Here is a 72,089-nt window from a genome sequence, read left to right as displayed (position 1 = left end):
ATATATTTTATTTCCTATTTGCCACTCCAACAAATAGAAAATTATTAAATTAGAAACTCCTTCCTAATTTAATCAATTGCTATTTTAGGAAACTCTTTCCATTATGACGACTCCTCGTCATATTGACGTCATTACGTCTATTTGTTTTTTTTCCGTGAGAACCTACGACAGCATAACTTCTTGCCGAAGTGTCCCACTTAACTATACGTTCACTCTCCTGGTTTAAGCCAGGGACCGTGCTTATTGCGTATGATTCATTAGGCTTCCAAATATGTTGGCAATGTGTCGGTACAAACACATAAGACAAGATTGGCCTCTAGCAAGGCATCGTGCCTACCCAATTATTCAGAAGGATTCATAATCCGCAAATAACCTTTCACGAGCATGGTTACCGTGTAATACGATCCTCTCATCAATGTATCTTATGTGATCTCAAGTATGGCGATGTGTTGCTTGATAACGATCACATGAGTTTTATTCAGTCTTCCAGATATCTTCACTTAATAGAAAATGAATCAATAACTCCTTATTGATCTCTTTCACAATGGCCATGGATTTAAAGTGAATATCCACTGAAGGCGCCTTAAATACATCATCCTCTATCAAGGGATAAACGAGTCTCATCTTGGCTATGCACCCATCTCCATAAGCCTCATGATATACCCAACAATCGCCCACATGCAACCTTTATCTAGGCCCATCGAAATGATGTCAAAGCATACCGGTCTTCTTATGAGATGACCATGACAACCTTATGTAATACCCCCAGGGCGTAGGGGAGTTAGTATATATCGAGGATAGTGTAAGAAAGGAAACAACACCAGCTGGATACCTTTTGGGCTGAATGTTGGCAAGGAACTCCCAAGTTAAGCGTGCTTGACCTGGGGTAATCCAAGGATGGGTGACCCCCCTGGGAAGATCGTGTGGGCCCATCAGGGTAAGTTGTTCCCGTCCTTCCTATCGCTCGATTGGGTCGTTACAGGTGGTATCAGAGCTGACCCTTGAGCCTCTGAGCGCGGTGGTGGGGCAAACCTCAGCAAGGAGGCTGAATCCCTGAGAGGGGGTGCGTGTAGGCACCTTAGGTGAATCTCACATCGGCCATGCATCGGGGGGAGATTTGGGACCGGTTGTAAGGTCGCATGACGAGGACGTCATGTGCTCAAGGGGGGGAGAATGTAATACCCCCAGGGCCTAGGGGAGTTAGTATATATTGAGGATAGTGTAAGAAAGGAAACAACACCAGCTGGATACCTTTTGGGCTGAATGTTGGCAAAGAACTCCCAAGTTAAGCGTGCTTGACCTGGGGTAATCCAAGGATGGGTGAACCCCCTGGGAAGTTCGTGTAGGCCCATCAGGGTAAGTTGTTCCGGTCCTTCTTATCGCTCGATCGGGTCGTTACACCTTAGGTCCAAGGATTAGTTACACCCATCTCGTATGAGAATTCCATCAACATATAACCAAAATAGATTCTCATGGTGAGTCATGTCCAGTGACACGTTCTACAACATTGGTTACCTATATACTTGTCGAAGCATCCCCATACCTATGGGTGTGAGACCCCCATTGCTATAACATAGCAAAAACATATCACATACAAGTCTTATCGTAATTGTCAATGTCCATTCTTAACATTGCTATGACTTAGGACGTTTAATAATGTCTAAAAATTGTGATGCATCATCTCACATCTTTATAGATTAATCACAGTATACATCATATGGATTTCTATCTAGTTTCATTCGGTTATTAAAATAATAACAAGAAACTAATAGAATGACTTCTTGTGAATTTGAACAACTCCTTATTCAAATAATAACATGATTACAATTGTTAGTGTACAACATGCCCGATTTGATTGGTTCTAGAGCACCTACACTAACAAGGATTAATGTGTGACACCCGTAACTTACTTACATGCTTAACAATAATAATAATATTCGAATGAACTTTAAGGTTTAGCGCAGAAAAACTGGAGAAACCAGACTTTTATAAACTTAAGTAAAGTTTCGAACATAATAAAATGCAAAGCATGTTTTGTGTAAATATAAAGTTTGACATGGAAAACATGGTTTCAACAGAAGAAAAAAAGATTTCGTGAAAATGCTTTATAGCAATAACATATATAAAAATATCCAGATCTTAAAGCCAAACTCATACTTCCTTTAAATTAAATAAAAATCCAAGACATGCTTTATGACATACATATAGGAAAATATTAGAGTTCAACCCTAGAAAACTTTGTTTCAAAAGGAAACTAAAACTTAAATTCTTGAAAATTCTTTTTCAACGAGCCACCACGCTCCACGTCCACATCCCGATCTCCTCATTCATGATCACTTGGGGAGGGGGAACATAAGGGGTGAGATTATTCAAATCTCAGTAAGTACAAGAGAACTTTCAAACATATTTAACTATGACATGAACTTACAACATGAACATATAACATAAGGGGACACGATATGTTCTACCAACTTGCAGGGGTAAGAACCTCAGTGCGTAGCGCTACTAAACCCCGGTCCCGTAACTTGTTCAAGAACAATGAAACTTGCTTGAAACATAACATGAGGGATCACATAAACATGATTCATGAGCGTGCTTAAACATCGTAAACAATTCATAGTGTACTTACCTCAACTTGGTTGGAAAGGACCCAAATTTTCTAGCGAGACTATTTTGCTTATGTTTCCACACCAAGTTTGCTTCTTTCTTTTGCAGAATTTTCCCCTTACTCTCTATCTCAAAATCCTCTCTTCTGATTCTCTCAACCTTGCCCAAATTCTACCTAAAACTTGTGAACTACCTTAAGGCCTATTTATGGGCATTTTCGGCCAATGATGTCCCATCATCATGAGGCCTCATTATTACCTTCCATGTGTGGCAAATAAATGTTTGCCACATGTCCTTAAGGATAAGGTTTAGAAACTTTTACAAACTTGGAGACTAAGTAAGCCTTTTCCTGGCCAATCATGCGATGCCACCTTAAGGGGGTCATTATGAGCCATCATGTGATCTTATTTTATCTTCCAAATGACCAATGAAAGCTTGCCATGTGTCCTTGATATTTTGAGCCTCACATGCTTAATTAGATTTTCAACACTTCCATCATTACATCTCACATGGTGTAATTCATTTTTCTACATTTTCCATCATTACTCCCACATGGTTAATTGATTTTCTACATTTCCCATCATTACACCTTTAACTAGTTAGCTATATTTGGTTATCTTAACTACTTAGTTTGAGATATTTTGATGAGATATTTTAAGGTTTCAAGAACTACACATTGGCCCAAACTTTTCGGATAATTTTCACTTAGGCCCTTTATAACTTGGTCCCCGGGTTATTTTTTAATTGCATTTTAGCGCCCGAAGAAAGGATAAATTATGCTAATACCCTAAGATTTTAGGTAAATTACATTTTTTTCTAAACTTCAATATTTATGATTTTACCCTTAGCTTAGAAACTGAATTTTTGACTCAAGACTTCTGCAATCCTTGAAATGTCCTATTTCTTTAAATATCCGAATTTAAAAATCTCGAGTATAACATCATATTTCAGTCTAAAAATCTCAGGTGTTACATAATGATCTGTTACAAGCATCACATTCAATAGATGTTCAACTAACACCTACCTACATGTCTACTATTTACAGCTTATTCAATATGTCATGCGACTCACCATCCATTATCATTAACATCTCATGTTTATCAATGATAATACCCATGTGCTAGTTCATAATTGATAAATCATTTTCCCTTTTTGATAAATCTAAGGACTTGGAATACCTTTAAAAAATCTTTAACTACAAATTTTCGTCATATATTCTTAACACTTAAGAATAAGATTTCTACCAAGAAATCTAAGGACTCATTCATAAGGAAAAGTGTGTTGAGCCAACCTGCTCCATTTAACTTCTATCTATGTTTTGATGATTAACAAAAATGATATTTTAAACAATATATAAATTGTAGTATGTAATTATTTCTGATTAATTTACAAAATATTTTTTTTCATAGCATATGCATTATCAAAAGTGGTATTTTTTATTAAAATTATTTTTCAAGTAAAGTAAAAATTTATTTAAAAGTATTTTGATCATTGCTACAGTATGCTACAATATTTTGACAGTTGCTACATGCTTGTTACAATACTTTCAGCAAACGCTTATAAATGCCCCAAGCTTGTTTTTAAGATTATTAATTGTACATTTTGCATATCCAAAGCACCCACAAGCTCCCAAACACTCTCAATCAAATTTCTAAGCAATCCAAGGCTATTCAAAGCTTCGTAGTACATCTATCGAAGAACCACAAGGCAAGATGAGGAAAACGTTTCAAGTCTACAACGACAAATCTGAATTTCTCCATTTGAGGTCACTGATGATTTATTTATTTATATATTTTATTGCCCTGTATATTTGCTTTAATTGTTAATTCATTTGTGTCCAACTGTGGATAAATATCTGTATTCATTTAAACTTTATTGTGGATTGTATTGTTGTCTAGAACCATTAAAATCTAAGAGTATATCTAGTTTTCAAGGTGAGTTAGGGAGAAAACCTTAGTGTTGGTGGTTGCCCAGAACCTGGTGTAATCTAGGAGTGTATCAAGTTTCCAAGGTGTGTTAAGGAGAAAACTTTGGTAAAATTGGTTTAGTAGAATTCCAAGAGTGGTTAGATCTTAGGAGAGTAGAGTAGGTGTGTGTGGAAACATCGAATCACTATAAATTGCCTATTGTCTCATTTTATTTATTTTTGTTATATTTTGTGCCTTGTATTCATTATTAAATTCAAACACTATCGAAACATATTTTTCAAACATATTCTTTAGTAAAATCACTAATCAAGAATCTTCTTTAAAATTGCTAAAAATTTTAATCACTCAATTCACCCCCTATTATACCCCAATAATTAGAAGGAAGAAAGTCCAAGCATTGCAGAGAAGGCTTGAAGCTGCTTTGGAAGGGTCCTTCAGAAGGACTATTCGGAAAGAAGCTCAAAGAAACCTTCAGATGCTTGATTCGTGAGATAATGCAACTACCTCCAAATCATGTCCAGTAAACCCCTTCGGAAGAGGCCTTCAGAAATGACACATGTCCTCCCAAATCAGTGACACGTGCCCCTGGCCACCAGCCTCAAAGCTTGAGCCCTATGAAAACCCAGCTACAATTCTCAGGAGGGGATCTAGACATCGGTATACCACTTCCACTTTCCTTCAGAAGTTTAGCCTACTTTCCTTTCCGCACGATTATTTTCCTTCCGTTACTGACTTAAGCATCGAAGGGTTTTCGTGGGAGGAAAATCCCGTGAGCCTTCTAACCCTTGTTTGTTGTTCATAGTCCCTTAGGAAGTATTGCATACGTGTCTTTGGAAGGATTGCTTGCAAGAGAAGACCAAGATCCTTCGGAAGATAAGCCAAGCAAAGTTCCTTCGGAACGGACTGCTCTTCCCTTCAAAAACACCAGTCTCTCGGAAGTTCCTTTAGAAGCACCCTTCGGAAGACTCTTTCGGAAAGAATCCTTCGGAAGCACTTCACGTCAAAAGACATTGGACCCTCGAGAAGATCAAGACCTTTAGGGAAGACCTTGCTTGTTCTTTCAGAAAGAAGGCATCCTGAGCATCCTAACTTCCTTCAAAAGCACTCCAGATCGCAAGACTTGCCCGGTGAAAAGATCCACCCGTACAGAAGGAACCTTTGGGAAGGCCCTTCGAGAGGACTCCTCAGAAGGCCTCTTCAGAAGCATTCCTGCATAAGCCTAACCTATTTCAGTAACCAAGTATAGATCGAATCTCGAGACTGTCATCATCCATAAGTATCCCACTCTTAAAAATTCTAATTGTTGTATTTTGGCAACAACAATTTAGCGTCGTCTGTGGGAAATCGCAACAAAAAGTCAATCCTAACACAAGATGTCGAGAGGGACAAGATCAACTGGTTTGAAAAACTCAGCTAACCCTACCCGAATGAGCGCTCGTACCAGGATAGAAGACCCCAATCCGGTACACCCTACGGTATCTAGACTTTTGGAAGATCACCTAAACAATGAGGTGCGCTCGGGAAATATTCCAATGCTTAAAGGAAATCAAACTATCGGATTGGGAGGTATGGAGCATTCAGAACAATGGGAGTTACACGTTGTTAGATCAGGGAGACAAGTGGCAAGGCAAGGTGTTAGGAACCGCGACCGTGTAGCCTTCGATTCCATTTGATTTCGATCCACAGAGACGCAAGCATGATCTCCTCCAAGTCAGTCCACACGATCGATCCTTCCACAACGTCCTTGGTCATGCTAGCAACCCTAGACGTATTGAGAGAAAACTGAAATTTTCCCACCCTTTTTCATCTTCTTAAGTAGCATATAAATAGAGTTCAAGAACCCTAATCACGCCATAGAAAACCCTAAACACTTTAGGCTCGACCCTTAAATACATTGGGCCAGCTCTCTCTCTTCTTTTTAATGTGGAATGGGCTCGATCTAAGTGTGTGACCCTTTAGGTCCCCCATTAGACTAGATGTAGGGGCCAATCCTATTAGGCTATATTAGGGCCCAACTTAGTGGACTAATTAAACACATCTCATGGGCTTCTCAATTAAACTCTTTAATTAATAGTTTTAGAATTAATCAAATTAATTTTAAAACCCTACATATCATGGTTAACGTCTAGCAACATGCCATGAATACATAGCCAATGATGAAATAAGCGCAGACCTTTTCAATTACAATTATCGTGTAATAAAATCCTTTCATCGATCTATGTCTGGATTGAATTTAGGGTATGATTTTATGACGAAACTCTAATCATTCAATAACTATGTATTCATTCCAGATTTATGACTTGATAGGTGAAATCAAAGCACCTTTTGATTTCAACCTCACATTGGCTAAGGATTTTCACAGTCATGAAATCATCGGAATACATAGGACATCCTCTCATCTTGAAGATAAGTGACGAATCCTATTTCGACATTCATAAGCCTTCATATGTGATAAGGTCATACCCAGTGACAGTTTGTCAATTACTCTTTTAGAATCCAAAAAGCATCATGGCGTAACCAATCAAATATAAGAGTACCATGATGTCTCAAGTCTAAGGATCAATCTGCATAATTGCAACACAAGAATTCCAATTCGACATTAAACAATAACCATTAGGAATTCTATAGGGGGTCAGTTCAATGTACTTATTCTTATAATAAGCACCCACATATATGCACCAGTGTCCTCACACCAATATCTATGAAATAAGACATTTTCCTGATTGAGCATGCATCATATGTGCTAGTTTATCCGAGTTATTAGTGTTCATTCACTAATAACTCTATGACTAGGAACATTTAAGATCAAGGCTTATAAGGAATATGTTTCATGATCGTCATCTCTATGCACAATCATTTTCCATGAGCCTATTTGATCTATGGACTTTGTCAAGTATAGATCGTAATAAATAATGTCGACACCCATCAATGACAAATAAAACATAATGCCTTACAATAACAATTGATTGAAGATAAAGAATCCTAATGTAAAGTATGATCAATTGCATAAAATATAATTAGCTTGTGGGGCATAACTCTAACACAAGGGAGGCAAGCCCCGCTCATAATACTAACGAATTAGGAACAACGCTCCTTGGGACAATCCTTAATTCCAAGAAGGGACCCTGCCATAACTTTAGTGCCTCCAGGGCCCTTTAGGGTAGCTCCACTCACGGTCCCACTATCAGATTATGAACAGCTAGAATAGAATTTTGAAGAGCTAAAGCACCAGAATGATGAGCTCAGGACGAACAACGAAGTAAGCATGAGAAGACTACAAGAGATTACTGGTCTTTTGGATGAATTGATGCCAGACATCCACATTCCCCACATGTGACAAACAGGTGTGGGGGGAGAACATTGAAGATCCCAAGTCAACCCTTCGAGGGCCCCACGTCGAGGGATAAGGATTGGGACTCCCAGGTTTAATGACTGAATCCTGGCAACGGCGAACCCAGGGAGGGGGGGATTATGATAGGAGGTCAGGGAAAGCCCATGAAAAGATAGAAGAGAGCACCCATTCATGAGCTCTTTGTGTCATGTGTCCCTGTAAGAATGAAGCAGAGAAAGAAACGCTCAAGGTGTTTGACATTAAACGCCTCATAGAGGAAGTGCTAGAGCAGAAGCAAGTTGTGATGATGCCAAGTGAAATGCCCACGAAGGGATTTCCACTATCCGAAGAACTCCAAAGATAGCCAGTGCAACCAGCGTTCAAGCTGCCACAGCTCTTAGTGTACTTAGGGAAGGACCCCGAGAGACACCTACAACACTTCATCGCAATGGTTGTGTTACATAGGTGGAACGAGGTCACCAGGTGCAGGGCTTTCCCACTCTCGCTGGCAGGACAGGCTCAATAGTGGCTCATTGAGTTATCAGTCGAACATATCCGGTCATTTGAATAGCTGAAGAAAGAATTTATAGAGGCGTTCTTTATCTATGTCTCGAAGAAGAAGAGTGCCATGTATTTGATGATCTTGCAGCAAAAGCCAAATGAATCCCTAAAGCAATACATTAAGCGGTTTAAAGCTGCAACATAAGAGGTAAGGGACCTCCCGGTCGATTTGGCGGCATCAGCCTTGCTTAATGGAACCATACATGCCCCGCTCAGAAGATCACTAGCCTTTTCCAAGCCAGACTCAATGGCCAAATTGTTTTCCTGAGCCGAGCAGTTCATCATCCAAATGGAAATTTTAGAAGCATGGGAAGGGAAAAGAAGATGAAGGTCGAATGACACTGGATCGAACAGAGCATTAAAGATACAAAGAAGAGAAGAGCCCCCAAAGATGCAATTCCGGAGCTTCACTGCCCACTGAGCCAAGAGCCACTATCCTTTCCCCCGTTGCACATACATGGCTCATTAACTTTCTTTTACATTCTAACTAGCTGATAGGTAGGAACATGGACTCTTTCTGCAAATTTCACAAGTCTCTAGGACATATTATAGAATAGTGTTGGGAACTATGAAACCAGATTGAATAGCTAATCAGAGATAGGAAGCTCAATCGATTCATACTAGATAAGCCATAAAATCAACAAGGCAGGGGAGAAGGGTCCAAAAGAGATAATTAGAGGAGGCCTCCTCATCCAAAGAATGATGCCCCAAACAGAAGGGAAAACCAACCGCCTCAGCAGAGAGAAAGAGAGAGAAACAATCAGAGGAGGGAAGAAGCAGGGCCAAGTGTAGGAGAAAATGATAATGCGCCTATTATGGAAATGATACACGTAATCTCAGGAGGAGAAAATTTGGCGGGCGATTCCTCTTATACCAGAAAGGCATATGCATGCCAGGCGCTACACGTGGACTCGGTGGTAAAGGTTCAAGAAGACGAAGACCCCATTATTTTCACACTTGAAGACCAAGGGGATGTGCTGCTCCCTCACGATGATCCTTTGGTTATCTTTGTCGTTATTGCCAAGCACTCCATTGAAAGAATACTGGTAGATAGCGGAAGCTCTATTAATCTATTATACTGGAATTACTTCTAGAAGATGCACATTACTCATGACCAACTAAAGACAATCACTTCCCCTCTGTATAGCTTCACAGGAAAAGCAGTGCCAGTGGTCAAATCGGCTCAGTTGCCCATTACACTTGGGGATTACCCCCAAGTGATCACCCGACAAGTTAATTTTATAGTAGTCAAGACTTTCTCCCCTACCTACAACGTGATCTTGGGATGTTCCCTCATTAATGCTATAAGAGCTGCCATTTTCTCAGGGTATTTGCTGATGAAATTCCCTATGCCACAAAGGGTAGGCTAGGTAAGGGATAATCAGAAACAAGCCGGGGTATGCTATGTGAGCTCCATAAAAGGCAACAAAGGGAAGGAAAAAATATTGACTGAAGAGACTTTAATGATCAGTGAGCAGAGTCTTGAAGCTAACAAGCCTCAGCTAGTGGAATCGCTGGAAGCCATCCCTCTAAACCCCGACGATAGCAACCAACAGGTGCGTGTGGGAAGTCAATTAGAAGGTTCAAAAAAGAGGAGGTCATTAGATGTCTGCGGTCCTATGCCAACATGCCTGGGATTAACCCAGAGAACATATCCCACCAACTGAATATTCGTCTGGAGGCTTAGCCAGCCAAGTAGAAGAAAAGACACATCGCCCCATAGAGATTGAGGTATCTGGATGTAACGACCCATTTATTTGTGAATTAATGTGAATTTGGGTGTAAGGAATTAAGTGGAAGAAATTAAAATTAAAGTATAATCCTGATCAAGGGAGTTTTGGCAATTATTTGAAATTATTGGGGGGTTAGAGTGTAATTTTGGAAGCTGGATGTCACCTTAAAAATATAAGTTGTGCATTTATATAACAAGGGAGGCGGCTAGAGCAGTTGTTGAGAGTGCGTGTGTGCAGGTGGGGGGCGGGGGATTGAATTGAAAGTAAAGCAAGATCGCTACGGGACAAACAACGTAGTTCAAATTTTTTAAACTTACCCCGATCCCGGCGATTGGATCAACGTCGAAATTAAATCATTCACAAACAAATAAATAAATCTAACCTTTAGATTATCGAGTCATTCGCGGATTCGAGCCGTCCAAGCGTCCGGCCTCTACCTCATGATACGCAGCACGCGTCCGTTGGCAAGAAGAGCGGAATAGGAGTGCTAGCTCCTTCTCCTTTGTGTGGCTTGTGTATGGACGGTAAAAGAACGCCCTAATTTCATATTGATGCCAAAAGAAATGAAGAAGAGTGAGCGGCAATACGTTTTTCAACTCTTGAAAAATGACACCAAAAATCTCCTTAATTTTGGGCAACCCATAAAGGGATATTTATAAGGAAATATCCTAGGGTTTCTAAAACCCTAATGGATTGGGCTAGCCCATTAATTCTAATTTAATTATAATCTTAAGTGGGCTTATTCTAGTCTAACTAGAAATATAATTAAATGGCCCAATCTTTTTATAGGTTAAATAAAATATTATGGCCCAAATCTAATTCAAGCCCAAATATATTTTATTTAATATTTGGCCCAAATCTAATTTGGTCCAAATATAATATTTAATATTTGGCCCAAATCTAATTTAGTCCAAATATAATATTTATTTTAATATTTGGTCCAAATCCAATTTAGTCCAAATATAATATTTAATTTAATATTTGGCCCAAATTTAATTTAGTCCAAATATTAACTTAAGTCCAAATATATTTTATTTCCTATTTGCCACTCCAACAAATAGAAAATTATTAAATTAGAAACTACTTCCTAATTTAATCAATTGCCATTTTAGGAAACTCTTTCCATATTGACGACCCCTCGCCATATCGACGTCATTACGTCTATTTGTTCTTTTTTTGTGAGAACCTACGACGGCAAAACTTCTTGCCGAAGTGTCCCACTTAACTATACGTCCACTCTCCTCGTTTAAGCTAGGGACCGTGCCTATTGCGTATGACTCATTAGGCTTCCGAATATGTTGGCAATGTGTCGGTACAAACACATAAGACAAGATTGGCCTCTAGCAAGGCATCATGCCTACCCAATTATTCAGAAGGATTCATAATCCGCAAATAACCTTTCACGAGCATGGTTACCGTGTAATTCGATCCTCTCGTCAATGTATCTTATTTGATCTCAAGTATGGCGATGTGTTGCTTGATAACGATCACATGAGTTTTCTTCGGTCTTCCGGATATCTTTACTTAATTAGAAAGTAAATCAATAACTCCTTACTGATCTCTTTCACCATGGCCATGGATTTAAATTGAATATCCACCGAAGGCGCCTTAGATACATCATCCTCTATCAAGGGATAGACGAGTCCCATCTTGGTTATACACCCATCTCCATAAGCCTCACGATATACCCTACGATCGCCCATATGCAGCCTTTGTCTAAGCCCATCGAACCGATGTCAAAGCATACCGGTCTTCTTATGAGATGACTGTGACAACCTTAGGTCCAAGGATTAGTTACACCCATCTCGTATGAGAATTCCATCAACATATAACCAAAATGAATTCTCATAGCGAGTCATGTCCAGTGACACGTTCTCCAACATTGGTCACCTATGTACTTGTCTAGACATCCCCATGCCTATGGGTGTGAGACCCCTATTGCTATCACATAGCAAAAACATAGCACATACAAGTCTTACCGCAATTGTTAATGTCCATTCTTGACATTGCTATGACTTGGGACGTTTAATGATGTCTAGAAACTGTGATGCATCATCTCACATTTTTATAGATTAATCACAATATATATCATATGGATTTCTATCTAGTTTCATTCGGTTATTACAATAATAACAAGAAACTAATAGAATGACTTTTTGTGAATTTGAACAACTCTTTATTCAAATAATAAACATGATTATAATTGTCATTGTACAACATGCCCAATCTGATTGGGTCTAGAACACCTACACTAACAATCTCCCACTTGCACTAGAGCCAATCACTCATGTATCTTATACCTGATGATCGAACATGACTTTCATGTTTCTCCTGGGACAGAGCTTTAGTCAAGGGATCTACGACGTTGTCATCCGTCGACACTTTCTCTATATATCACCTCGGCTGATAATCTCCATCATTATATGGTGATGTCGTAATGCAAATTTGGTCCGTTGATGAGACCGTGGTTCCTTCGCTTACGCAATGGCTCCATTATTGTCCCAATAACTGTTATTGGATCAACAATGCTGGACACCACTTTAAGTTCATCAATGAACTTACGGATCTATACAACCTCCTTAGCTGCTTCGAAGGTTGTTATGTATTCGACTTCAGTTGTTGAATCTGCCATTATCTCTTGTTGGAACTCTTCCAACTCATGGCCCAGCCATATAGGCAGAATATGAATTTCGACTATACGTGATTTAAAATCATCATGGTCTAATTGGAAACTGGCATCCATGAACCCCTTCATGGTATGCTCTCATTCTCCATTATGGCAAAAAACATCTCTTTAGTGCTTCACAAGTACTTAAGAATGTTTTTCACAACAATCCAGTGTTTCTCACCTGGATCAACTTGATATCTACTACATATGCTCATAGTATATGCGATATCAGGCATCGTACATAACATGGCATACATGATCGAGCCAATAGCCAAGGCATATGGTGCTCGAATCATCCTATCTCTCTCATTTTGTGTCTTCGAGCACATAGCATTGGAGAGATGTATTCCATGTGACATGGGAAGACTTCTCCTCCTAGAATCTTCCATGCTAAACCTCTTTAGCACCTTGTCAATGTACGCGCTATGGGAGAGTGCTAGCAACCTCCTGGATCTATCTCTATAGATCCTTATTCCCAGATATCGGTTGCTTCTCCCAGATCCTTCATGGAGAAAATATTTTGAAAGCCATCTTTTAACCGATTGCAACATAGGAACAACATTCCTAATGAGCAATATATTGTCCACATATAGGACTAAAAATGGTAACTGCGCTCCCACTAACCTTCTTGTAAACACAAGGATCAATTTCCCTTTTGTGAAAAATCAAACCTTTTGATCTTTTCATCAAAACATTGATTCTAAATCCGGGATGCTTGCTTTAGTCCATAAATGGATCTTTGCAAGTTGCAAATCTTATTTGCATGTTTATGGGTAACAAAACCATCAGACTGTGTCTTATACACATCCTCGACCAGGTTTCCTTTAAGGAAAATTGTTTTGTCATCCATCTGCCATAACCCAGAGTCAATGTCAGACATTGCCTCATCATAGGTAGTAGGCTCATCGTTCTCAGCTAGAAGCACATCTCCATGTGCCAAGATGAGAAATCCATATCTCTCTTGCTCGCGACGAACCCTCGTCGACCTATGAGGTTCTTGTGTAGAAGGTTAGGGAGTTGACACAACTTCTTGTGTCTGATCTTTCTCGGGTTCCTGGAGGGGAGTATTTGTTTGTGGTTTGCCTCGAATCTTATTCGAGCTTAACATTCCTCCCACTAGCCACAGCATGTAAGAATTCATTCTCAAAGAATACCACATGCTTGGCAACAAAACACCTTTTGTTCACATGGGTGGTAAAAGTAATATCCATTTGGATATCCCACAAACAGATATCTCGTCGATTTGGGTTGTAGCTTATTACTGTCAACACGTTTAACATAAATTTGACAACCCCAAATCTTAAGGAAAAACAAATTTGGCTTCTTTCCTTTCCATATCTTATATGGAGTCTGAGTAACTGATTTACTTGGAACCCTGTTCAAAACAAAGATCGCGGTGAGGAGTGCGTATCCCCAAAATGAAATAGGGAGTTCAGCGCGACTCATCATGGACCAGACCATGTCCAACAAGGTCCTATACCTCATTTAGACACACCATTCATCTCTGATGTTCCAGGTGGAGTCCATTGTGAGAGAATCACATTCTGCTTCAGATGATCTAGAAACTCACTGTTCAAGTATTCACCACCTCGATCTGATCGAAGTACTTTGATACTTTTCTCAGTTTGTTTCTCTACTTCAAATCTGAATTCTTTGAACTTTTCAAAAGCCTCAGATTTGTGTCCTATAAGATACACATAACCAAAACATGATCTTACCATCAGTAAAAGTTATGAAGTAGACATATCCACCTCTAGCTTGGGTGGACGTGGGTCCATACACATCAAGTGTGTACAGAGTCGTCTCAACCAAAAGGTCCTTGGGGATGGGTGTTTTGTGATGTGTAATATTAAGTTACGCTTGTTTATGTTCTAGATTGTACCCTTGAGGGGATATGGTGGGTTTGTGGACCCTAGTGTGGTGTGTAATATTAAGTTACGTTTGTTTATGTGGGTATGTGGACCCTAATGTATATGTCTATGAGTAAGAATGTATGAGTGTGGCTTCCGATATTAATATTAAGGAGTATGTGTGATGCTTCTAATTGGTTTGGCATATATGTCATCTTTCTATGGGTCCCTAGTTTAGGGGTGCTTACACTGGAAGAAGAAGTGGATAAACTCCTTGAAGCGGGATTCATTAGGGAGGTCCAATACCCCGAGTGACTGGAAAATGTCGTGATGGTACCTAAGGCCAATGGGAAATGACGAGTATGCATTGATTTTACCAACTTGAATAAGGCTTGCCCAAAGGGCTCCTACCCACTCCCTTAAATAGATAGGCTAATTGATGATACCTCTGGATATGTTGTGTTGAGCTTCTTGGATGCATTCTCGGGTTACCACCAGATCAATATGTATCCACCCGACATTGAGAAAACAACCTTTATCACATAAAAGGGGACGTACTGCTACCAGGTGATGCCTTTCGGCTTAAAGAACGCATGGGCCACGTATCAAAGGATGGTCAACAAGGTATTCAAAGACCTACTTGGGGAGGTAATGGAGGCTTATGTGGACGACATGATAGTAAAAAGAAAACAAGGAGAGTCGCACACCAGTAAACTTGAGAAAGTTTTTGTCGTGTTTAAAAAAAATAATATGCATTTGAATCTGGACAAATATGCATTCGAGGTGAAGTCAGGAAAATTCCTAAGATACATGATTACCCACAGGGGGATACAGCCTAACCCGAAAAAGGTACAAGCAGTAATTGACATGAAATCCCTCTGTTCAGTAAAGGAGGTCCAGAGGTTGACAAGTCGCCTGACGACCTTGGGCAAATTTCTCTCGAAATATGCAAAACGCAACATTCCCTTCTTCAAGGCCTTAAAAGGGGGTAGGAATCTTTTATGGACCCCTGAGTGTTAGAAAGCCTTTCAAGAGTTGAAGGAGTACCTGAAGTAGATTCCCTTATTGACCTGACCAAAAATCGGGGAAAAGCTATGCCTATATATGGGAGTCAGCCGTCAGGCTATAAATGCAGTCCTCGTTAGGCAAGTTGGACAGATTAACAACCCCATCTATTATATGAACAAGGTATTGCAGGGAGCAGAAACGTGATACCCCTACATTGAGAAGATAACTCTGGCACTAGTAACGAAAACAAGGAAATTAAGACCCTAATTTCAAGCCCACATCGTGGCAATATTAATAGATTAGTTGTTAAGACAGATTCTACAAAGACCTAAATGTTCAAGAAGGCTAACCAAATGGGCAGTTGAACTCAATGAGTACGATATTACTTCGAGCCCAGAAAGGCAATAAAGGGGCAGGCGTTGGTAGACTTTATAGTGGAATGCACTCACTCGCCAACAGTAAAAGAAGTTCGCGGGAAAGAATGGATGTTATTTGTTGACAGAGCATCCAATGTCAAAAGGAGTGGGGCGAGAGTGGTATTAATCTCTCCCGAGAAGGAAGTATTGGAATACTCCATACGCTTCACCTTTCTCAGCTCCAACAATGTAACAGAATATGAGGCTTTATTAGCTGGAATAAAATTGGTGCAGAAATTGGAGGTAAAAATCCCGATAGCTCGTAGTGATTCTTAGTTGGTAGTACAATAGTTTCAAGGAGCTTTTGAAGTAAGTGAGCTGGTCTTGGCTCGCTATCTGCAAAAGGTGAAAGAACTTGCCCACAAGTTTGAGCACTTTGAACTTATTCAAATCAATAGGTCTCTCAACTAACATGCTGATGCACTGTCCAAGTTAGCCTCCGCTCGAGACACCTTGGGACGGTTGATTCACATAGACGTCCTATAACGACCAAGTGTAGATGAAAGTGAAGGGAATGTGCTCTGCATTGCCATGGTTGATGACTAGAGAACACCAATGCTAAAGTACCTACTCAATCAAGAGCTTTCAATAACACCTTCGGAGGCCAAGAGGCTGAAGACCAGTGCAACCCGCTTCACGGTTATCTGCCAAGAGTTATATAAGAGAGGGTATGTTGCGCCATTGCTCATTTTCTTGGGGCCCCAAGAGGTAGAACAGGCTCTGGAAGAAGTGCATGAAGAGGACTGCTGAGAACACCTCGGTAGGAGAGCATTGGCCGAAAAGATTCTATGAGCCGATTTCTTTTGGCCCACTTTGAGATAAGACGCAGCCCAAAAAGTGCGAACATGTGATAGATGCCAAAAACATGCCCCCCTTAGAGTACAACGCCCTTCGTCAATCCAGCTGATATTTCAAGTGTCGCCATTTACACAGTGGGGGTTAGACATTTTGGGTCCATTTCCAATGGTATCGTCACAAAGAAAATTCCTATTGGTGGCCACTGATTACTTCACGAAGTGGGTCGAAGTCGAACCTCTAGTAACCATAACAGAGAGGAAAGTAGAGGGAATGGTGTGGAAAGATATAATTTGTCACTTCGGTATTCCCCGAATCCTTAATACTGATCACGGGACACAGTTCAACTCTGAAGCTTTTAAAGCATTTTGTCAAATAAGGGGAATCGGTTTGAGGATGACGTCCATAGCATATCCCCAAGCCAATGGGCAGGCAAAAGCGAGCAATAAAACCATTCTACATGGGTTGAAGACCCGATTAGAAAAAGCTAAAGGCAAATGGGTAGATGAATTTGAAGGATCGTAAACGAGGATACATAGCATGTAACGGAAGCGGTTTTTAAATAAAAACTTTCCTCGTATTGATTAGAATCTAGGAAACTTACTTTTACGGCGGATTACCGGACGGAATGAAGCAACAGGCGGAGGATGGGCGGGAGCTTCTTCTCGTGATGGAGACGACGGCTGTCCTGCAATCCTTCGGCTCCTTCGCATCAGAACTTGAAGGCTCTCTTTCGATCTTCCGGAGTATGACTCGAACTCGTGGCCTCTCTTTCGGTGAAGAAGAGTCAAAAATCGACTTGGATAAGAAAACAACCAAGGAGAGAATATAAAGGGAGAACCCTAGGGTTAAAACCCTAGTGGGCCAAACCTTAATGGGCCAAGTCCATTTAATTAATTTTTCTAATTGGGTTAGCCCAATTAATTAATTAAAAACTAATTAACTATTATTTTATTCTAGCCCAATTAATTATGGACCATTCCGAATAAAATAATTCTCTCTCAATGTAATTCATCCAACAAGCCAAATGTATTAAATAATACATGAGTTATATCGAGCTACCCTGGGGACCAAAAGACAAATTATTCACGGCTACTAAAATGACCAAAATATCCCTGCTACCTAGTAGCTATATTTTGTCATTCTAAGTGTTCCAACTATCACCATATGGTAACACTGACCCCACGAATAATTTTGCATATGCCATGTCTTTGACCTACTAGTGTAATGACGAAAATACCCCTATGCGTAACGCCCATCATTTAGAAAGGAATAATGTACTAACACCTCTCTAAATGATTTCTACCATCCTTAGATCACTAGTCCAATAATCCGTGACTACTCGAATGTACTTGCTTATCACTGGGAGCTACCCAGAAGCACACACTCTTAAGTCACGTTCCCAAGGCCCTAGATTATTTGATTATTCTTGGACAATCACAAGGGGGTGAATCACAGAAAATATATTGTATTAGTCTGTCTTAGTTAATTAGAAACTATACTCCCAACTCAAAAGGTTATTGATCTTTGATAGACCTCACCTATAGTGAATCTAAGAATATAGCTCTAGGTTCACTAGACCACCAACTAATACTCAAGTATTGGAGTACTCGTCCACGTAGTAGCAGTGATAGACTAGCTCCATGATAATTAGTACTTTGTCATTAGCTTCTATCACAGGTCCACTCTACGCATTCCAAATGCGCTTGTATAATTAGAGTAAACGGACTGTTTACTGACTAAGGTAAGCCATCCTCCATTAGGATCTATTGCACAATGATCTTATCATGATAGAATGCCCAGTTCTATCAAAAGATCAAGAGTAATATTTTCTTGCTTATTAAGTACCCATGATTCATGCCTAACTGTGAAGAACGACCCATCACATGAATCACTTACTTAATAGCATGGACATTTTTCCAACAATTAAATGCAAATAATATATGTGCCATAAACTGACTAAAAGAAACATCATTACCATAAATTAAACAAAACTTGTCTTTAGGGCATACATTTCCAACAGAATTCCCTAGCATTTTATGGGCTTATCGCATGACCAGTCGTGTACCTATAGGGAAAACGCCTTTCAACTTAGTGTATGGGACAAACGCCCTTATTCCAGTGGAAATAGACCTCACCTCGCCTCTGGTTATGGCTTTCAGTGAAGAGGGGAATTCAGATTGTTTGAGGGAGAACCTGGATCTGTTAGATGAGCTGAGAGAGAAGGCAGTTGTGCAACTGGCAGCGTATCAGAGAAGGATCGCCGGCAATTACAATGTGAAGGTCTGTCCTCGAACATTTCAGGAAGGGGATTTAGTGCTCAGGCAAACAGTAATTATGAACGCCCTCAAGGAAGAAGGGAAACTCAGACTAAATTGGGAAGGGCCTATAGAATACAAAGGATGCTGGGACCCAACACTTGCGTATTGCAGACATTGCAAGGAGAGATGATGGGCAAGATCAGGAATACTATGCACCTCAAAAGGTACTTCCTTGCTCTGTCGGTCGGGGCTAGCCATGAAGAATTCAAGGGACAAGACATGGGGATGCATTCGTTACAAGAGGCATTACCCAACTCCGTTGTGAGTCGAAATTCTTTTTAACTTTTTGTAATATCCTTGATGAGTTATGATAAATTTTATCAATTAAGAGAATATTAGTATATGGAAAATTCTATAATTGCCCTTGAATTAATGAGAAGGCACATAACATATAGGATGCCTTAGGAGGGGCAAAACGATAATATGGAGTCCCGTCCCATAAAAGGACAAATTATTTTTGGAGAAATTATTTATATTGGAGAATTGATATTTTGGAGAATTTACTTCTTGATTAAGTTTATGGATAATTAGGAAATTAAAATGGAAGCCAAGTATGGTTAGATTTGTGACACTTGGCAAAAATCTCATGGATTGGGATTTAATTAAATTTGGGAATAAGAAACAATTTTATTAAGTGTAATTGGTGACACTTGGCATGATCTTGTGAAGCAAGAGTGGGATTTAAAGAAATTCAAAAAAGAAAAGGAAATTAGTCTCTCAAGCATGAAATGAGAGCCATTATGGAGATAATTAAAAGAAAATCCATATTAAATGGAAATTAGTCATGCATTTATGTGGGAAAATGGTGGATTTAATTAAATGCCAAAGTAAAATGAATTATGTCTTTCAAGTGCAATTTAAATTAAATCAAAAAGAAAAGATAATAGTCTCCATTAATTGCTTGAAAAGTTATGGATTTAAATTAAATGGAAAATGGAGAAATTAGTCATTATTTATTAATTGTGAAAATGGGAGAATTATGGGAATTAGAGATGGATCCAATGGTTGAGGATTTAATCTCCAAAGAAAATCAAAGGTTGAGATTTAAAGAGACTAAGTCTCTTGGATTGTGTTTCTTTAGAGACTAGAGATGAGTTCTCTTAAAATCAATGGCTAAGATTGAGGATTAGGAGAAGCACAAGGATTGTGCTTGTGTTGGAAAGTTGAGATTGAGTCTCTTGAATTAAAGAAAAACCAATGGCTAAGATGTAATCTTGAATTTTGGCATGGATTGTGTAGAAAAGCTCTATAAATAGGGAGTTGAGAATTTAGTTCAAGGTTTTCCCACTTGTGAAGAGAAAGAAAGCAAGAAGAGCTAAGGTTAGGAGAAGGAAGAAGAGAGGCAAGCAAGAGATAAGCCTTAGTTTAATTCTCTTCAAGTGTGTAGGGAAGTTTTCATTTTCCATTCTTTCTTTAGTCTTAAAAATCTCTAATGCTTTAAGGATATTTTCTTAAGGTGATTAAAAGCCAAAGAGAGAGTCTTGGCAAGTGGAAGTATTGAAGCTTCAAGAAAAGAGGTAAGGGATAACCCCAAGTGGTGGGGGTTTTGCTTGCATTTGTATATGTTTTTAATGAGTTGCATGTAATGGTCTTATTGCATGTTTTGTGTTCTAGTGGACCTATGGCCATAAGGAGGACTAGTGATGAGAGATGGGTTGGTTGGTGCCTTAACCTAAGTGGTTATGAGGGCATGGAGGACTACCCATTATATGCATTGCATTTGCATTACATGTTCATATTCTCATGTTTCATATACATTTGCATAGCACCCTTACTGAGCATTGGCTTATAAGGTCCTTTGACCTCTATGTAGGTGGAGAATCATCTAAGGGAAAAGGAGTTTTGCAAGGTTGAAGGTAATGAAGAAAGAGAAATGCATGTGAAGTATATGTATTTTGTGGATTTAATGGTTGATGTTGTATTTATTTTGTTAATTATGTAATGAACGCTTAATGTGGTTAAAAAGTGGCAAACTTGAATGTTTTGGAAGCCATTTGAAGTGTAAAGGCATTCTGGAAATTTTGGGATTTAAAAGAAAAAAAAATATTTTTTTTTCATTAAAAAAGAAAGTTGAGGCAATGTGTTGGCCCTGGGGGCGCGCCTGGTGCGCTTGGGCGCGGTCGCGCGCCAGCATGCGCGCGCGCGCATGGCATGCGGCCAACGCGCGCGCGGCTCGCGCTGGGGGGTGCGGCTGGCTGCCGCACACCCCCCCTGCTGCTGTTTGGATTTTCCTTTTTATTTTATTTTATTTTTTGTTTATTTAAATATAATATGTTATTTTGGAAATTCTGAATAATTTATGTTTAAATAAATAAATAAATGAGTATTTTAGCCTCCAAATTAATTATTAATTAATATAAATTTGAGGCAATTATGAAATTTTTTTCTATATTTTGGAAAATTAAATAATGGAGTATTTTCCTTAAATTTTGAAATTGGATGAGAATGCCTTGAGGTTTGTATTTCAAAAATTAATTTCCTAATGGTTGGAAAATTTTGGTATTTTGAAATAATTAAAGGAAAAAATCAATGGAGATTTAATAAGGAAAATTTTATTAAATTTTTTCAAAGAAATATTAATCCAAATATTTTCCAAAGGAATTGGAAGTGAGATAAATGGGTTAATGGTTGGGGCAAAGAAAAAAAAAATTATTTTCTTATAATTAAGGCGTTATGCCATAATTTATATGAAGCATGAGAGTTAGTTTATTTCTTTCGATTCTGGGAGGTCACCCTTAGCTCTTCATTAAGAGCTTGAGAAGGGGTGACACTTTGCAAGGTTTCAGGTTTTAATAGGTCGTTTTGATAATTCCCGGACCCTCAAGTGGAGCGAAGAGAGGGCAGAGCTTAGTTCCCACCTAGGTCGTTTCCTGTTGAAACGTAGTCATCTCTTCATCTTTGCCCTAGCGTGTGAATAATAAGCTGATTATTCGTGAGTAACACCCGTAAGTGGGAGCGGGGCGTTACACTTTTCTATGTAATAATTCCCCCATGAATAAAAGAATACACCCCCCTGTATTCCAGTGGAATAGGCAAAACTATAAGCTGAACCACGTAAAATCCCTTATGTCTTAAGCATTTGAATGTACGATAAAATATAATGCAGGTACAACAGCTCAAAGATGGTCCTCGAAGAGGTCAGGGTCGCCCAGTGGTAATTAGGCATAGATGACCATAGGCCGGGTCAGGATCATCGAATGCTTCGCGCCTATGCCCGCAGACTCACCTAGATCCCTTGATTGAGTCTGGTGTTATGCCCCTAAGCTAAACCTGACTCCTTGGTTGATCTGGCGTCTAGGTCTCCCGGCAAACTCAGACACCTGGAAGGAATCCCAAACCAGACCGTCTATTGAACCTAGATTTACCGAGGGCAGACTGACTCTTAGAAGGGGTGGAAGACGATGAAACCACTATATGGTAAGTCGAAGGACGCCCTCACCGCGTGAGGCTTAAGTCGCCCAGTTGTGATCTGGCACCTATGACCTAGGATTGGGTTGGGATCATCGAATGCTTCGACACCTATGCCCCTAGACTCACCTAGATCCCTCGATTGAGTCCAGTGTTATGCCCCTAAGCTAGACCTGACTCCTTGGTTGATCTGGCGCGTAGGTCTCCCGGCAAATTCAGATGCCCGGAAGGAATCCCAAACCAGACCGCTAGCTAAACCCAGATCCCTTAAGGTAGATTGGACCTCAAAACGATGGCCAATAAAGTGAAAAACATGATTCTACCCTTAAATGTCTGATCGCTTAGCCTTAGTCTAACACCTATAACGATAGACCAACTTGAGATCATCGGATGCTCCGACGCCTATGCCCGCAGATTCACTTAGATCCCTCGATTGAGTCCAATGCTATGCCCCCAAGCTAGACCTGACTCCTTGGTTGATCTGGCGCCTAGGTCTCCCGGCAAACTCGGACGCCCGGGGGGAATCCCGTGTTGGATCTTTGGCCCAATCCAGATTTCCTATGGCAAACAAAACTGAAGGAAAATAGCGGGCACCATTGAAAGGTGTCCCATTTTAAAAAAAAATAAAAAACAAAAAAAACCACACATGCCTACCTCGGAAACGTTCACGAAAATTTGATCATGGGGCCATCCTCGAATTTGACCTGAGCCGAGAGCTCGAGGAATGGTGTATGAGTCTCCATATCTCGAATTTTTGAAGGTAAAAAGGCCTCAAAGAGGGAATGCAAATATAAACAGACAAAAATTAAACCATTGAGACAAATAAATAAAAGCTTGAAGGGGCGTAAACGTAAGTCGCATAACCAATAGGCTAATGGTTAAAGAAGCGTAGGATTACACGGTTATGCAAATAAGACAATAACACAAGGTGCATTGGAATGGCCACAAAGGCTCCAATCATCCAAAAGTTGATAAAATAAAACACAACAACCAAAGAAATGTATTAAAAACTCCTAAAAGAGCACTTTGAGATGGAACTAGTGAAAATTGTCATTCCTTATAGCCCAGTTAAAAAGAATACAAATCATAAAATCTGCACTAATCTTCGGCAGGGGGATGATCTGCACGTCTCGAACCCTCTCCAGGAAGCAGACTCTGAGAAGCATCAACGACAAGGTCCATCTCTAGGCCTCTCTCAATCATCTAAACAGTGATAGTCATGCCAGCACCTACTTCACCCTCCTCAAACTCAAGAGCATAAGGGCTCCACGGACCCTGCAGGTTATTGAAGTAATCTTCCAGAGCCTGTCTTATGCATTCCTCAGGCCCATAATTTTTTAGCTCGTACTTTCTCCAATCAAGAGGGGTACCGACAGACATGGCGTTGTCAAAAGTCATCTCTAGGAAGAGTCCCCCGAATGTTTGGACTCCAAGAAGCTGCGGCCGATGTAAAAGCCAAACTTTGAGAAACAACTAGCGTAATCATCCTTGCGGCTGTAACAATCCTTGGAAAGGCGGTATTGTTTCATGGCATCTCTTGTCGCCTCTTCAATCTCTCGCCACCTATTCTCTCACATCTTCTCCATCTCTAACTGAGCCCGGGCAACATTTTGGAGCGACGCGACTACCCGTTCCTCGGCGTAGGCCAAGTCACCTTTCAAACGTGAGATTTCTCATTGGGCTTCAACTAGAGAAGATACCTTTTCTTCATAAGCCCGATTTCGAGCCTCCAGCTCTTCCTCGCATTTGTGGGCATTGTCTTCAGTCGCCTAGCGGCTAATGGAGAGATCTTGAAGCTAAGCTTGAAGACTGATCTTGTCCGACTCCAAATGGAGGATTTTCATGTTCAAGACCTGCTCATCCTTTTTCCACTGAAAAGACTTCTATGTCTGTGCCTCCTGATGGGCCAGGCGCACACGATTCATGGCATTGGTCACTACGGCACCTTGAGCACCCTGTGATAAAAGAGCACGAAAAGGTTAATGGGAGAGAGAAAAATGAGAAGGTTAGTGGGAAAAAGAAAATAAGAAAGGAGGCGGAGAAAACTTACGATCGCAAGGTAACATTTAAACTCATCCATGTCTTCTGGAGAATTGTGGAAGTACCGACTTTCATCATGCGGAAAGATGGAGGAGTAGAGAACGCAAGCACCAACCCCAGGCATGTCTATGGTGTCCGTGTCTAGAACCCTAGGTTGGATGTCGAAGCGTTCCCCACGGACCCAGTAATTGCCATCCAATTATACTGCCCCCTGATGGAGAGCGGGTAATGCAGGCAAAATTGGGGTCAATGCTCTAGCAGCGGCCCCTTCATCCATGTGCAAAGTACAATGGTCGCCGCATTGAGGGTTGATCATAGCCTGACGATATAATCCTCAGCTGCTCGTTTAAACTGCATCAACGACAGCCTGGTCAAATGGGAGGTAACCTCACCCTCTGGAGCACCGTGGAAGCTCGGACCCACTTCGTGCCTGGCTAGCTCGTGGGTCACATGGTGAGGGGCTTCGCTCATAGCTGCGGATACATCCATCTAGAGCGAAAAAGAGAGCGCTGGGTAAACTCTTGATGCTACAAGAAAGTCAAGAAAAGGCTTTGCTTGTGGGTCATGAGGATTGAGATCATCGTAGGCTGAAAAGTTGTAGGGCCCACCTCCGTCTCCTGGCAACGACTCTTCTTCTTTCTCTAGTGGTGGTGGCGAGGAGGAGCCAAGGTATTTCCTACACCCTCGCCTCGTTCAGCATTCTGAACATCAGGACAGAGGGTCCTGTCTTGAGGGTTAAGAAGGGTGACACTTCAGCCAGGGCAGTTCTAGGGGTGACCCTTCAATGAGCAGACCTCATTAAGTGATGCATGGCTGCAAGGAAAAGACACGATATGGTAAGATACCAGAAAATTTGAATGCAAAAATTTCAACAAAGTGGGGCTAGCCAAAAAAAGAAGGATTGCAAGTAGCTAGGGGGTCCACACCCTTTGGAGAAGGCTGCTCCTAGTGAGGGATGTCCCCTCTTCTCACCGTGACGGCAAGCATTGGGTTAACTGGAGGATCTGGACGTAGTGCCTTAGGGCACCCCACGATGAGATGATTTGCCACGCTCCGGGATCCAGCCCACCCTTATTAATCTGTCCACGGTCAAGGGGTCAAGGAGATGTTTAGGACCACCCTCAGTAATAACACGATGGTTATCCTCGTATCGTTCCCTAAGCTTGGGAATGGACGCACTCAATCTCGATTTCGATACTTTCTCAAGGTCAATGTGTTACTTGCGTGGAGTGTTCCACACACCGTTTGGAGGTTTAACCAAAAACCACCAGGAGTCAAATGAAGCCTCTCAGGGAGGGGAGTCATAAAAGAGACGGTCCTCTTGGGTCCGCTGTAGGGTGTACATATGGTAACGTTCCTTAACCAAACGTAAGTGGAAGAGACAATAAAGAAAGTCTACGATGGGGTCTATGTCATTCTCGTGACAAATGACAAAAAAACCAACTAATTCGGCCCAGGCATTGGGATGTAATTGGCCCCGAGCTAACCCACTACCATGAAGAAACCTAAGACCGAAGTTATGGAGAGGGAGGTGGAAACCTAAGCGAAAACTGGCCTCGTGGACGCTCGTCCACCTCTTTTCTACATCAACCACACAATTTTCTTCAGGACGAGGAAGCCTAGTGTGGTAATCCCAAGGAATGTTGTAGTTTTGACGGATGAGGGCCACATCGTTCTTGGTCATCCGAGAGCATTTACCTTTTAAGAAGAAGTGATCGATTCCGTGGGAATCGACTTCATGATGATATATTTTTCCACTGGCCATAGTAGCAAGTGGAAGGTAGGAAAGAAAGGAAAAAAGACACTATAAGAGTCAAATTAAGGTTTTCGCTATGAAACAAGATTCCTTTTGAAGGAGAATTTACTTTGGAATGAGAGTTTACTTCGGAAGGAGAATTTGCTTCGGAAGGAGAATATGCTTTGGAAGTAACAGTTCTACGAAAGGAACACTTATATGCAAAAGGACTTCGGAAGGGATGTTTCTAGCACTATTAACGCTTCAGAAAGAATAGTGTTGAAAAGAGAATATGAGGTTACCTAGAAGACAATGAATTTTCGAAAGGGGATCCTTCGAAAAGAAATAGCAGAAGACAAATGAGATTTCCTTCGGAAGAAAATTCCTTCAGAAGGAAATAATGAAAGGGAGCGAAAAAGTTCTTCAAGTAAGAGACAAAGTGCAAGCATAGGATAATTTCGAAAGCAAGTGGTCCTATTTATAGTGGCTTTGCTGAAACCCAAACGTCTTGATAACCGAAGCATGCTCGGGAAGGATCCTTCGAAAGCGTCCTTCGAGAAAAATTATCTCTGATTCTTGGTACCATGTCCTTAGAAAATACTCTTCATTTTGTAACTAAATAGAACAAAATAAAGAGTGGGGGACAATTGTTGTACCCCAATAATCGGAAGGAAGAAAGGCCAAGCATTGTAGAGAAGGCTTGAAGCTGCTTTGGAAGGAAGCTCAAAGAATCCTTCGGATGCTTGATTCGTGAGACAATACAACTGCCTCCAAAGCATGTCCATTAGACCCGTTCGAAAGAGGCCTTCGAAAATGACACGTGCCCCCGGCCACTAGCCTCGAAGCTCAAGCCCTACAAAAGGCCAGCTACAGTTCTTAGGAGGGGATTTAGACATCGGTATACCACTTTCACTTTTCTTCAGAAATTTAGCCTACTTTCTATTCTGCACAATTATTTTCCTTCCATTACTAACTTAAGCATCAGAGGGTCTTCGTAGGAGGAAAATCCCGCGAGCCTTCTAACCCTTGTTTGCTGTTCATAGTCCTTTCAGAAGTACTGCATCAATTCCTTTGGAAGGATTGCTTGCAAGAGAAGACCAAGATCCTTCAAAAGCCAAGTCAAGCCAAGTTCCTTCGGAAGGGACCGCTCTTCCCTTCGAAAACACCAGTCTCTCGGAAGTTCCTTTGGAAATACCCTTCGAAAGACTCTTTCGGAAAGAATCCTTTAGAAGCACTTCACATCAAAAGACATTGGACCCTCGAGAAGATCAAGACCTTTGGGGAAGACCTTGCTCGTTGTTTTAGAAAGAAGGCATCCTAAGCATCCTAACTTCCTTCAAAAGCACTCTAGATCGCAAGACTTGCCTGATGAAAAGATCCACCTGTACGGAAGGAACCTTCGAGAAGGCCCTTCGAGAGGACTCCATGGAAGGCCTCTTCGGAAGCATTCCTGCAGAAGCCTAACCTATTTTAGTAACCAAGTATCGATCGAATTCTGAGACTATCGGCATCCACAGGCCTCCCACTCTTAAAAATTCTAATTGTTGTATTTTGCCAGCAACACCCTCTTGAATGACCATTCCCCAAGGGACCAACAAAGTGGAAAGTATAGATAAAGATATGATCTTTTATTATTTATGAACAAGATTACATCATTAGTGTTGCTTACATACATCTAATGCAATGTAGATTTAGCATTTGAGCACTAACACCAACAACCGCCAGTTAAGAGATCCATCACCATCTCCTAAAAGCCAACCAGCACTTTTCAGGTGCTCGTCCATAAGTAAGTCGCCAAGGATGACCGACCTTCTCTCAAAAGTCTATCAATATTACGTTGTTGTTCCCTTAAGACGATCCTAATATCAAGTGCTTTCGCCACATCTTTCCTCGCCACGATTGAGTGATGTCCTAATATTTTCTACATATTTTCTATACCATTCTTACTTAATTTTATGCTTAATTCTCATGTTTTTATATGTTTTTTGTATTAATTTTAGGTAATTTATCATGTTGACAGGATTTGAAGGAAAAGTGGGAAAGAAGAACAAAAGTCGTGGATTTTCGTTGCTCAAAGGTCCAATTAAAAATAAAAACTGGACCAACTGGAATTTCAAAAAATTCTGAAAAAAATATATGTGAAAGCCCTATTTGCCTACTTTTCTATGCTTTAAACAGTGCATAAATAAGAATTTTTTTTATAGAAAATTATGGCTGTTGGAGTAACAGAAGGTCAAAACTGTAAAAAAAACTATCATTACCTACGAATTTTTCATTCTATTTTCTCCAAGTTGGGCTGATTTGTAGATGAATTAAAGGGCCTTTTTAAGGGCTATTAGATTTGTCTAACTCATAAAGAATTAGGCCCAAATTGACCAAAGAAGCTTAGCCTAAAAGTCTAATCAAATTAAGCCCATATATTACAAAAATTCATAAATTGTAATTCTTGATATTTTGAGGGATTATTTTGTATTTTTTTTTTTTTTTAGTGTGGGACTTAAAAGTTTGAGTGGGCATGAGTGGCATGAAATATGGAGAGGAAAACATGGAGATAAAAACATGGGGGAGGAAATTAGGGAGTAAAACATGGATGAGAAAATTATGGAAGTAAGATAACGTTTGATCCATGTTTTAAGGAGGAAAATAAGAAAGGGGTGAGTATAAAAAGAGAATGAAGGTTGAAAAATTGAGAGAGTTGGAGGTGAGAGAGCTTGAAGGATTGGAGAATTGGAACATTCTTTGATGAGGATTTCTTGTATTTTCTTCAAGAATTGGTGTTAACATTTTTAGAGAAGGAAATTCTACACATCAAAAAAGTTTTTATTCTCTTCTTCCATTTCCTTTAAATTCTATATATATGTTCATTTGTTTTGTTATGGATTTTATCATTTGTAATATGAACTAAATTATATAACTAGGGTGTTTTGATGTAACTTAAATATGATAATTTGATTTTCATGAATTGATTTTTTTTATTCATGCAAGTGTTTATTATTGTGCTTAATGCTATCAAATACTTGGCCAATATTTGATTGATATGTTGATATAGATTTAGACTGGAAGGAAAAATCTATAACTTGATCTAGATAATAAACACCACAAGAATATAATTGGAACGAAAGTAAAAATTTGACTTGTGTGGTTAATTATCATTGCATGAATAATTAAATTTGAATTGTCAACCGTTTAAATTAAATTAGATTATATTAGGTGAAATTGAAATACCCTAGTGCTCTCCAAAACTTGAACTTCTTCATATTTATTTTTTGTGTTACTATTTTATTTTCTTAAATTAATTAATTCATCATTTAATCAATTATTTAAATAACATTTGAGTTAATATAATTTTGGTAATTATCAACCGATTCTTATGGGAACGATACTTTTACTCACTACTTTATTACTTATGTGATCCTTAGACTTACGAAAAATCGCTATCACTGAGCTCAAGAACCGAGGAGCCTCCCAATCCATTGGAGGCCTCACCACCAAACACTGAGTCTGAAAATCTTAATCTTTTTTGGGTTCTCTACAAAAAAAATACTCGGTGCTTGACACCTTTTGCATGGTCACAAAATCTTTTTGCCCTCTCATTAGCCTAAGGCAATAGAAGAAGCCGAAAAGTTTAGAGCTAGTTTGCAAGCCCTATTCCTTGAAAAGTACAAAAAATCCCATGAGCATTGCCTAGCCATTAGGATGTAGTTGAGCCGGTGTTAACTCATTCTCAGCATTCCAAAATGGTGGAGTAGGAGTCATAAGCTCATCCTTAAGTTGCTAAGATGAATAACGACTTCTCCCCCTCCAACAGTCGAAGTCCTTTCATCATTTTTTAGCCTCCTAAGTATCCACACGAATGGAATGTCAAATGCCCTACAAATTCCCTCTACGTCGTGAAAGCTCAAAACTGATTGTTAGCATCTAGAATGCACCAATGCCTCAGTCTTAAGACTCTTGTCCACCCCTCGAGTGAACTTAATTCAGGCTATTAGAAATTACCTTGGCTAATCCTTTAGGTTAAGTCTTCCAAGGTGAGTCTTCACGATAAGTCTTTCGCTTAAGCCCTTTTAATTAATGAGGGAAGCAAGTAGACTCTTCGAGGGCCATCGAAAGATCCTCAAGAAAATTCTTCAGGGGTATCTAAATGCACAAAGCCTTTAGGTACACTTAGAAAGTCAGTGGGATCCTCATGTGGTCTGCCACCCCCTATTTATAGATCGATCTTCCAAAATGCAAAATGACGCTGCAATCATTACGCATGCGACTTTTGGGGTTTAAAAATTCGCAAGCCTCCATACTAAAACCAACAAAATCCTCTTACAATTTGATTCTTCGAGGACTCGACGTCTCAAGGCATCTCTCTGATTGAGTTTCTTTCTCAAGAGCCCAGAGTAAGTCTTAACTTTTCCTGGGCAACTCCCTCACATATCTGCGCACTATTCCTTTTGACTTTCAGTTAAAGACAAGAGTAAGGGAGCTATTGTTATAGCCTACCCTTCGGGGTAATTCCCATAGAGAAGTCTTCGAGGAAAACTCTCAGGGAGGTGATTATTCTTGGGAGAGATGTTTCTCCCAAAAGAAGTCTTTGGGGTTAGCCCTTCGAGGACCTACTTTGCTTAAGCCTTTAGGGAAACCCATTTCTCACACTAATTTACCCCATGTTGTTCCACACATCGTGGTCAACCTTTCTTCCTTCAAGGGATCATTCATCTAAGGGGTTTCTTACTTAGGTTATTCCAAGCTTAACCGTGGGACAACCGTGTATGGCCAGGAGGGTCACAACCCATAATTCGAGGAGTCGCACCTCCCTCGAGTGCCCGCCACGTGTTCTATTCACCAGTTAGTGCATATAAATACTTCTCAACCCCTTATGGTTAGGACTTCTAATCTGAATCTCGATCTCCCACTTCTAATTGGAATCTAAGATATATACTGCCTAACTTTTTAGGTGACTCGAACAACTCTTCCATGTAACTCTTCTAGAAAAATCCTCACATAGCCGGACCACTAATCGCATACATTATACACACTACATTTGCATACTTTCTCCACTATAGCAATGTCAGACTTAAGCATCAAAGGGCTCGGGCATGAGAAATCCTTTCTTGCCTTCTAACTGGCTTTTGCCTTGCAAACCATCCCTCTTTAGAGCAATCTTTGCAAGGGCATTCTTCTGCTTTATTAGAAAACGGATCGAGCACCTCTTTGGCTATATAGGCTTGTTGGTGTTAGTGCCCTAATACTAGATTTAGATGACACCTCGAATGAGTATTGAGCCTAATAATATAATCTTGCTTGTTATTTAAATGGTCATATCTTAATTCATAGCTCTCCATTTATATGAATGAGTCCTTAGATATCCTGATAATCTTTATTCTTAGGTTGTTAAGAATATGTGACAAAGATCTATAACATAGGATTTCTTAAAGGTATTCCTACTCCTATGATTTTTCTGAAATGGAATAAGATTAATGAATTATGAATTAGCACATGGGTCACTATCTTCGATTAGTATGAGATATTAATAATAAAGGATGGTGAGTCACATGCCATATTGCATGAGATGCAGATATTACACATATGGGTAGGTGTTAGTTGGACATCTATTAAATTTGACGCTTGTAATAGATCACATTACTGAGAGGATTAATAATTTGTTATTGGCTTTTGATTGTGTGTCTGGTCCTTTGAGCGTAAGTGACATAGTTGTCTTGTGTACTAGTGTTAGGGATTTATCGTTGAGCGAAACCATCCATTGTGAAAGGTGGAGATGCTCTTTGTGTAGTGGTGTATAGAGGTAGATGCTCATTGATGGGATCCATTGTCCTCATTCAGATAGGGGTGAACATCCTATGCAATCTCAGTCGGTTGGTGATTGTAGAAATCTTTGGCCAAGGTATGCACGATTGGATAGAAGTTTCCGATGTGGGAAGAGTTCTAATGTGTCATTTCGATCACCCTAGATTGGATCTTGCATAGTTATCGAGTCTTCTGAGTTTAGTCAATCCATGGCTCTCATTCGGTTTGGATGTTAGTCAGTGAATGGACTATAATGCATGACAATTGAGAGCCCTAAATGGATTTACAAGAAGTTTTGACTTCATTTCCGTTAGGATCATCTTGAATCTTGGTTAGAGCATACTTAGGATCTTTCTGGATGCTTTGGGGAGATGGAGATATCCTTCTAGTAGATCAAAGTGTTTGATTAGGGTTAAAGGGTTAACGTGTCCTGATTGCTACATGGATGTGAATCTAGAAGATTACACCCTAAGTAGGTATTAGCGTTAGATTAGTGAATCTAAGCTGGTAGAATGCACTTCCACCATTAAGAGTTAATGGGGATTAAATTACCTTTAAGAGTTAGTGGTTGATAAAAACATCATTAAGAAATTGTCTTTACAGGTTTTCTCTAATTTTCTCCTTTCTTCTTCTCTGTTGTTCTTCCAGCCGCTTGTGTATAATATGATTAAATAAATGCAACAACCTATTTTCTCAACCTCTCTCTCGACCATCTCATTGAATATATATATATATATATTATAGTAAGTGAGATGATTTTGGAAGTGTTAGGCTAAGGAAGAAGCTGTTGGTCGAACGTCTTTCTTCTCTTGGCTTTGCCTTCTTGTTCTCGTTGATTAATTATATACGTGATATTTATATATAGATCACATGGGAGATGAGTTAATGGATGAAGCAATGGTTGTCGGACAACCTAAGAAGAGAAGATGAAGTACAGTCGAACTACAAATGAAAGGAAATTAATTGTACAAATTGGAAGCTTGAAGAGCAGGCAATAATAGTTTTTTTTGCGAAGGAGTTTGTTGTGGCCGTTGTAGGAAACCAATGCAAGTAGTCAGAAAACAACATCTCCTACGCCACAAGAATTATCGACGGCCAGTAGTGGGCTATTGTAGGCAGGTAGAGACGGTTGTGGTTCGTTCTTCAGTAGTTCCACCAGCTAGCTGTGATAATAAGAGTTGCTGCCCTTGACAGCGGTTGTGATTTCCAGCGAGCTTCTGGTGGCTGTTCGGCAAAAGTTGTTGGTGGTAGATTTATAGCCGCAACCCCATTTATTATATCTCGCTACAAGTTCATGAGATAGACAACTTGTTGGAAGAATGGTTCCAACTCTTATTCACCTTTGTTGAGATGGTCCTAGCACAGGCCTAGCGAAGGGTTCCAGTATTGCTTATGGGTGGATTAACTTGGTCCCCTACATTTTTGGGGGTGGCTTGGTTAGCCAAGGACAAATACTGGAGTGGACGAGGAGCTGATTCGTGAGCTAATACATGATGGGATCGCGGGAGCTTAATCGAGAGACCGAAGCATTTAGGTTAAACATGCAACAAAAGCAACTAACATGCTTTTTGAGCTTGAGGTAACAATTATCGTTTATTACATTTTCATATTGTATGGTTATGTTTTTTATATGCATATGACTACTATCACTGTGTTATGCAAGAAACGATCCGTTTCTTCTGTTTATTTGTTTGGTTTTTGAAAAAGTTTTAAAAATTGATTCTATATTCTTGGATTTATCGCTAAGCGTTAACGCACACAATTGTTGTCGTTCAAGACTTTCCCTAATCAAACTTTTGTACCTGTATCTAGCCCTACCGACAGTTTGTTGAGTTTCTCCAAAAATAAATGTATTGTTGTAGTTCACAACGACAAAATAGAAGAAGAAAATTGTAGACTTGTATTTTTATGTGCCAGGGGATTGAGTGCTCGTGATCCTTTTTTCTCAATGTTGGATGATGTTTTCATAGTTAATATGTATATTAGAGACACGATTCTTTGATTTAGATGTTTTTTGTACATACGAAATTTTGATTTCTATAAATGTATAATGTATTTGATACAATGCTCTTGTAGTAATGGATTGGATGTTAATAAGGCTATTAACTCTGAATATAATATTTATATAGATATTTCTATTATGTTGGATGCTTATACAAGTGCTTTTTATGTTAGTACATTTCACTATTGAGAGTAGTGAGATCCAATTGAACTCACTACTACTAGCAGTGAGAATTTCATGATAAAGAACTCACTGCTCCCAATAGCATATTTAATTAGACAATTTATTTAAGGACAATACACTACCAACATGACTTTAAGTATTGGATCAAAATAAATTTGCTAGTCATTGAAAAGTTTCATGAAACCTCACTTATTCACAGTAATAAGTTTGGACTATATTATTGGTACTCTTTGAGCTATATTTTGGGTTACGTAATGTATTATAAATGACAAAAATATTTCTTGTGCCTCACTGTCTTGTGTCGTCTCATCGCCTTGGGTAAGGTGTATTTTGGATATTTTAACTATATTATGTAACTTAAAATATAAGTCATGATGTATTAATAGTATTTTTCAATAAATTTTGCCTGCACCACTCCTACATCAGAGCCCTCTAAAATAATAACAAGGCACATTAGTAATATTTTTACTAAAAAGTTTGAAAATAATATGATTGTGTTAAATAATTTAAAAATTTATAATATATTTAAAAATTTCTCAGCTATTTGGAGCTTTCTCTTCGTTACTAGTATGGCCTATGAGAAATTTGGAAAAATAGGACTCTTGGTACGAAACTTTGCAAAAATAAGTCACTTTAAAAATCTTTGCAAAAATAGGACTTTTGAATGTGTATTAGACAAAAATACCCCTACTTTTTAGTTGACTCTCTCTCCGTGTTCTTCCTTCTTCTTTTTCAATAGATCTTTCCTTCTCTCTTTATTACTCTATATATAAAGTGTATATATATATATATATTCACCTATCATTTTTTTTTCTTTAACCACTCTCTATAACTTAAATATATATGTATATAATGTTCACGTTCAATGATTGAGTTCAAGAAATGTGGGTCTCTCTCCTTCTCTTTCCATTGTGTATATATATATTATACATGTATTGTGTGTTTTTGCATTGATGGGAGAAGAGAAGAACCTGATGGCAGCCATGTACAAAAAAAAGAGTAAGGCGACCGCAGCGATGACCATGATGTTGCTGATATATCGGTTAACATATATCGATATCGATTAATAGTGAATAGATATTTGTTAAAATATTAAAATTTTGAACAAACTTAGTTAATTACGTTCAATTTACTTAGAACAAACTTAGTTAATCGATATCTGTTAATTACGTTTAATTCGATTATTTTGATAAGAAAGAAGATAGAGGGTTTATATATAAGAATATTTTGATAAATTTTTGATATTTTAACAGATATTTGTTACGGATCTCGATTAACTAATATCATATCGGTTAATTGATATATGTTAATAATCAATATCGATTAAGCGACATTTGTTAATAATCGATATCGGTTAATCGATATCTGTTAACAACTGATATCGCATAACCAACATTTGTTAACAAACGATATCGCATAACTGACATCTGTTAACAACCGATATCCCATAACCGACATCTATTAACAACCGATATCCGATATCCCATAACCGACATCTATTAACAACCGATATCCCATAACCGACATCTATTAATAACCGATATCTATTAACTGATATCCTTAGCAAATATTGTTTAATCGATATTTGTTGAATTAACATTAATTAATTTGATTCAATTTTTTTTTTTTATCTTTAGTTCAATTTAATTTGGGTGTTATAAAAGTTTGAATTTTTTATTTGGTTTGAAGACTATATATTCTGTAAATGATAATCGAAAGAAACAATAATCGTGAATGAAGTGGTTATTAAGATACCATTTACTTAGAGAAACTGAGTTAATTACGTTCAATTCAATTAACAGATTTCGATTGTTAACAGATGTCGGTTAAACGTTATCGATTGTTAATCGATATCGATTAACCGATATCAGTTGTTAACAGATGTCGATTAACCGATATGATATTGGTTAATTGAAATCCGTAACAGATATCTATTAAAATATAAAAAATTTATCAAAATATTCTTATATATAAATCATCCATCTTCTTTCTTATCAAAATAATCTAATTAACTAAGTAAATTGTACCTTAATAATCACTCCATTCACATTTATTGTTTCTTTCGATTCTCATTTACAAAATATTAGTTTTCAAATCAAATGAAAAATTTAAACTTTTAGAATACCCAAATTAAATTTAACTGAAGATAAAAAAAATTGAATTAAATTAGTTAATGTTAATTCAATTTAAATTCAAAATTTTAATATTTTAACAGATATCTATTAACTGTTAATCAATATTTGTTAATTGATATCGATTAACCGATATCTGTTAATCGATATATCAGCAACTCCATGGCCGTTGCTGTGGTCGCTTTACTCTTTTTTCTATACATGGCCGCCATCTAGTTTTTCTCCTTTCCCATCAATGCAAAAACACACAGTATATGTATAATATATATACATAATGGAAAGAGAAGGAGAGAGACCCACATCTCTTGAAGTCGATCATTGAACGTGAATAATATATACATATATATTTAGGTTATAGAGAGTGGTTAAAAAAAAATGATAGGTGAATATATATATGTACTTTATATATAGAGAAATAGAGAGAGAATGAAAGATGAAGAAAGAAGAATGGAGAGACAGAGAGAGAGAGAGAGAGAGAGTCAATTGAAAAGCAAGAGTGTATTTATCTTTATACACGTTTAAAAGTCTTAGTTTTACAAAGAATTTTAAACTGTCTTATTTTTGCAGAAGTTTCGTACCGAGAGTCCTATTTTTCCAAATTTCCCATGGCCTATGGGTAGGGTCAGTCTGTTTACGCCATAGATTTCTCCTTAAATGGACACCCTCCAACTCCAAGTCCGTAATGTTACTCCGAAAAGGCAAAATGCATCGATTCGCTTTCTCAATCCTACTGTCCTTGGCGACGTTCCGATGCGCTATTGCGGATTTGGTATCTTGCGCTGGGATAGTGCCGATGACGTACCGGAGTGAGAACATTACGATTGCCGACTTCGGAGGCGTCGGTGACGGTCGGACAATGAACACAAAAGCGTTCAAAAAAGCAATTTACCGGATTGAGCATCTGAGGCGAAGTGGAGGCGCGCTTCTCTACATTCCTGCTGGGGTTTATTTGACGGAGAGCTTTAACCTCACCAGCCACATGACTCTGTATTTGGCCAAAGGTGCTGTGATCAAAGCCACCCAGGTATGTTGGAGTAAACATCAATACCCTCTTTGCTAAATTCAATTCAATTGAGTTCAATGTTGTGGAACGTGTTTGTGTAATTGTGTTCGTTAAGGAATTTTCCCTCTTATGGGCTAGGTTTGTAGCAGAGTGTAGAATTATCATATTGGTGTTATTTACAGTATCTAACACTATGGAACTTGATTATGGGGGGAAAAGCAAAGGAAAGCAAAAGGGTTGGAAAAAAAACTTGGAGGAACTGAAGCTTTATTATTCAATTGTGTTAGAAATGGAAGAATGAACGAAATGATAATCATAAAACATTCTACTTTATAGTCTAGTTATAGAAAGGGAAAAGGAAAAGGAAAAGGAAAACAACAACATCTCAAGCTTTAGTCCTTCTATGTGGGGATGGCTACATGAGTTTTAGCTCACAATTCATTTCTGTCTATATCGTTATCTTCAATAAGACCCTTACAACTCATATCATACTTAAAAGTCTCCTATCGGGTCTTTCTTGGTCTTTCTCTACCTCTTTTGCTAAATAAACACTCCATTTCATCCACTCTCCTCACTAGAGTCTCTATTAGTCTTCTTTTAACATGACCAAACCATTTTAATCATGTCTAACACATTTTGTCCTCAATAGGAGCCACTCCGACCTTATTATGAAAAGCTTCATTTCTAGTTTTATCTTTTCTGTATGACCTCACGTCCATCTCAACATCCTAATCTATGTTACTTTTTATTACCCAACATTCTATGCGATAGAACAAGGCTAGTATTATAATTGTCTATAAAATTTTCATTTTTAAATTTAATGGAATCTTATTATCACATATAACTTGGGATGCACTTTTTCATTTTATCCATCGTTTTTATGGATAACGTAATTTCCCTATTTTTTTGGATAGTTGATCTGAGATATCTAATGATCAAGGTAGTCCTATGTCACATTCCTAGGGTTTCCCTAATGAATGAAATCTTCAAAGAACAGTTGAGATGATTCGTGTTGGTTTTTTTCAATGATATTCTGGTGTTTAGCCGTGACATGGAGGAATATGAGCAGCACTTGTGGTGGGTCTTTAGAGTGTTGGTTGAAAACCAACTCTATGCAAACAGAAAGATATGCCATTTTGGACATCAAGAGGTGGAGTATCTTGGCCGTGTCATATCACATAAAGGGTGGTTGCCGACCAGTCCAAAGTTAAGGCAATGCTCAATTAGCCTAATCTCATGTCGATAAAGGAATTTCGGGGTTTTTGGGATTTACAGAGTATTATAGAAGGTTTGTGAAAGATTATGAGAAGTTGGCTTGGCCTCTTACAGAGAAGCTATGTAAAAACAGCTTCTGTTGGGATGAATCAGCCGAGAAGGCTTTCCAGCAATTGAAGAAGGCTATGGTCTCCTTACCAGTGCTTGTATTACCGGATTTCACTAAGCCCTTTGTGGTGGAAACGGATGCCTCCAGATCAGTTTTGGGGGCTGTATTAATGCAAGAGCATCGCCCCATTGCCTTTTACAGTCTCACCCTCAACCCTAGTGGCTGCACCACATCTGTGTATGAATGAGAGTTGATGGCAATGGTGTTTGCTGTCTAGAAATGGAGGCACTATTTATTGGGCCAGAAGTTTATAATACGCACGAATCAGAAGAGTTTAAAATTCTTGATGGAGTAAAGGTTGGTGAGTCCAGAGCATCAGAAATGGCTGCTGAATGTTATGTACCAGTGGCAATTTTGTAATTTTTTGAATGAACTCTTGTAATAACCGTAACCCACATGGGTTACTTGCTTGTAGCAGGAACTAGAACTTTCCTCACGGTTACAAAATGAATTGCGAGAAGGGCCTATATAAGGCTGGATGTAAGAGGATGGGACTTCTATGTTGAATGAGAAGATCTTTCCCTCTTAAATTCTCTCATTTCCCTCTCAATTCTCTCGTCTTCCCTCCCAATTCTCTCTCAATCTCTCTCACTCTCGATCCTTCCAATTCTCTACACTACAAGTCTCGTGTCTGAGACTTGACATTTTGGTATTAGAGCCGGTCGTCCTTGAATTTGATTCCGACGTTAGGCAGTGTTGTTGATTGGCGTAATTGAGGCGGGCCAGATAGTGTTTAGGATGGTGGAAGGCACTCGATTGAAGTAGCTAGAAAATCGCATGGAGGCGATGGAATTTGAGATGACTTAGATGCAGGACGCTGTGGCCCAGAGTAGAGAGGAGATTAGGACGATCCGAGAGGAGCTATGCAAAGATATGGCAGCCTCTCGGGAAGGGGTCCACCGGGAATTAATGAGGAGTCGGGAGAATATGGAGTAATTTGGATAGAGAATCAACAACATTTTAACATGCTGTCATCCTTGCCTCAATTCTAATTACCACTGGAATTCCCCCCCAGAACGGGTCCCGAGCAGGGGTTGGCAGGACTAGGAATCTTTCCCAGGCCACATGGAGTCACTGAAGCGGGGAATTCATCCTATGAGGAGATTAGGTAAGGGAAGTTAATTTCCCTAGATCCAATCAAGGCCCCATGCTGAGATTGGAGATCCCTCTCTTTGAAGGATCCAAACCACGATGGTGGATCTGAAAGTGTGAGAGGTTCTTCCAGTTTTATGGTGTAATTGAGAATCAAATGATCAATTTAGATATCGCCTATCTAAATGATACGGTTGATGCATGGTTCTAAGGGTGGTATAGATTGAGAGGGATGAATGCTAGGTGGATAGATTTTGCTGAAGAATTATGTGTAAGATTTGGTGAGAGAAACATGGCGGATGTAGTAGAAGAGATTAACAAGCTCAAGTAGGAAGGATCTGTGACTGAATATCAAGAGAAGTTTGAGGAATTAGGGGCATTGATGTGGAATGCACAACCCACCTTAACGGACCAATACTTTGTGTCTAGATTTATTAGCGGCCTCAAGGATGAAGTGAGGTCAATGGTAAAAATGATGATGCCTACCACGGTTAGGCAAGCGACTGAGAAGGCCAGACTGCAGGAGTTAACGTTGGAGGCGATTTACAAGAAGAACAGGACAATGGTCAGACCCCTATCACCTAGCAACCCTTCCTCAGAAGGGAATACTCGAGCCTTAGTGGCTAGAGGAGCAATAGGAGGGCTTAGGGCCAATCCCAACCCCCTACGATCCCCTACTATGGAACAAAGGAGGCTCATGGGGCTGTGTTACAAATGTGGAGAGAAGTTTGGGTTGGGGCATATATGCAGGAGACAATTGTTGAATGTGGAAGGGTGGGAGGAAGACAGAGGTGACGAAGGGGAGGATGGAATAGAAGGGGAGCCAAGGCAAGAAGTAACAACAACCTCTACCATCGAAGAAACAGAGCAAGAAAAGGTAGAAATCTCATTTCATACTCTTAGAGGGGGTACAACTGGGAAGATCATCAAAGTGCAATGACAAGTGGGAGAAAGAAAGCTGCTAGTGCTGATAGATAGTGGCAGTACGCATAGCTTCTAAAATGAAGCTACTACCTTGGAGTTGAGATGCAAGATGATTACCACAACCCCATTATCAGTGACAGTGGCTAATGGGAGCAAAATGTACAGCCACAACAAGGTGATGGGTTCAGGTGGCTTATGCAAGGGAAGGAGTTCCAAGCTGATTTGAGAATCTTTGAATTGGGAGGGTGTGATATAGTCTTGGGCATTGATTAGATGAGAACAGTAAGCCCTCTCACATTTGAATTCAACAAACTAGAAGTCACACTGGATATGGGGAATTCCAAATTGACTTTGAGGGGCATCATGGAGCAGGGAGAGTGTAAGTTGATGAAAGGGAGCAAATTACAGAGGCTAATGCAGAGTAAAGGGGGGCAGATTGCTGAATTATATTCTATCCACACTCGAGAATGGAATGGATAGGAAGGAAAGGAAGTGGAGTATGAACAACTGAAGGAGGGCAGCATGGCTGTCCTATAGTCCCCTACTAAGGTACTACTTCCTGATAGCTTAAATTTACTCTTGCGAGAATTTCAAGACCTATTTGCTGAGTCCCACTCATTGCCACCCCAAAGAGCCCTTGACCATTCCGTATACCTTAAGCCAAACTCACTTCCCGTAAACCTACATGCATATAGATACTCACCCATCCAAAAAGCTGAGATAGAGAAGCAAGTCTCTAGTATGCTCTCTACTCCCATTATCAGATCGTCTCAAAGCCCATTTGCCCATCTCGTTTTACTTGTAAAAAAAAAAAAAAGATAGGTCCTAGAGGTTTTGTGTTGACTATTGTCAACACCATCAAAACCAAGTTCCTTATACTCCTCATTGATGACCTTTTAAATGAATTGCATGGGGCACAAATTTTTTTCAAGCTAGACCTAAATCCGACTATCACTAGATTCAGATGACTCCTAATGACATACCCAAAACTGCATTTACTACACATCAAGGGTTGTATGAATTTGTGGTGATGCCCTTTGGGATCACCAATGCCCCAGCCACTTTCCAGGCCCTAATGACCCAAGTTTTCCAGCCTTACTTAAGGAAGTTTATCCTGGTTTTCTTTGATGACATCCTCATATACAACCTGAAATATGAACAACACCTAGACAACCTTTGTACCACCTTTAAGGCCTTGACTTCTAACAACTTCTATGTTAAGCTATCAAAGTGTACTTTTGTTGAAAAAGAAGTGAAGTATCTAGGCCATATTATATTGGGAGAAGGGGTGAAGACTGATCCCAATAAGGTCATAGCCATGGTAGAGTGGCCTAGGCCGTAGACAGTAAAAGAACTAAGGGGCTTCCTAGGGTTAATAGGGTATTTTCGGAAGTTCATACATAATTATGGCCCCATCAGTAAGCCCCTAACTGAACTCCTCAAGAAGGACAGTTTCCAATGCAACCTAAGGGCGGAGTCAACCTTCTTGACACTCAAGAAGGCCATGACAGAGGCACCAGTGCTAGCTTTCCCAATCTTTTCTAAGACATTTGTGGTGTGTCACAGCCTAGGGGGTAATATTGTAATTAGTCCTTCAGTTAGTTGGGGTAGTTATGCGGGTGTATGAATTAAAGGATGTAGAGAATCATAGCTAAGTGCACATGGCCACTTGGCTGGCCAATTGGCTGTACTAACCGTCTCCCTTATAAATAAAGAAGGCTACTGAGGATGGGGATCATGTGAGAATTCTACATTGATCTTTTCCCTCTTTTTCCTCTCTCAAATTCTGTCTCTCTCCATCCCTCTCTTTCTCTCTTTTCCCTCCCTTATTTCTCTTTCCCGCCTACTCGGCCTTCTCTCAATTACGAGAAGGTTCTTAATTAGATCGAAGGTTTGACAATTGGTATCAGAGACCGGTGACCTGAGCGCTGAGGATGGCTGACGACACCAAGGCAAAACAGACGGAATCTAGATTGGAGGCTATGGAGGGTGGAATGCGACAGTATCGGGAGCAGGTGGAGGACTGTCTGGATCTGTTAGAGTTGGGCATCAGAAACACACAGGAGGAGATTAATCGAAGTCGATCGGAATACGTTGCTAATTTGGATCGAACAGTGGATCGAGCGGTGATTGGGTTACGGGAGGAAATTGCGGGGCTCAGCCAACAGCTTAATCAACAATTGAGTGCTGCCTTAGGCCTCTTTGCTCAACAACCGCACGCCAGCTTACCCACGGATTTTCCTCCCAGAGCATCATCGGCGCCAATTCTGATGACGCCCAGGGAGAGATAGAGATATAACGGTCATGGAGAGACCGAAGAAGGAATGGAGACTGATCAACCCAATTTGAACCGTGGAGGTGGTGGAAATCACTTCACGTTACAAGGACCAAGAATGGACATCCCTCCGTTTGAAAGGGACAGGCCGTGGTGGTGGATTAGGTGGTGTGTGAGAGTTTTTTACCAATATCGGGTGGCTGAAGGAGAGAAAGTGAACACCGCAGCCGCGTACTTGGATGATGTAGCGGACGCCTGGTTCCAGAATTGGAGCCGGGACAGGGCTGAGTGGAGTTGGCCAGAGTTCGTTAATGGACTCTGTAGTCGGTTTGGGGAGAAGATCAGGACGGACGTTATCGAAGAATTCAATAAGCTGAAACAGAGGGGAACGGTGGAAGAATACTAGGTAAGATTTGAAGAGCTACGATCACTACTGTCGCTAGCTCACCCGTCCTTGGATGAAAGTTATTTTGTATCTAGCTTCATCAACAAGTTGGATGACTTGATCCGACCTACGGTCAAGATGCTTTACCCAACATCAGTGGGGCAAGCCGCGGAACAGGCTAGACTCCACGAATTGTCACTGGAAACTTTTGCCAAGAGGCATCGGTTGTCGGCTAAATGAGGGAGGGAGGATACTCCCTACATGGGGATCAATAGAGGTAACAATCAACCCTGGCCAAGGAATGGTACATCAGGAAGAAATCCACTAGTCCAATTACCCGCCAAGTCTCTACCTATGGAACAGAAGAGGCAATTGGGACTCTGCTTTAGATGCGGAGAAAAGTATGGTGCGGGCCACCAATGTAAAAGAATGTTGTTGACAATGGAAGGGCCGGGCGAAGAGGATTGGGAGGAAGCTGAGGAGGAAGAACAAGGAGAACCTGTCGAGAATGACGAAGGGGGTGAATTGTCCATGCATGTGCTACAAGGCCAGTCTTCGGGCAAAGTGCTTAAGGTGAAGGGACTAGCAGGGAATTGGGCGTTGGTAGTCCTCATTGTAGCACTCATAGTTTACTTGATGAGGAAACAACCACTGCATTACAATGCCCTTTACAGGAGACCGCTCCACTCTCTGTCTTGATAGCCAATGGAAGCCGGATGGTGAGTCAATCAAAATGCGTGGGGTTCAGATGGGTGATGAATGGGCATGAATTCTCTGCTGATCTACGAATTCTGAGGTTAGGGGGATGTCATGTGGTCCTCGGGGTGGACTGGATGCGAACGGTAAGTCCCTTGGTCTTTGATTTCAATACATTGGAGGTCACCTTTGACAGGGAAGGTCAGAAGATAACTCTCGTGGGATGCCAAGGAATAGGAGAGTGCAAGGCAGTGACAGGGAAAAGATTGTAGAGACTGTTGGAGCAAGGGGGAACAACCATAGGGCAGTTACATTCCGTATATGCCTGAGAGATGGACGCTGGTGAAGAGGAGGAAATTGCCCTAGACAGGGGGGCAGTGGGAAGCAGCATTGGGCCAAATCTTTACCCTCGACAAACAATTAGGTACATTCTAATGGCCCAATTCACACATTGTTAATGGAGTTTGAGGATTTATTTGCCACACCTACCACACTCCCTCCTCCTAGATTCCTTGACCATGCCATCCACCTTAAACCAAACAGTGCACCCATAAATCTTCGAGCCTACTGTTACTCCCCTATACAGAAAGCCGAAATTGAAAAACTAATCAAGGAAATGCTATTCAAATCCTTGATACAACCCAACCAAAGCCCATTTACATCTTCGGTTTTATTAGTAAAGAAGAAAGATGGGTTATGGAGGTTTTGTGTGGATTACCGGCATCTCAACTCCATCACCGTCAAGAACAAATTCCCCATTCCCATTATCGAAGATCCCCTTGACGAGCTAGCGGGTTCATCTGTTTTTTTCAAACTGGACCTCACTTCGGGATACCATCAAATCCGAATGAACCCAAAAGACTATCACAAAACAACTTTTCGTACCCACCAAGGACATTATGAGTTCTTGGTCATGCCCTTTGGCCTCACAAACGCCCCTGCAACATTCCAAGCCCTCATGGACCATATCTTTGCTCCATATCTCTGGAAATTTGTGTTGGTTTTCTTTGATGACATTTTAGTATATAGTTCCAACCTTAACTAGCACCTAAACCACCTAAGGAAGGCTTTTGAAATCCTCAAACATCATCAACTCTATGTGAAAAGGTCCAAGTGTACTTTCGCAGAAGCAAGGGTGGAATATCTTGGCCATATCATCTCAGGGCAAGGGGTAAGCACAGACCCTCAAAAAAAATCGCAACTATGTCACAATGGCCCAAACCCAAGACCCTCAAAGATTTGAGGGGATTCTTAGGCCTTATCGGCTACTACTGAAGGTTCATCCAGGGGTATGGCTTGATTAGTAAACCCCTCACCAGTTTGCTGAAGAAGAACAACTTCCAATGGGGAGTTGAGGCTGATAAGGCTTTTGCAGCTCTTAAAGAGGCCATGACCAAGGCACCCATTTTAGCACTACCGGACTTCTCCAAGGAATTTATATTAGAGATGGATGCCAGCGATTTAGGGGTCGGGGCAGTCTTAATCCAAGAGGGCAGACTGATATCGTATTTGAGTTAAGCTTTAGCTCCAAGACATGTAGGCCTAAGTATTTACGACAAGGAGCTGCTAGCCGTCCTAATGGCAGTGGAGAAGTGAAGGTATTACTTAGAAGGCAGGCCTTTCACCATCCAGACCGACCACGAAAGCCTTAAATTCCTATCCCAACGAAGGGGTCACAATCAACTACAAAGAAAAGGGATTTCAAAGCTGGATTCGATTATGTAATTCAATACAGGAAGGGCTGAGAAAACTTGGTAGCCGATGCTTTGTCCAGAGGAGAAGTGCAGGGTAGTGCCCATGCTATTTCAGCCTTGATACCAGACTGGGTGCAAGGCATAACAACCAGCTACGAGAAGACTGATTGGATCCAAGAGTTATTGATTCGACTATCGGTACAACCCCAAGAGGACCCAAGGTATACACTGAAGGAAGGCTTGCTCAGATACAATGGCAGGGTGGTCATTGGGGAGGACGAGCAGTTGAAGAAAAAGATCCTACAGTCTCTACATGACTCTCCTATAGGGGGACACTCAGGACTAAATGTCACATATCATCGGGTGAAGCAACTCTTCTACTGGCTGGGACTCAAGAAGGATGTAACTCAGCATGTCCTAAGATGTACCACCTGCCAACGATGTAAACATGAGCAGGGGCCCTACCTTGGCCTCCTCCAACCCTTAAAGATACCTTACCAAGTGTGGGAGCAGATAACCATGGATTTTATCGAAGGGTTGCCCAAGTCGGAAGGCTTTGACACTATATTGGTGGTGATCGATCGGGTCACCAAGTTTGGTCACTTCATTGCATTGGCGCATCCCTTTACGGCTGCAGAGGTAGCCCGGAAATTAATGGACCATGTATTCAAGATACACGGAGTGCCACGAGCCATCATCTTAGATAGAGACAAGATTTTCACTAGCCAATTCTGGAAAACCCTACTCCAAGGACTGGGAATTGGGTTACGGTTGTCATCAGCTTACCATCCGGAGATCGATGGCCAAACAGAAAGGGTTAACCAATGCCTCGAAACATACCTAAGGTGCCTATGCTTTACCCGACCACGGAGCTGGAATAGGTGGATAGCATTAGCCCAGTGGTGGTACAACACCAATTACCACACTGCACACAAGAGAACTCTCTTTGAAGCTCTATTCGGATATCCCCTCCCATAATTTCGGCTATTGTGCACTACAACCGTGCAGAAACTACAGCGGACCAATACTTACAGGCCAGACAAGAGGCCTTGCAAGTTATTAAACAAGAGCTTACTTCAGCTCAGCATCGCATGAAACAACTGGCGGATAAGCACCGCACGGACCGCAATTTTGAGGTAGACGACGAAGTTCTTCTGAAAGTAAAGAGATTTCAACATCATCTTTTTACCAAGGGGCTTATATCTAAAATCAGTCCTAAGTACTATGGACCCTTAAAGATTATCGAGAAAGTCGGACTAGTGGCATATTGGCTACTTCTTCCAGAGGGCGTGGGGTTGCACCCAGCCTTCCATGTCTCTCTCTTGAAGAAGGCGACTGGCACAACAGCAGGAGTCAGCCATGAGCTGCCAGAACTCCAGGAAGATTCCATCGTGGAAGTTGAGCCTAAAGCCATACTGGAAAAGCGGGTGACCTACCAAAATTCGGTGCCACTCACACAAGTTCTAGTGCAATGGACACACTTGCATCTCAACCACACGACTTGGGAGTACCTCCCCGATCTTCTGTAGCGGTTTCCTCGGACTACTAGTCTCCTTTAATTTCTTGGGGACAAGAAATAATTCAAGGAGGGGGGAGTTGTCACAGCTTAGGGGGTAATATTGTAATTAGTCCTTCAGTTAGTTGGGGTAGTTACATGGGTGTATGAACTAAAGGATGTAGAGAATCATAGCTAAGTGCACATGGCCACTTGGCTGTAGTAATCGTCTCCCTTATAAATAAAGAAGGCTACCAAGGATGGGGATCATGTGAGAATTCTACATTGATCTTTTCCCTTTTTTTCCTCTCTCAAATTCTGTCTCTCTCCATCCCTCTCTTTTCCCTCCCTTATTTCTCTTTCCCGCCTACTCAGCCTTCTCTCAATTACGAGAAGGTTCTTAATTAGATTGAAGGTCTTACATGGTGGAAACAGATGCATGCGATAATGGGGTAGGTGTAGTGTTAATGCAGGAGGGAAGACCCCTGTCCTATATCAGTCAAGTGTTGGCTCCAAGACACTTAGGCCTAAGTGTTTATAATAAGGAGCTATTGGCCGTGTTAGGAGCTATTGAGAAGTGGAGGCACTACCTGGAAGCAGGACTTTTCGTTATCAAGATTGACCATGAGAGCCTGCAATTTTTATTCCAACGAAGGATGCACACCCAGTTGTAGAGGAAAGGAGTGTCCAAATTAATGGGGTTGGATTATACCAGTGTTCGAAAACTCGGCCTAGGTGGCCGCCTAGGCGGCGCCGAGGCGCTAGGCGGACATAGACCGCCACGATTATGGCCTAATCGGCCCTCTTAAGTGTCAGCCCGGCTAATCGGTACCGGGCGGCGCCTAGTCGGCTAAGGCGGCCGCCTAACCGCGTGAATTGCCTGGCCGATTAGGGTTTTTGTTTCCCCTTACCTCGTCGATTTCCCCTTCTCTCTCTTGCACACCACCGCCGACTGTCTCTTGTTGAGTCGCCGCTTGCCCCTTCTGTCAAAGCCTCTCTCGTCGCACGCCGCTGCCGTCTCTTGCGGAGTCGCCGTTGCCGCTTTCCATTTCTGTTAGCCTTTTCGTCTCACGCTGCTGCCGTCGCCGTCGCCGACCTTCATTCCACTATGCTTTCCAGCTCTCTCTCGTCTTCCTCACTCCTCACCCTGCGGTAAGCAATAAGCAAGCAGCAAGAACGCTTGCTGCTTGCTGTTGCCTTGCCTTTTTTTCTTTTTGTTAGTTAATTTATTATTTATGTTAATATTTATTAATGTGTGAATTTGTTATTTGAATATTTATTATTTTTTTAAATATTTTAATATTTGTAACTTGTGAGCAAACAAGTTAAATATTATTTATATTTTAATATTTGTTAATGTTATTTAATATTTATAACAACTTCTTGTTGCTGTATCTTGCTATTGTTGGTTCTTAGCAAACAACAATTTATTTTCTCAAGCTTAATTTTATTATTTCACTTGTTGTTTCAACTTTAATTTACTTAAAAATAACATCAAAATGTTTAAAAATAAAAAAATAATAATTTTTCTAGTCCCCGCCTAGGCACTAGGCCCCAGTCGGGCGCCCGACTAACGCCTAGCGCGTTTTAGAACATTGGATTATACTATTGTGTACCGCAAGGGGAAGGAAAATGTGGTAGCTGATGCCCTCTCAAGAAGGGAAGAAAAAGGGGAATGTTAGTCTATAATGTTTGTGGTGCCTGAGTGGGTTAAGGAGGTGGTAGGAAGCTATGACCAAACCTAATGGGTGCAAGACCTAATAACTCAGCTTGCAATTCAATCCACAGAGAACTCAGGGTATACCCTTTCCAATGGGCTGGTAAGATTTAATGGCAGGTTGGTTGTGGGAGAGGATGAGTCACTCAAAAGGCGGATCATAGCCTCTTTACATGCTTCTCCAGTAGGCGGCCACTCATGGATACAAGCCACTTACGAGAAGGTGAGGCAAATGTTCTATTGGCTGAGACAAAAGAAAGCTATGGTAATTTTTGTGTTGTCGTGTGAGGTATGTTAGAGATGCAAGCATGAGAACGTGGCTTATCTGGGTTTGCTGCAACCCTTGGCAGTGCCAAATCAAGCATGGGAAGAGATCTCTATGGACTTCATAGAAGGGCTTTTCAAATCAGAGGGTAAGGATGTAGTTTTGGTTGTGGTAGATAGACTGACTAAGTTCTCCCATTTTATCAGTCTAACCCATCATTTCTCAGCACAAGAGGTAGCAAGGAAGTTCATGGATTCAGTGGTTAAACTACATGGGTTTCCTATGTCCATTGTCTCGAATGGAGACAAGATTTTCACAAGTGTGTTTTGGTAAGAATTGTTCTGGAGCATAGGGGTAGGGCTGCATATGTCCACATCTTACCACCCCCAAACTGATGGCCAAACCGAGAGAGTTAACCAATGTTTGGAGGCTTATCTGAGGTGTATGTGTTTCAATAGGCCAAGGAGTTGGAATCAGTGGCTATCGTTAGCCCAGTGGTGGTACAATTCCAACCACCATAGTGCCATCAACAAGAGCCTTTTGAAGTAGTGTTTGGCTATAAGCCACCCCTTATCCCAGCCCTATCGAGTTCTACAACTACTATGGCCTCGGTGGAGCAGTACTTACAACAAAGGCAAGAGGTTTTGAAGGTATTGAAGGAGTTGGCCACATCATAGAACATGATGAAGCAGAATGCATATAAGAAGAGGAGTGACCAGACCCTTGAAGTAGGGGACAAAGTTTATTTGAGAGTGAAGAGGTCTTTGCAGCAGCCATTCACATCTACTCCTGCATCTAAGCTAAGCCCAAAGTACTTTGGGACATATACTATCAAGGCTAAAGTGGGGAGGGTTGCCTACAAGCTCAGACTACCACCACAGGTTCACATGCATCCTATATTCCATGTATCTTTGTTAAAAAAATCCATTGAACCACATGCGACAGTTAGTTTAGAGATCCCTACAGATGAGGAAGAGGAAGTGATAATGGAGTGTAACACTCCCTCCCCCAAGCTACCCTATTCCTTGGGCAACCTGGAAGAGAGGGCGTTATGGATAATGCAAGGATTACTAACTAGCCACAAGCATACATACATAAAGCATCCACCACCAAACCCACATCAATATAACAAACCTCAAAGATTACAAGCACAGATCTATTTAGGTTACACAAAACAAAATAGGGTTCTATACAATCACATCATCATCTCCCAAGACCTTTGACAAGAGAGTAGACCTGCGCACTCATACAACTACCCGTCCCTTCTGCTTGACTCCTCGCCAGCTATACTCTTATTTTTACCTAGAATGGAGGAGAGTACAACGTGAGCTACAAAGCTCAGCAAATATAAGAAACAGGAAGGAAAAACATGGCAGATAAAAATCTAATACAGGTATGGGGGCGGTATCCGATAAGCATATAGATGTGGATGATAGATTATAACTCAGGAACCACACCCCCACCCGTAATGGTAATGTCATGCATAACACACATAAAAGCTGGTAAGCATATAACTGGCCAGTGGCCTCACATAACAATATAAAATGCATCACAATACGTACCAGCCTGTAGCTGATACCTGCACTCAGAGAAACTGTGATAACATGTGGACCATATGTCCTATCTCAAATACTCGGTTATAGTCATACATATATACATAATCTCACCCATGGTCATCACCACTGGGCGTGCTCCTCAATCATCACCGCAGGAGCGTAACCCCAGTCAGGCTAGTGCTTACTGATTTTGGGGGATATATCCCGACGGTACATAACCGCAACGCGCATAATCATCTATGTCCATGTCTTTTCAATGTACATGCAACACATAAAGTGGTCACAAACAAATTGCGCGTGTGATAGAAATAATAGTCTATGCTCGTGCTCACTCATGAAATATGATGCTAGAGATCAAACCAAAACATGCTCATGATGCATAGTTACCATACATCCAAGACTTGCCATGGCAGTGAGTAAGTCAAGCAATTTAAAGTTATTTTCCAGTTTATAAACATGCTCTTGCTTAATCTCAAGAGCACAGTGAGATATTTTAGGGTATACGAACGATAACAGGGCATGGAGAAGAGACAAGTCTCCCATGCAAAATTCCAATCAAAACTCCATTCCTTAGGAATAGTGAGGAGGAACAAACCCCACGTGGCCGTTAAAAACATCCCGTTTAAGTAACAGAGTCACAACCAAGATCTCAGAGCCCATATCCCAATTTAACAGCAAGATAGAGTTCAAGGAAAAGGAAGAAAGAAGAGGGAACTTGCCTTCTTTCACCTTCTATGTTGCTTAATAGTGGCTAGATACTCCTTGGATGGTAGGGTTTAGCTCGCTGTTGAAGAAAAGGAAGAGGGTTTGAAGAAAACATAGAGACTTACGAGTTTATCTCCTTTGTTCTTTTTGATATTTTCCCACAATTTCCCTCTTTTATATTTTCCTCATAAGTTATGCTTATCCATTCGTTTACTTTTCCAAATCTAGAAGTTTCTATGTATTTCCCAAGTCAATGGTGGTTCGGATGATATATATATACACATGTATTCGTAGTGCGCGCGAGATATTCGGATGTGGGATTTAAGAAATGAGAGCCATTCGAATATAGCTTAGGCCATTCGGATGAGAGACCCAAGCATTGTGAGGGTCATTCGAATGATACAGTGAGTCCAGATGGCTCACTTAATTCTACTCCTAACTCATTTGAATGGAAAGTGGCAGCCTCGACATCTCTACGAATTTTGGGCATAAATCTCTCGTCCGAGCTTTGATTGAGGTGATTTAAGATGCTATGGAATGAAAAGAGAAAGATCTACAACTTTCATTTGAGTTTTGAGAGATTTGGACTGCAACATGGTCGAAATTGGGTTGCAAGTTGAAAATCGTACACAGAAAAATGGGCAATTCGAATTGCTCCACACCCCATCCGAATTGCACACAAGCAATCCGGATTGGCCACTGTAACATCCGAATCAGCCCTCCCTAACACTACATTAGAATGCCCTCAAGCCATCCGGATGGCCTTGCTCTCATCCAGATGCTTCCTCCCTCATCCGAATCCCATTTTCAACCATCCGGATGCTCTTCCACCATCACTCTTAAACTCTAATAAATATTTTCCTAAGTCTCACAAAACACTCACATACATACTTATTCACACAACACCAAAAATCTAGCTTAATCACTTAGCTTACACACTTAACCCTTATCCCACACTTAGAAAATAATCATCACAATAACACATTAAACATCAAGGCTGACCAATTCAATCCTCAAGGCATGACACAACATTGAATAACTAAATTCGGGTTATTACTTGGAGCCACAAACCATTTTAGACAAGCGAGTGATTTACCAAGGCTCTTTGACCCTAACACAAGTGCTAGTTAGGTGGTCGCACATGGACCCTCATCACACCACCTGGGAGTATGTACCAGATTTGTTGATCTAATTTCCGCAAGCTACAGGACTCCTACAGATTCTTGAGGACAATAATGCTTTCTAGGGGTGGGGAATGTTATGTCCCAGTGGCAGTTTTGTAATTTTTTGAATGAACTCTTGTAATAACCATAGTCCACATGGGCCACTTGCTTGTAGCAGGAACTAGAACTTTCCTCACGGTTACAATATGAATCGCGGGAAGGGCCTATATAAGGCCGGATGTAGGAGGATGGGACTTCTATGTTGAATGAGAAGATCTTTCCCTCTTGAATTCTCTCATCTTCCCTCCCAATTCTCTCTCTATCTCTCTCTCGATCCTTCTAATTCTCTGCACTACAAGTCTCGTGCCCAAGACTTGACACTGAAGTTGATGGGCTACCAATTTAGAAACTAATATCGGTCGGGGTTGGAAAACAAGGCAACGGATGCCCTTTCTAGGGTCAGCCACTCAATTGCCCTCTTAGCTATGACTATTCCTAGAGTGATTCAGCTAGAGCAGCTAGCTAAATAAGTTGAGGCGGACTTGGGATTGCTGAAAATAATCCAAGAAATCTGACGTGATCCCTTTGCCAAACCTGACTATTAGTGGGTTAACAATCAGTTCCTGTTCAAGGGAAGATTACATTTACCTCAAGGATCCACTTTGATCCCTATATTGCTCCAAGAGGGACACGATGGGAGCTGCGGTGGTCATTCGGGGTTCCTAAAGACATACAAGTGAATAGCAGTCAATGTGTATTGGGCCAGAATGAAAAAAGATCAGTGTTCGAAAATTCGGCCTAGGCGGCCACCTAGGTGTTGGGCGGCCATTGGCTGCGATGATTTAGGGCTGGTTGGCACCCCTAGGCGCCGGCCTGACTCTTGAGCCACAGCGGCCGCCTGGGTCGCCTAGGTCGTGCGTGTCTCTGGGTCGACCTTATTTCCCCCTTCCCTTTCTCTCTGGTCGTTCATCGGGGGTCCTCTCTCTCTCTCTCTCTCTCTCTCGCCTTCGATCTCCTCTTGGTTGTTCGCCGCCGCCATCGATCTCTTCTCTTGGTCCTGCTCTCTCGTCGCCGCCGACCTCACCTGTTGGTCGTTCTCTATCGTCGCTGCCAATCTCATCTATTGGCTGTCATCTCTCGTTGCCGATCTCGTCTTCCTCTGGTTTGTATCCATCTTCCTCCGCCTCCAGTTATTTAGTTAAAAACATTGAAGAAGCTGCAGTAGCAAGCTTGCGTTGTTGCTTGCTGTAGCTGCTCGTTGCTTGCTGCAGCAAGTAGCACCAACTTGTTGCAGCAGGGAGAATATTAAGAAAAAATAAAAAATATTAATTTTTTAGCTCCGCCTAGTCCCCGCCTAGGCGGCTCTTGGGCGGCCTAGGCGCTAGTTTGTCGCTCGACTAGCGCCTAGCGCCTTTTGGAACACTGAAAAAGATATTCACCGCTATGTTAATCAATGTGCCATTTGCCAATAGCATAAATATCAAGGCCTTGTCGTCGAGGGGCTTTTTGCAGCCACTTCCAATTCTAGATCAGGTGTGGGAAGATGTGGCTATGGATTTTATTAAAGGTTTGCCTAGATTTGGATACGATATTGGTCGTGGTAGACAGATTGAGGAAGTATGGCCACTTCATAGGTCACAAGCATCCTTTTAATGTAGGCAATGTAGCCACACTTTTTGTGAAGGAAGTGATACGCCTTCATGGGGTGCCCTGGTCCATTGTGTCCGACAGGGACAAGGTCTTAACGAGCCACTTTTGGGAAGAATTATTCCACCTCTAAGGCACGAAACTTTGCCGAAGTACTGCTTACCACCCCCAATCGGATAGGCAGTCGGAGGTAGTTAATTAAACGCTAGAAATGTACCTACGATGTTTTGCGTTTACAAAACCTAAAGCCTGGTTCAGTTGGTTGCCCTGGACAGAATTGTGGTATAATGCGTCTTACCATATGGCGTCCAAGATCACTCCCCCCCGGTGTTATTAAGATTCGAAAGGGGTTTTACCATGGTGTCAGGAAAGGGACCAAGTAGTGGAAGAACTAAAGGCCCAACTACTACGGGGCATGGGCTCAAATGAAGAAGGGGGCTGATTTAAAATGGAGGGATGTTTAATTTGAAATTGGTGACCTAGTCTACTTGAAAATCATGCCTTATCGCCGCAAGTCGTTAGCTTCACATCCTAATGAAAAGTTGGCACCACGGTTTTACGGTCCGTTTGCTATTGAGAAGAAGATTGGAAAAGTCGCTTACAAGCTTGCCCTGCCCGCGACTTGCAACATTCATCCAGCCTTTCATGTGTCCCAATTACACAAGGCTAATGGCACATTACGAGCACTCACTAATATACTTAGCCAGCTCAATGAGGAACTAGAGATGCTATGTAACATTCCGCATCGAGCGATAGAAAGGATCATAACAATTTACCCTGATGGGCCTACACGAACTTCCCAGGGGGTCACCCATTATTGAGCTTCCTCAGCTCAAGCACGCTTAACCTTGGAGTTATTTACCTACATTCAGCCCAAAAGGTATCCAGCTAGTGTTTCCTTCTTTACTTATTCTCGATATATACTACCATTCTCTAGGCGTTTGAGGTATTACATTCTTCCCCCCTTGAGCATATGACGTCCTTATCATGCGACCTTACAACTGGTCTCAGACCTTCTCCCCTTTGAGGGCTGCCATCCTAGAAACTTGTTAGGAGCCACTCCTTGTTCAGGCCCTCGCGCCCCGGCGCCACTCCCCACCCTCATCGGACTGCCTTCTCCAAGAATCAGCTCTGATACCACCTATAATATCCCGTATCGAGCGATAGGAAGGATCAGAACAACTTACTCTGATGGGCCTACGCGAATTTCCCAGGGGTCACCCATCCTTGAGCTTTCCCAGCTCAAGCACGCTTAACCCGGGAGTTCTTTGCCTACATTCAGCCCAAAAGGTATTTAGTTGATGTTGTTTCCTTCTTTACTTATCTTTGATATATACTACCTTTCTTTGGGCTCTTGGGGTATTACATGTTAGTGGAACCAAAGGCAGTACTTGGAGTAAGACCGAGGACTGGTAATAACCTACATGGCTTGGATGTACTCATACAGTGGAAAGGGCTGCCACCTTTGGAAGCCACCTGGGAACCTAGAACATGCTACAACAACAGTTCCTTGCTTTTCATCTTGAGGACAAGGTGAGTTCCGTGGGGGGAAGTATTGATGGGTATCCCATACACTTCACATACCAAAGACGTAAGAAGCAAGGGTAGAATAGGAATACTGAAATTGGAGGAGGCCACTTGGTGCATGTGCAAGCAATAGATTCAGTTAAGGGGTAGAATGGGAAGGGCAAACAAGGGGGGCATGTGCGGGCAACAAATTCCGTTGGGGAGCATGGGAAGAGCTAACAACCTATAAATAGAGGAAACAAGTAGAGTAGAAGGGGGATATTATTTTTGGTGAAGCTTGAGGGAGAGTAGATCTCTCGAATGTCCATTCTTTTCCATCTCATTAATTATCCAGCCTTGTAATTCCCTTCGAATATCAGTAATACAAGCTAAACTATCATTCAGTAGTTTATCAGCTGCCTTGCTGCGCTTTGCCTCTTCTTCCCTCTTCTTTTTTATTTTTTCTTGCATATTTTTCTTTTATTTATTATTTATGACTATAATTATTAATTTTGGCTTTTCCCTTGGCTTCGGAAAGAGGTACCCTGATGAACGCTTGTCCGGCCACAGGCACGCTCCTCAAGGATCTTTCTGAGGACTTCTCCAGGGGGGGAACTGCCTCGGGGGCTAGGCTACAACAATAATCAGTAGTACTATTAGTGTAGCAGCAAGTATATACCCACATCTCCTTACAAAATAGTTAACAAGAACAATATTAAATATAAATTAGATAGAAATTGTTTTTAATTTGAACATGCCCTGTTTTCCTCTGTTTCTTAACTTTTTTTTCTTTTAAAGAAGATATGAATTTATTAATTAATTTAAGAGAGAACATGAAGAACATAAACAACCACCCAAACAGAACAAAACCCTCATGCCTCCAAATGAGACTTAAAGACAAAACAGGAGCAGTTTTTTCTTATTATTGTTTTTATTTGTTTAATTATGCTTAGTATTTAAGTTATTAGGTTTTAAGTACTTTTTTATTTATCAGTTTTAATAAGTAGTCATATGACTAACATGTGACTTTTAAAATTGATAGATTCCTAAGATTATATGGATTCCTTTGTGATCAAGGATTAGGATCTATTATAGCTGTAACCTAGTATAAATAGTCTTTTAAGAGACTTTGTAGGCAGCTGTTTTTATTCTTATTCAACTTGTGAGGTTTTCTTAAACCCTGATTTCATATCTTCATTCCAGATTTGATCTTACACTGTTTTCACACAATTTTTGCTCTTGTTTTCAATGATCCTTCTTCCCATACTACATCAAACAGCCACCGAATCTTGAACAGAATAGGGAGTAAGAAACTGAAACCACCCTCAGCTGTTGTCAATAAAATAATTGACATGCATATCATTTAATGGGAAAGTAGATGATTTTCTATTCAACTATGAACTTGATAGCATTTTATCAGAGACTGTTTAGCAGTATTCAGTTGGTTAATAGAGAGTGAGATTGGAGGTTATATCACTAGAGTGTGTGTCAATCCTGGGAAGTTTGTTGCTTCCACAGAGGCTTACGAGCATGCTTGATTGCATCCATCACATGCTTCCCTGTGCGACCTAGAAAATTTTATTCCCTTCATCAACAACATTCATATATGTATATCTATGTGTAACATATGAATTACAGCCAAACAATGGATAAATTGAAGTCTGCAATGTTTTACATATTGATCAAATCAGAGTGCATCTGAGCATATCGCTTGATTTTTAGGGTTTCAGAACCCAATTTGTTGGAGTGAAAATTGAGGATCTGCAAAAGAAAGTTTTGCACTTAGTAGAACAGAAGTTCAATTTGGGGGAAAATCAAACAATGCCATTGTTTTTGAAATACCTCAGCAACTGAATACTGCTAAACAGTACTCACCCAAAGAGAAATCAATGTAGATCAATTGAAAGAAACCAATTCCAAATATCTTTTTGGCATGACAGTTACACAGAAAAATCTACAAACATGTAATATGCAACTATGAATATAGTAATTTTGGTGTTTTCTCAGATTACCAAGATATGTGAAACCTCCAACGACATCCTTGTCAGAGGAGCCACTGTCATCGATTGAACCGGTTTTGTTGCGGTGGGGCTGGAGCCATGCTTGGATTTCAAATAAGAAGATGAAGACTGCCTGAACTGAAAAAAACAATATTGGTTCATCCATTGATAATAGTCAATCTAGAGAACAAAATAAATAAATAAAACTTTAATTTTGGGATGCTTTCAAGGAATAAAACTCAGTTTGGGGTATTCTTTTACCTATGAAATTGTACGATCACAGGCATGGTTTATTGATCTCAAAAGAGTGTAAACTTCATTGTCATTCCCCAAAATAAATTGCAAGCTATTAACCCTCAGGAACTAACTTCAAAAGCTTCTCAACACCAAGTTAAACACTCAGTGACTCTTTTCAATTGCAAAATGAGGGTCAAAGAGCAGAGCGGGCTCCGTCATGGATTGAGCAAAGGAGTTTGGAGAGTTGGCAGGGGAGAGAGAGAGAGGTGGGTTCGGTTATTTAGAAATTTTTAACAAGTATGAGCTAAGTCAAATGTAGTTGACACACATGCATGACATTTCTATGTCAGTTCATAAGCAACATTTTCCCCTTAAAACAAAAATAAAATAAAATAGAAGTATTTACATGATATGAAATTTGCTTGAGTTCTCATGTCTTCAAGCATCATGATTAGTGTGTCACCTGCATTTATACTTACACAGCATCCATACTAAGCCCACAAAAGGGGCAAAACTGAGATTGCTTCTGAACTTTTCGTATTCTCTTTACACTAATTTGCAACTCTTTCTGCTTTAGGATACAAGCAATTGGCCTCTGATTGATCCTTTGCCTTCTTATGGTAGAGGAAGGGAACGTCCTGGAGGAAGATACATGAGTTTTATCCATGGTGATGGGCTTCAAGATGTGATTATTACAGGTGAATGTCAATATAATGGACTTCTTCATATGATGCTAGCTTTCCTACATGTATTTATGGATGGCTACTCTAAATCTGGATCAACTGTCAATATAACTTCATCATATGATGATAGCTTTTCGACATGTATTTATGGATGGCTACTCTAAATCTGGATCAATTTGTTTGTAGTATGCTCTGAACAATTTGTCGTTTTGTAACCAATGGCCAAATTGTATTCTATTGCCTTTTCTTTTCAGAGTTTGTGGTTTAAACAAAAGTATGAGCCTTGATTAAGTAAAATTTGAAACAAGATTCATGCAGCCAAACCCTAAATGTCTGAACAGAGTTTTCTTTATTGAGTTGGGTTTCATAGATCATTTATAACTTCAATGCCGAACAAATTATTGAGTAGATTTAATGCCTAATTATAACTTCACCTGCATGTATGTCTCCACATTTTAGACCTTCCTACAAGTGCAACTTTGTATGTGTTTTGAGTCTCTCTCTCTCTCTCTCTCTCTCTCGGTTGTGCGTGATATTTTTGATTAAGTAGTTGCTTCTTAGGTGAGAACGGGACAATTGATGGCCAAGGTGATACCTGGTGGAACATGTGGAGGCAGGGAACTCTCCAGTATACTAGACCAAATCTTATTGAATTCATGCACTCCAGCAGCATTATCATTTCCAACGTCATTTTCAAGAATTCCCCATTTTGGAATATTCACCCTGTGTACTGCAGGTAATATAATAAAGCATTCTTATCAGACTCATGATATTCTCTACTTTGTCAACAAATTTTATGTTAGTATGTTACCCATACTGAACCTCAGCAGTCCTTTTTATCTAATAATAAAAGGTTGTGCAAGTCTCTTAAGTCACTATTTTCAAATTCTTTTTGTACATTCAAGTGATGTTTTTTCTGAAATTGGATTTTATAGACTATATGCCTAAATGTCTGATTGGTATCTCAAGCTCTCCTGTGAAGTTATGGGATTCAATCGTGTATCAGCCATTTACATCTTAGACACTTGGTATAATTCATTGGTTCTCAGTTGTCAGGTAGTGACATGGTGTTAGCAAATGTAGGACCAACCAGCCCTTATCACTCAATGAGAGAGTTTGGCATGGTTTGTGAACAAATTATGGCTTAAGTTATGCCCTTTTCTCCATGATATTTGTTTTTGATTATACAAAAAACTTTGAAACATGCTTGAAAGAGCTTGTCTGGCATTTCCTGGATGTCCTTGAACTGGCTTCTTATAATTCTACTTTTGTTGTAGTCTGATTTTGCCAGGAAAACTTGATGCAGGACTTGTTTTTGCCTCTGATAGTTATTTCTTCTTAACAGCAATGTTGTTATTCAGTTCGTAACTATATTGGCTCCACGAGACTCTCCCAACACAGATGGTATTGATCCAGGTTCGTAGTAGGAAGAATTCTTGATTTGCTAATGTACTCAAGTATTATCATATTATTCCCTCTACACGTTCTCATTTTTGGGGAGGGAAAAAGTAGGTGTAACATGTTTGCAGCTGGGGTCATATTTGTTCCTGCATGCACATATATTCCAGTACTTAATTTGTCATATCTTACATGCCCAAGGACTTCAGGTGATTGGAACTTCTGGGAGGGAAAGTGAAAACAAGGAAAATGATGGTAGGGAAAAAATAGGGAAACTGATTATTTTCCTCTCGGTGGTCTTGCTATGAAAAATTTAAGAAAATAACTTTTTCTTGTTTGAAAATCTAAGGGATGCAGAAATAAAATGATGGAATAACTATTGTACTAAGTTGGGGGCAAATTGAAAGGAAAATGAGAAGGAATATGATTTCTGCTACTTGTTTTCCTTTGATTTCTTTACTTCCCCTATCTTGATTGAACCACAGGAAGGAACAGATTCTTTTCCAAGCACTAGGCATTTTTTTTGGTGTGGATCATACTTCATGCAGATCAGTTCTTCCTACCTTCCCCATAATATTTTTAATTTGGGAGATTGATTGTTCATAAAGCAGACCCCTGGATCTTTCATTTGATTGCTATTGATGATTGATAGGTTGTTTCCTAAATGTGTTTCCTCAAGGGAAAAAAACAGAGATTATTTTCCATAAAATTAAGGTTCTCACTTAAAACTTTCAATTGCCTGGTCCGGAAATATCCCACAATGGCAAGAGAAAATGATCTGCAACAATAGGTGGAATATTAGATAGTTATTGTCAGTTACTGAGTGCAGTGTTTATGGTAGGCTTCTTGGTTAGTTAGGAAGGGATTTTAAAGCAGAAATTAACTCCATGCATACTACTATAAATTGATACAGATTCAAGCTCTCATGTCTGCATTGAGGACTCCTTCATTTCTACGGGAGATGATCTTGTGGCGGTGAAGAGCGGGTGGGATGAGTATGGCATTGCTTATGGTCGCCCTAGCAGTGACATCACCATCCGGCGGTTAACAGGATCGTCCCCATTTGCTGGAATTGCAGTTGGAAGCGAAACATCTGGTGGAGTAGAGAATGTGTTGGCTGAGCACATAAGCCTTCACAACATGGGAGTTGGGATTCACTTGAAAACAAACATTGGACGAGGGGGGGTCATTAGAAATATCACTGTGTCAGATGTGTACATGGAGAATGCACGGAAAGGAATAAAAATTGCGGGTGATGTTGGAGACCATCCGGATGGCAGGTTTGACCCGAATGCTCTTCCTGTAGTGAAGGATGTAACAATCGTAAATGTCTGGGGTCAGAACGTTGAGCAGGCGGGTACAGTACATGGCCTGAGGAACTCACCATTCACAGGGATTTGTCTCTCTAATATCAGCCTTGGGGGCAGTTCAAGACCGAATAAAACGCCTTGGCTGTGCTCTGATGTCAGTGGTAGTGCAGTCGAGGTTAACCCGTGGCCATGCTCAGAGCTGATCAGCACCCATCAGACTGGTGCGTGTTCTGTTCCTGTGGCGATATCTTTGGTTTAGGACTTCACTAATGTGTGTCAAGCAAGTAAAAACAACCACCACGAAGTTGTCAGTTTGTATTTGTCTAGAGAGAAGAGAATTAGTTGATTCATCTTCTTGTAATTTTATTCAGCCTGTACCCGCTGTTGATGTGAAACTTCCTTGAAATGGGAAATCACAGCAACTCAACAGTCTTTTTCTCGTTCGTCGTGCATTGTATTCATTATCAATACACTATGTATCAAGTTCTTCGATCGTGGCAACCCAAGTTTACTGTTTTGGCCTCTTGCCCTTGCCTGCTTAAGAATTAGGATTTCAATTTAATAGCTTTAAAGGTAAATGCAGAAGCGCTCGACATTCCTTTCCTTGTGTATGTACACTAGACTTTTTGGAAAGGGGGTGAATGAATAGAGACTTGGTTGCCATAAGTGGCTTACCATATAACCCAACTCACAATGGACAATAATGATATTTAGTCTGAACTTGAAGTAGTTTTAGCTCTGTATGATAAAATGTTTTAAATGTCAAATTGCATCGATGATTGTTAAAATCAACGGCGCAGTATGACCCATATGACCTTTTACCATGTAAGACAATCAATTTAAGCTATCAATTCTAACTCAATATGCTCAGTAAGTATTAGGTAGAGAATTCTCTATATCATTAGTACCATCCAAATTAAAATATTAAGTGCAACATAGAAAAGGGAAGAAAGGGGTTCTCTTCCCTTGCACCCATCAGATAATGTTGTGTGCTAGGGATGAAGACAGACTAGTCTTGTTCAGGTTCAAGGGTGGAAGGTTGCTTGGTGGAGGAATTGGAATTGGGTGCATCATTTTCCTGGCTTGTTTTCCTAATCCGAAGAGCTTGTCTGAGCCCTATCACTATGAATAGATTGGTGAGAGTTAGCAGCGACTCAGCCCCGCCATGCAACCAATCCACATTAGACAACGATGTCCCGTAATGGACCTTTGCTGCATCAATCAATAGAAATAGATAAATATGTGCAGTTTCTGAAAAAGGGTTAAAAAGTAAAACACGTAAAAATCATGATAAGTTAATTAGTTACCATATATTCCAGCAGGGACTGCTCAAGACATGGGATTGATCAAGCAGAATTAGACAGCAGCAGCAGCAGCAGAAACAGAGTACTTGTATTATTATTAGTGATCCAAAAACTAGAAATCTGAACAGCAATTGCCAAGTGGTTTTTGCATTTTGCTTCATATAATGTATAATAATTCTGGGAAGCAACAGAAAGAACTCAACCTTACAAATTAATCAACAGATAGATAGATAGATGGGTGGTTCTAAACCTCACAGCACTGATGCCGCCTTTAATATGTAAATTGCACGTCATTACAGTGCAACGGAAAAAAAATGGGCAAAGAAACCGGCACTAACTAACTAGAGCATTTTTTAAAAGAAATGTCCATACATACTAGCATGGATATTATATGCTACCAAATGAGTTTTTTCAGACACAAACACGAATCAGGCACAGAAATTGTATGATGTTTGTCACTAGCTAGCTAGCTAGTTTGCCAATAGAAAGGGCAATACAACAAATCTAATGAGGAAACAAGCCAAGTATATCATGACTTTAGACACCATGGAAATTGGGAAACTAGAGAAGGGATAAAAAAGTAGCAGAAAAATCAAGGCGAGGAGATAGGGGAACTTACTTGTAGCCCCAACAAAAGCAAGCAAGAAGTAGAAGCCAAAGAGAGTGAGCTTTGGAGCAGAATTGGATTTGGTGATGAAGTACAGGAAACCAATGTAAGGAAAGAGCGAGAAAGCGAAGAGCTGCGAAGCTATGCTCTGTGACTCGATGCCAACGGTAGGAGCCCAGGGATCAACAAGCCCCAAGAATCCCATTCCCCCGCAACAGATGATGATCCTCCTCCTCGAACGGCCCAGTCCTGCCATTCCCCTGTTGTAAGGTATTGGCCACCGCCCATGGCCGCCTTTTTGCAGCAGAGAAGGAGGAAATCCCGGGCCCAGAAAGGCGAGGTGGTTCGGAATCGGGCACTGCAAAAGCTGTATATGCATCATCTCCCTCTTCTTATCAGAATGAAATTTCAGATAACTTGGACCGCTGAATCGAATCCCTCTTCTTCTTCTTCTGCTTCTTCTTCTTCTTTCTCCTTAACGGGCCGGATCAGAATTGTTCCGGTCCTGCAATTTTGATCCATGGGCCTTCAGGTGACTTATTAAATTAAAAAAATAAAAAACAGGCCAAGTTGGACCAATCACCTCTTATTTACTTAGATTATGATTTATTTTTAGTCAAAATAATTTCTCTACTTTGCTTAAATCTCTAAGCCACCCATTACTAGCACTGTTAGTTAAGTCAAAATTAGGTTAGGTTAAGCTAAATCAGGTAAAAATTAGAATAAATTGCAATTAGACTCCTTTAAATTAAATTATTTGTACTAAGTCCCTTTATAGTTTAAAAACCGTTCTAAAACTTCATATGGTTTAGATTTCTTGCTTGAATTAATACTCTCTCCCTCACAAATATTATTAATTAAAATTAAACTAATTAACAAATATTTGCAATAAGTCATATATTATTGTTTAATTTGTTTATTTTGAGGTCTGAAAATATTTGCAATAATTTGATTTTATTTATTACATAGGCCATAATTATTTGGAATAAGTTTAGGTTATTAATTGTTTGTAATAATATCCATAAAAATTAGTTTATTAATTATTATAGATTTATTAACATTTGATCTAGATAGGAATAAATAAATTGATTTAGTTAAACTTTTTGATTTCGGTCATCAAGAGAATGCCTTAAATTCTTTCACTTGCAAGTATTTGGTAGTAAATTTATTTGTTTTGGAGTTATTTTCTTAGATAGCGTTTGTTAAGCAAGATATAGACTAAAAAAAATGAGATATGGAAAGCATTTTAGACAAAAATATTTTTTATTGTATTTATTATTTTTTTTAAAAAAAAAGTCACATAACTTCTTATATTGAACATTCAAGATAAATTTATTCCTTCTCCCATTCGGATAACTTATCTTGAATTTTATAAATAAATTATCTTGATAGAGTCTTATTTTACTTATTTTAACAAACATTACCTTAGTAACAAGCCACAAATTCAGTAATGACATAATTTGTCAATGTAAGTATTAATTTTTCATGTAAGTTGATTATGTTTATAAATTTTAAATTATATAAATAATAATTGTTTCTAATGAACTTATTTATTTTGTTTCTAGATGGTAGATTTTTTTAAAAAAAGTACAACTCCATCTTCTATTCATAGTGATGTGCAACACTAAGGATGTGCTAATAAAAGTTAAACCTCTTCACCTGCAAGGTTGTTAAAATCGGGATTTTAAGTGGGATCGACAAAGGGTCCATAAAATCGTATCGTAAAATCGAATTGTAAAATCGTAAGGTTTTAGAGATAATTAAAAATACCTTTTAATTTTTATAAATATATGTTTATAATAACATAATTTTGTAGAAAATGAATTAATATCATTTAATAACCTAATTATTCCTTATTATAATTCAAAAGATGATATTTCCAAAATATAGCTCAAAAACTAGCAGGTTGGTATAGGCAATTTAAAGGCAAAATATAGGTAATTTAGAGGTAAAATATAGCTTAAAATTCTTTAGAGGATGCTTCCAACGTCTTCCATTAGATTTAGATTGTAATTTTTTCTTGATTTAACATTGATTAAATCAAGTAATATCCCGATTTGGAGTTGGGTGGTCCATTAATTAATTACTTGTTTGTCTTGATTTACTTATGCAATCAATGTTAAATCAAGTAAAAATTATAATTTAAATCAAGTAAATTGGAACTTATGCAATTAATGTTAGATGCTATGTGACATTGAAACTTATGCAATCAATGTTAAATTAAGTTCCAATTTAGAGGCAAAATATAACAATTCATTGCATAAGTTCCAATGTCAGATGCTATGTGACATTGAGATGTTGGAAGCATCCTCTAAATTACAACTTAAATCAATGGAGGTCTTTGAATCGTAAAATCGTTTAGGGATCTCTGAAGCGTAAAATCGTAAAATCGTACATGTAAAATCGAGATTTTATAGGATTTTATCCCAAATTGAATTTTACATGGGATTTGAATCGTTTGGGGGTCTTCGAATCGTAAAATCGTAAAATCGTACGCATAAAATCAGGATTTTAACAACAATGTTCACCCGACCCCATCTACATCTCAGGCTGTAAGCTAAAGTACTCATAGTAAGACAGTGAAACTTAGAGCAAAGAAAATATCGACTACTAATTTAGAGGCTTGGAATTATTTTACTAAATATGAAAGTGAAGATGGGGTTATTAGGATAATTATTATGGGGGTGATTATGCTATTGACCCTAATAAAAAATGACACTAAGAACACGATGTCACACGTTAAATGCCACGAAAAATTAGCCAATTAACATGAACCTAAAAAAAGAGCAAAAATGGAGTTTAATTTTCAACTTGGAAGAGATAAGGGTCATGGGAGAGAGATACCTTATCATGTGGGAAATTTGATAATGGGGAGGCAATAACTCATATGATCATTGTTGATAAATTACCTTTTAAGTTTGTTGAGCATCCTAGTTTTAAGCATTTGATATCAATTGCATGTTTTAGATTTCGGCTGTCTTCATGTATCACCATTAGACATGATTGTTTTCAACGCTATATCAATGAAAAGACAAAGTTGAAGAAGTTTTTGAGGAGCTTAAAGGGTTTGTCTTGACTATTGACACTTGAACTTTAATTCAAAAGATGAATTATATGTCTCACTTCACATTTCATAAATAATGATTGGAAATTACATGAGAGAATTTTGAATTTTTATGTAATTTCTAGTCATAAAGGTGAGACTATTAGAAAAACTATTGAGACTTCATTAATGGGTTGGGGGCTTGCGAGCAAGGTCTTAACCATAACATTTGACAATGCTAGTTCTAATGATGTTGGTTGTTCATATTTGAAGAAAAACACTTACATAAAGAAGGAAAATATCTTTATGATGTTGGTTTTTATTTGTGAGGGAAAATATCTTTATAATAGATGTATTGCTCACATCTTTAATCTTGTTCTATGGGATGGTTTAGAAAAAACAAACCAATCTATTGATCATGTGTTGCATATGTTAAACATGTGAGTCAATCTCCTAGTTGATTTGCAAAGATTTAACGATTTCATAATAACATAAAATATTCAAAGCGAGACCTTATTATCCCTTTATATGCAAGTGTTGTTATTTAATTATAACAATTAAATTTATTTGTCTTAGGAAATCGCTAAGGTAGAGGCTTAAGGTCCGGGGAACCACATGAGGAATAACAGGTGTTGGGCTCAATTAGTTATACGAGAGAGCTAAGAGGATATTGGGAGTTTCTGGATGTCTTTTAAGAGTCTCTAGGGGGCCTTGCTTCTCGAAGAGTCTTCGGAAGGGTAGCACCAGAAGGGTCTACAACACAGAGATAGTTAGAAGGCATGTGGGGATCTTTCCCATGCTGACCCTCCGATGTCTAAATCAAACAATGGTGTCTTGAAGTAGAAGTGCAGATGTATGTATGCGTATGCTAGATGTATCTAATGGGAGTTTTCCGATGGGTTGTCTCCCGAAGGGTTCTGTGTTGTTTAAGGTCTAAGTCTTCAAGTCCTGAGTCCATGTATGAGAGAGAAGTCTCAAAGAGTTTGAGCCAAAAGGTCATTCTATTGTGGAATGGGTGAGTATTTATAGACATTTGGTGGTGGGGTTCACGTAACATGTGGCATGCTAATATGAGCCTCCCGATTCTTCGGGGAACGTGCATCGAATGAGGCCAGAGGGCTTGGAGGTATCTTCTAGGTCAAAGTCTCTCGATGAGTATCCTTCAAATGGATCCAAATACTCTTTAGAGCCATTAGATGGCTTGGGCTTCTGTAACACCCCACTCCTATCTATGGGTGTCACGAATGAATAATCAACCGAATTATTCACCCATCAACTAGATTCGGAAGGGTTGGACTATGTTTCAATAGGAAACACCCTAGATGGACACTAGACTTCATCATTCCCTTCACTCCACTCGAGGAATCGGTTTCGAGAATTCGAAAAACATTACAGCGGAAAGAATCCGAAACCTCAAGTGAACGCCATCCTTCTTTAGCTCGACTGACTTGAGCCAATGATGACTACTCTAGGCTTGGGTGACATCTAGGTTGTATTGCTTAGCTCAACTTTTACTCTTGAGCGAAATTTAAATTTTTATTTTCATTGCTCAAAATTCTTTAAGTTGCATGCTTTTCGAGAAAACTCATTTATTCATTTTCTCTTCAAGAAATATCCAAGATCTCTTGGGGTTTCCTAAATATTGGGCTATTTTCCAACGCCTAAGGGAAATCCCTCACATATCTATATTTTTTCAAAAATATAATGTTTCACCGAAATAGCCCAAAAAATCCCTTTATTTCAAAAATTTCTCCGGGGCCCAAAAATTATTTCAAAATGGCCCAAAATCCTCAAATTTTTAGAATTTTTAAGAAAAATTAATCGACGGGGCTTGCTAGCCTACCCGTGGCCTAGTAGTACGCTAGCAACTCGTGCTAGCTGCGCTTGCCAGACACGACCGCCTGCGCGCCCGTGCCAGCTCCTGTGCGCCCGGCCATGTCTGATGCGGCCCTTTGGTGGCCCTGGCTGGTGCCACCTCATTTTTTATTTTTTTTTCTTTGGGCTTTTTAGCCTAAATTTTTCATATTTAATGCATAAAAAATATACATCAAATATCTCATTTTTTTCACAAAATAAAGCTTACACAACCCTCTTGATGCTTATACAACATACATCAAAAATAAAAATATAATTTCATGCTAAAGCTTCCAAAGCTTCAAGCTTTCAACATTCCCTCTTCTCTTGGCACATGAGAGACCTACAAGGTGAGGTAAAAACCTCATAAGCTACAATGCTTATTAAGGGTGCAATGCAATGTAAAGATGAGCATAAAAATATTCATGTAATGCAAGTGATGCATATGTGGTTGGTCTTCTTGCCCTCACACCTAGCTTGGTTGAGGCAACAACCTATCCCCCTTTACCCATGCTCTAGTCCTCCTTATAGCCAAAGGTCCACTAGTACTCAAATGCTTGTATGCTTGCAAACACATGAAATCCCATATCACATACTTACAAAGCTTGCATGGCCACCCACCCATGGAGCCATCCCTTACCTTAGTCTTTATTAGCTTCCAAGCTTTTGCTTCAAAGAGACCACAAATCCTTCTCCCACGTAAGGAGAAATTCAAAAAATGACACACTTTCTAAACTAATAAGATTTAAAGATGAAGAGAAAATTGGAAACTTACCTTGCTCCCATTCTTTTCCTTTCCTTTGATTTCTCACCGGAGACTTTCCAATGTCTCCCAATTCCCTATCTTCTTCCTTTCTCTCCTTCCTTCCTTCCTTTCTTTCTTTCCATCTTTCTTGAGATTAATTCCTTTGTCTTGATATCTCAAAACTCAAGACCAAATCCTAGCCCTTGATTTTTCTCTTTGGGAGAGAATCACAACCATTAAAACTAGCACAATCCATGCCATTTAATCTTCTTAAATCTCAACCCTTGATGGAAAAATTGAGATTAAAGCTCCACCATGCAAAGAAGCACAATCCATGCTAACTAAAGGCTTTAATATAAGCATTGGATCTTCTCCTATTTTACTTCCAAGACAAAACCCCAACCCTTGGATCATTTTGTCTTCAAATCCCAAAATGACATTTTTATGATTTATTTAATCTTGACTAATTTCACCCCATCACATGAGTGACAATTTCTCCTTTTCTTTTTGCATTAAATAAATCCCACATTTTCACACATTAAATAGGAGACTAATTTCCATTTTCTTTTTGGATTTATTTAATTCTCCCATAATCATTCCTCATAAATGCTAGAATGACTATTTCTTTTTCCTTTTTGATTTAATTTAAATCATTCCATTCTCTTGGATAAGAAATTACCAAGTGTCACTCTTAGACACTTACCTTGGCTTCCAAGCTTCAATCCAAGCCATCCATGTGTCACCACCACACTTATTCACCATTTTAGGAAAAATAAATTACTTCTCACATAAATGAATTATAAATATTTTTTTCCATCTCAATAATTAAATTCCCTCATGGAATTATACTCCAAATTACCAAAATGCCCTTAGTGAATCCTCAATCCCATTTATCTCCACACAAATGCACAAATGAGAATGATTCACAACTATGCCTAATTCCAAAAGAAATTATTTTCCAAGCCACCCAATTACCCTTTATTGGAAGTAATACCTAATTACCGGTGATTACCTGTGTTTGTAGGGCTTAGCTGTCTTGCTTGCGCCATGGACACCTATGCATTTTGTAGTTGGCAGGTGGTTCCACTACTACTACCACAGATAGGGGGACAAACATATTCCAACCTCCGAGATCGCCTTAGACTCGTTGATATTGTCAGGTTTTGACAGTTGTCACCACTATTCATCGACTTTTTCATCACTACAAGAGTCTGAAAATTTGTTTGTCCAGTGCATGCCCTGGGAGAATACGGGAGAGAGGACACCAAAAACCTTAAAGTCTATTTGAGAAAGGTTTGACCCCAGATGGATATAATAGCATATGTCAGGCGCCTTGGTGAGGTATAAGAGTGGAGTACCACCTTGCTGATGGTTGTGCACATGATTGAAAGTTGCAAGCTTTGCGAGCACCTGCACACATGTTAGCGCATACAAGAAAAATTCGGCTCCCCAGTCTAACTACTCTAGGGATGCTAGTTCATCCCAAGTTTTGAGGGGTAAGGTAGTCGCATATGAATAAGAGAACGATATCATGTTGTAAGATGAACCATTCATTAAAGCTTCGAGGTTAGTAGGGGGGTAATATTATTTCAATCATGACTTGAGGGATTAGTTACACTTTGACTTTCCAGGTCACCTTAAACTTAAACTTGTAGATATTGTTGGGGTTTACTGGTTGTTGATAGCATGCATATTTATACCATATTTTGGCATTTCACCTCATTCTTATTAGGCCATTTGAAGTAATTTTTGCTGATATTTCATTGTTTCTATTTTATTATTCTTCAAATTGTCCTTACACTATTTTCTATCTTACCTCTACTCTATGGATCCAGGCTTTAGGGAATATTGGATGGACTAGAGAAGTGGCTCAACTAAAGGAGCTTGGGCCTACTTTCAAGGAGCAGACTTGGGCTACTCATTGTGCTGTTTTTGGGCTCACTTGTTTTCTGTTGGGCTAGGCCCAACCCTAGCCTCCCTAGCCTTTCCTTTCTTAGCCATGTATTTAAGGCCTCTTAGCATTAATTTCCAGAAGATCATGAGATAGAAAGAGAGGAGAAAAGAGAGAGGATTCTGCCCGTTTTTGTTGTTGTAGCATTTTTCTGTTTTCTACATCTTTTGTTCCATTTTGTTTTCCTTGCTGTAATGATAGGCTAGAGCATTTGTAACCGGTTGTGTGTCTTGAATCCATGTGGAATTTGAGTCCCGGATGAGCTACAAGAATCTGGTTTGTTGTTTGTTTCTTATTCATTTCTATTTGGTTTAGTTTGGGCAGATTTGTGAATGCATGGAGTTCATGGCAGGTTTGTGTGAATTTGCATGGTTTCATTTTCTGTTAAATGCTTAAGAGAGCAGAATGTTATAGCCGGTTGGTATAACATCTAGGAAATGAATATTATGTGCTTGAACGGTTGTTCTTGCATAGGTCCGGATAGGTTGAATAGAGAGTGAATGGCTGCATTTTGTTTACAAGAGATTTCTGTATTCATTTTGTTGTTCCAATCATTCTAATCCTTGGACGGTTGTTGGGGATGCTTTGAGTTTGTTATCCGGATATCAAAACATCTAGCAAGCCAAGGTATATAGGTTGGACGAGGAAGATTTCACATAGGAGACAAATACACAGCCGGTTGCATATCTTTTACTAATTTTTCATCCATCTTTATCTTTCTGTTTTGTTAATTAGTTTTCTGTCAAAAAAACCCCCCCCAAACGAACTGTTGTTTATATTGGTTCTTCTTGTTATTAGAGGAAAGTGAGGCTCCTCGTGAGAGATGACCTAGGGTGCACTTTGCTGCAAACTAGAGAAGAGATTCGTAGATCTCTAATTCTGGAGTGGTTCGACAATCGCTGGCCAGTTGTTGCCATTATTCTCTAGCTTATTCAT

The 72,089-nt window shown here is 39.9% G+C and overlaps 2 protein-coding genes across 5 annotated transcripts; one reads left to right on the top strand and one right to left on the bottom strand.

Annotated features, from left to right (window-relative positions):
• The first annotated feature begins 37,084 nt into the window (after window positions 1-37,084).
• Window positions 37,085-62,172, top strand: LOC127787071 (probable polygalacturonase). The gene is made up of 5 exons (XM_052314924.1): window positions 37,085-37,538; window positions 58,836-58,956; window positions 59,503-59,677; window positions 60,287-60,357; window positions 61,253-62,172. The coding sequence occupies exons 1-5, from the start codon at window positions 37,197-37,199 to the stop codon at window positions 61,906-61,908; spliced, it is 1,365 nt and encodes a 454-aa protein (XP_052170884.1). The 5' UTR covers window positions 37,085-37,196; the 3' UTR covers window positions 61,909-62,172.
• LOC127787072 (uncharacterized) lies at window positions 50,682-64,054 on the bottom strand. 4 transcript variants are annotated; one of them, XM_052314927.1, is made up of 3 exons: window positions 63,573-64,054; window positions 58,034-58,159; window positions 50,682-50,746 (listed from the first exon to the last, which is right to left on the bottom strand). In XM_052314927.1, the coding sequence occupies exons 1-3, from the start codon at window positions 63,940-63,942 to the stop codon at window positions 50,697-50,699; spliced, it is 546 nt and encodes a 181-aa protein (XP_052170887.1). In that variant the 5' UTR covers window positions 63,943-64,054; the 3' UTR covers window positions 50,682-50,696. The 4 variants fall into 4 exon arrangements, with proteins under 4 accessions (XP_052170887.1, XP_052170888.1, XP_052170885.1 ...); XM_052314928.1 differs by lacking the exon at window positions 50,682-50,746 and adding an exon at window positions 57,607-57,782; XM_052314925.1 differs by lacking the exons at window positions 50,682-50,746; window positions 58,034-58,159 and adding exons at window positions 62,527-62,861; window positions 62,957-62,974 and having other exon boundaries at window positions 63,573-64,052.
• Window positions 64,055-72,089: the final 8,035 nt, after the last annotated feature.

The sequence above is a fragment of the Diospyros lotus genome, chromosome 12 (genome assembly GCF_014633365.1).
Source record: "Diospyros lotus cultivar Yz01 chromosome 12, ASM1463336v1, whole genome shotgun sequence".
NCBI classification, from domain to species: domain Eukaryota; kingdom Viridiplantae; phylum Streptophyta; class Magnoliopsida; order Ericales; family Ebenaceae; genus Diospyros; species Diospyros lotus.
The sequence above is the reverse complement of the archived record's forward strand: the minus strand, read 5'-3'. Positions and strand labels throughout refer to the sequence as shown.

Excerpts from the sequence above, each read along its gene's own strand:
- LOC127787071 (XM_052314924.1), top strand. The coding sequence starts at position 37,197 with ATGTTACTCCGAAAAGGCAAAATGCATCGATTCGCTTTCTCAATCCTA. Across the intron at positions 37,539-58,835 it reads CTGTGATCAAAGCCACCCAG|GATACAAGCAATTGGCCTCT; the intron begins GTATGTTGGAGT and ends TTTCTGCTTTAG. Across the intron at positions 60,358-61,252 it reads CACAGATGGTATTGATCCAG|ATTCAAGCTCTCATGTCTGC; the intron begins GTTCGTAGTAGG and ends AAATTGATACAG.
- LOC127787072 (XM_052314925.1), bottom strand. The coding sequence starts at position 63,942 with ATGATGCATATACAGCTTTTGCAGTGCCCGATTCCGAACCACCTCGCC.